Here is a 72,089-nt window from a genome sequence, read left to right as displayed (position 1 = left end):
AAATGCGGAGATTATGAAATCATGCAAGTGCGCGGAAATATGTAAATAATGCGGCGAAAGTGCGTCGTATTTGGAAAAAATGCAGCCCCACATAAATATGCGGACTTTGGCTGATTATGCAATATGTCGCGCGATCGCACAATCGCGTTTTTCTGAAGGGACTGATAAATGAGAGCCAACATGCTTTTAAAATCAATACATTTCAGCCGATTTCTTCACAAGAAGTTGTGTATATACTGTAGTTAAAGTCAGGTTAGGGCTGTTCATATTGACCGGTTAACCAAATGTAAGAATTAATGCCCGATTAATATATCAGTTAAATGAAACAAAAAAAATGTAATGCGCTGTGCGTTTCAACACGTGCCAACAGACATTTCGAAAATGAAAGTTGCAGAAAGCAACAAAATGTGAATTCACAATATTCTGTTCATGCTTTATACTATATCTGTCCTGTAATTGCATTTCCAAGGCTGCAGAAAAGTGTCACGGCATTTACCACAGTATACTGTAGTTATATCCATTACTGAAGATTTTCAGCAAAAGTTGACAAAAAGTTTGATAAAATTGCATACATGCTTATTAATTCTCTCTTTCTCTTTCTTTCGCTCAGTGTCCATTAAGTTGGCAGAATAAATGGGAAGGCCCTGAAGAGCCGATGCAGTATTTGCGATCTGTCGTGTCCAGAGCACTTGCCATTCAGGTAAACACATACACACATGCAGACACTCGTGCTTCAATGATGTGCTGGAATGTGTTTGAATTCATCACAGTTTATTACGTCGTGTGTGTGTGTATGGGATGAGTTTGATGTGGATTACAGGAGTTGTGTTTGTTCAGGAAGCACCTGGTCTTGTAAATCAGTCGGATATTTCTGTGCTGTAATAAAGTCGTGTAGTGCCGTCCTGTGATCACAGACGCAGCAGGTCATTCATGTTGAGAATCTGATGTTTTTTTTACCATTAATCCATTGGAATGTTGGCTGTAGAGGACGACATCAATGTGATTATATGAGGTTTTCCCCCGTGTGTACAGCACGTTATTTGTCTTTTTAGTGAAATGCATTTGCACCATAGTGAAGTTCAGAGAGGTATTTGATAATTCAGGATTTTGTGTGTGGTATACTAGGGGCGTAGCCAGAATTTTATTTTTGGGGGGTCCTATCCTAAAATGAGGGGGCAACTCACATATATGAGTCGCAGATGTGTTATGAAAAGATAATCATTCAATTTTGGCCGTATTTGGGTGCACACATTATCTGATTTCACATATAACAGCTTTCTCCCAATATATTAATACACAGCACATTATGATAATGCTATGCAACGTATATGTGAAGAAGTAGCTTTAAATAAATATTTTTAAAATGCGTTAATTTATCCAACAACCCCTGTGACGGGACTACACGTCCATAGAGGTTTCTATGTTAAGGAACCATTGCCTCTTTTATTTCTACATTTAAAAGACAAAGATGGCAATTCTAGTTATACTTTTGTTCTTTTAATAATTTCTTTATTTTATTTATAAATCACTCTGGGTTATCTGATTTATCTATTTGGCTTGTGTTTTGTTTCCGTGCACTTCAGGCATTTTGCACATAATTTGTTCTGCACCTTGTTACTTCTGACCTTATTTTATTTTAAAAAATGATTTCTTATAAACGTAAATTCTGATTTAATTTAAGTCTGTACATTTTGGATTGCTTCTCGTTGTATCGATGTTGCGCTATTGCGTGCTGGCCATGCTGGCGCATGCAATTTAGACGAATGCGCTAGGTGCTCTGCGTCTCATATTTAAGAGTTCATCAAACTAAACGTGTATAAGTTTTTAAAATGTATTTAAAACAGGGTGGTTTTCTTGTCAAAAGGTAAACTACAAAACAGGTAAGCCGTTTCTTTACATTTCGGTTATGACACAGAAAATATCTGCACAGAACCTAATTTATGCTGGCTGACACGATTGTCTTTCTTGTGATTTTAATATTATGGTCGGTGTTCACTTTCAAATGATAGGAAAGAGATTTCTGAAATAAATAATATAAGAATCATCAGTTGTTTCTTTACCTAAAGTGAATAGAGATGATCAAAGTCAATGCAAGCAAGCAGGTATTTCTGTGCTAAATAATAACGCAATAATTTCAGCGTTTTTCTTGTTATAAATTAACATTTAATGAATTGTATATAAAGCTTAGCTTTTATCACTTACAGTAACAATCACAAAATGTCATTTGTCGTTTTTTTTTGGTCATGACTGCTTTGACGCGCTAAATCGTAAAATTAAATAAAAACATCTTTGTGTGATGTTCTGAAGATCGTGGCTTTAAAATGTTATGAGGAATGATTAAACGAACGAAGACAAAACTGACAATGCATTTATATCATTTTTTTAAGGTAAAATGTAAGGCAACATAAAAAAATGTGAAAGAAATAAAAGTTACCCATTTGTACCTGGCCCCCTCCCAACCCATGCACATACACATAGATGATTCAACTATCGGTCGACTATAGAAAGATTCGAAAATTCTGATTCGAATTTGTAAATCCTTAGTCGAGGACACCCCTAAAGATGGCACATTGTCACCGAATATTAATGAACTCTCATGCGAAGATGACACAACAACGGGTGACATGAGCTAATCCAATACAGTTTGATAATAGCCGCATTTTACCGCGCAGCATTTTGATTGGTCAATCTATCAATCAGACTAAGAAATAAACATTTTCTTATTTTATTTTAAGCAATTGGAAATCTGAGGTCTACACCCCTGTGGTATACACTGCAAAAAATGCCTTTTTTGCTTAGTATTTTGGTCTTGTTTTCAGTAAATTTAAAAAAATTCTTAAATTAAAATGCATTTACTTGATGAGCAAAATGAGAAAATAAGTCTAGGTTTTGCAAAAATACACTGCAAAAACAATTTTCAAGAAAAAAAATTCTTAGTATTTTTTCTTGTTTTCAGTAAAAATAGCTAAAAATTCTTAAATTATTATGCTTTTCTTTATGTGACCCAAAACGACCAAAGAAAATAAGTCTCGTTTTTAGTTAAACAATATTAAATTTGAGTGATTTTGTGCATAAAACAAGCAAAAAAAATCTGCCAATGTGGTAAAAAAAAGTTTAAGATTTTTTTGCTTACCCCATTGGCAAGATTTTTTGCTTGTTTTGTGCACAAAATCACTTAAATTTGATACATTTTGTCTAAAATCTAGACTTTTTTTCTTGGGTCGTGTTGCTCATCAAGAAAAAGCATCTTAATTTAAGAATTTTTAGATATTTTTACTGAAAACTAAACAAAAATACTAAGAAATTGTTTTTTCTTGAAAATCATTTTTTGCAGTGTAAGAAAAAAATCTTTAACTTTTTTCTTACACTGCAAAAAATGACTTTTTTATTTAGAATTGTGTCTTGTTTTCAGGACAAGATGTTTTTTCTTGATAAGCAAAATGACCTAAGAAAATATATCAAATTTAAGTGAATTTGTGGGTAAAACAAGCAAGAATATCTGCCAGTGGGGTAAGCAATTTTTTCTTGAATTAGGTGAAAAAAGCTCAAGATTTTTTGCTTACCCCATTGGCAGATTTTTTTGCTTGTTTAATCCACAAATTCACTTAAATTTGATATTTTTTATCTTAAAACTAGACTTATTTTCTTAGGTTATTTTGCTCATCAAGAAAATGCAACTTGACTTGAGAATTTTTAGATATTTGTGCTTAATACAAGTCAAAAATACTAAGTAAGAAAGTCATGTATATACACTACAGCTGTGATCTCCAACATGATGCCCGCGGGTGTCTGTTAGGTGCCGGCCAAAGCACATTCTATTAATAATTTGTAATATTTATTTATTACATATCTTTTATATTAGCTTGGCTTCTTTTATCTATGTTAACATTTTAAACAATGATAAAAGAAGTAAAATAAAATAAAATCAACAAGTAGACTAGGTAGACTATATCAAAAAGTAGCCCTCCAGATTGTTTAATCCATTGTGGTAGCCCTTGCTCACAAAAAGGTTGGAGACCCCTGCACTACAGTAAACATAATATAATTCAAGAAATAAAGTTTTAATGAACAGGCCTGGGTTATGGTTATAGATAATATCATGTTTCATGTACGATGATACATTACTAGTAAGATTAAATAGCAATCTTAAAGCCCATTTATGTGATGTTTCTGTAAACACACCAATACATGTGTGTGATATCTGCTGATACAGGCAAAATGTGAACACACACACACGCACGCTGACCTTGAATGTCAAGAGGAAGAGGTACACAGCGTGAATATTAAAGACATCAGATAAGAGTCTCATGAATAATTTATGACCGACATCACCTAAGGGACAACTGATCACAGCTAAACACAAACACACACAGTGTTGTCCACTTTAATGTTTACATGATTTTCTGCATGTAACATTAAGACCGTATGTGTTTGTGTGTAGATTATGAAGGGCTGCACGGTATTTGATGGAAACTAATGTTGCGGTATATTGCTTTCCCTGCTGTGCGCATTGCAGTATGGTACCGTGTATGACTTCATCAGATAAGCTCTGTTTGAGAGGAACTAACTTTTGCCTTAAATTTCTCCTAGAGCTCTGGGATGGCAACTTTAGGAAAATAGTTAAGTTGTGTGATGGTATTACTTTTGTCATGCAACCAGATCATGTTATTAAAACCTTAAATTGAAGAGCTCAGATACAAAACCCTCTAAGGGGCGGTTCAGATTTTCAATGCAAAAAATGACTTTCTTTCTTAACATTTTTATTTAGTTTTTTAGTACAAATATCTAAAAATTCTTAAATTCAGATGCATTTTCTTGATTAGCCAAATGACCTAAGAAAAAAAGTCTAGTTTGAGAAAAAAATCTAAAAATAAGTTTAAATTTTTCTTAAAAGCTTAACTCAAGAAAAAATTTCTGACCCCATTGGCGGATATTTTTGTTTGTTTTAAGCACAAATTCACTTAAATTTTATATATTTTGTTTAAAAACTAGACTTATTTTCTTGATTTAAGATTTTTATATATTTGTTATGAAAAAAGACAAAAATACTAAGTAAGAAAGTAATTTTTTGCAGTGTTTACTGCAAATTTTTGTCTTCTTTTCAGTGAAAATATAGCCTGGGTGCCTGCCGATCTTAGCCCCGCCCACAACATTTTGAGAACGGGAAGATCAAATTCTGACTAGAATTGAGGATGACAACGTCAGGCTAGTAAAAATATCTAAAAATTCTTAAATTTAAGATGTTTTTTCATGATTAGCCAAATGACCTAAGAAAAAAAGTCTAGTTTGAGAAAAAAATCTAAAAATAAGTTTACATTTTTCTTAAAAGCTTGCAGTGTTTACTGCAAAAAAAAAAAAATCTTTTTAGGATTTTTGTCTTGTTTTCAGTAAAAAAATATAAAAATTCTTACATTTAAGATGTTTTTTCTTGATGAGCAAATGACCCAAGAAAATAAGTCTAGTTTTTAGACCAAAAATATCAAAATTAAGTGATTTTGTGCATAAAACAATCAAAAAAATCTCCTAATGGGTTAGGCAAAAAAATCTTGAACATTTTTCTTAAACACTAAATTCAAGAAAAATTTGCTTGCCCCATTGGCAGATTTTTTTGCTTGTTTTATGCACAAAATCACTTAAATTAGATAATTGTTTTTGTCTAAAAGCTAGACTTATTTTCTTGGGTCATTTTGCTCATCATTTTTTACTGAAAACAAGACAAAAACACTACGATTTTTTTTCTTGAAAATAATTTTTTGCAGTGTTGTGTCTGAAACCATGCGGAAAACGCAACCCGCCTTTTTCTAAGGCACTTTCCGACATGACGCTCTGAAAAGTTGAAGTATTTTTAACTTACTACGGCGCAGATGTGCCTGGAAAATATAGCTTGTCGCATCGCTTGACGCACGTCTACAAGTAACGTATTTGCACTGCAAAAAAAAATTCATTTCAAGAAAAAAAATACTTAGTATGTTTTTCTTGTTTTTAGTAAAAATATCTAAAAATTCTTAAATTAAGATGCTTTTTCTTGATGAACAAAACAATCCAAGAAAAAAAGTGTAGTTTTTAGACCAAAAATATCACATTTAAGTGATTTTGTGCATAAAACAAGCAAAAAATTAGTTGAATTTAGTGTTTAAGAAAAATGTTCAAGATTGTTTTGCTTAACTACTAGACTTATTTTCTTGGGTCGTTTTGGTCATCAAGAAAAAGTATCTTCTTAACTTCTTCCACCCTGAAGCTATTTTGGGGATTTTCGCCTGGATTTGGCCTACCCAATTTCAAAAGCTTCCCATACCCACATGCAGAGGTTTACATACAAATGTTTGGTATCATTTTACAGGAAACCCTTTGAAATTACATAAAACACTGTTGAAAGTGCTAAACATGGTTGTATGTGATGTCAGTCCTCTAATAAACACAAAAATAAATAGGCGCTTTTTGATGTTTTTTTTCTAAAGTTTTTATTTAAAAGTGTATAACTTTGTTTGATTCCAGCAATTGCCAGCTTACAGAGGAAAAAAGATTTTTTTCTCTATCATAATCTATGCAAAAGTTATTTTACTCCAACTGATGGGAGGAATAATACGCTTATGGAGTTAAATTTCTGCCAAAAAACATTTGAAGTGCTCCCATAACCACATACAGTGGAATAAATGCAATTGCTTTATATCATTTTAAAGAAAACCCTTTGAAGTTACATAAAAAGCTGCTGTTTGTGACAAGTAGTGTTATTTATGATGTTTTTCATATGATGAAACACCAAATTTTCTTTTTTTATGTTGTAAATACTGCCTCTGATAGTGTATAACTCTGGTTCTGTGTGCTCTAGCAGACTGCAGACAGTTCTGGTTGTTACCAGCAGCAGACAGTAAACACCCAAAAAAAGAATGATCTCTTTAGCATGTCGCATTCAAAAGTTATTTTCATTTTACTGAAGTGTCCGAAAATACATTTTTCATATAAATATTAATTTTTTGTTTTGGACATATAATAAATAACAAGAGATTATTCATGCACACAACCTAAGAAAATGCTGTGAATGGACTCATTTTTTAGAGTAGGACCTAAGAGAAAAGATGGTGATATCATTTGTGGCTATATGTGCTATCTGAGGCAGTCCACACTCAATTTTCCCATATGTTTACAAAAGACGATTTGTTACCTTATTATTCATTCAACTATTGTTGGATATGTGTTGATAATAGAACAAAAATAACGCTGTAGCCTTATTCCTGAGAATGAGAGCTTTCATTTGATATAAGACTTGCCCATGTTTGTCATACTTGAAAAATATGAAATATGTGAATATTAAATCATATAAAAAATTATGGGGGGGGTGATAGTGTAAATTAAGTGTAAATAACTTTCTTACAGTAAAAGATTTCTCAAAGTGATGCATATCTGGAGAAAGTAGAGAGTCTAAGCTTTCAAACAGTATCTCATATGTGTTACCGGGGTCCATGACGGACCACCAAAGACCAAAAGAACATCTTATCTGAGTCAAAATACGAAATTTTGTACCCGGGACTGGGTCCTCAGGGTTTAAGAGGTTAATTTAAGAATTTTTAGATATTTTTACTGAAAACAAGACAAAAATACTAAGAATTTTTTTCTTGAAAATCATTTTTTGCAGTGTGCACGTGCAAAAGACACAAAATGTGAACCATCCCATCCATCAGACATGTTTTCTTGTAAATGAGCATTTTTTATTAGACCCTTGATGGATTCTGCCAAAAAAGCAGTATTTTTGTATGACCCGAGATCGGTGTTAAGTGGATTTGAAGTGAAAGTATTTGATGAATATTTGCCAAGAGCATTCGATGGCGTTTAGATGCTTTTGCACAGAGGTCCTCGATTGTTACCACCATGTCTTTCACAAAGTAAATTATTATTGAATCTGGCATTCCTCTTTGCTGTTTAAAATCATTTTTATAGTGTAAAACTGTCAGAGACATCTAAAATAGTTTTCCTTTTAAAGAAAATCCTCTTATGTTCTGTGATGTGTGCATTGCAAAGTTTGTTTAGATGTTGAGGATTGAGCGGACACTAAATTCTCACGTATTGTAAACACTGAACGTCTAAATGTTTGTTGTTTATTACGCAGCTGTGTTTGTGTCTCAGTAATGTCTGTGTTGTGTATTTGAAGTTAATACAACGCAAAGCCGCTTTGAAACATTATGCATTTTAGAAAGCGGGGTACAAATACATTTGAGTTGAAAATCTTTCTACAGGAGTAAATCTCCCAAACATGTTTGTCATATAAAAAAGAAATTATTTTTAGCCTAAAAAGTATAATAAAAAATTGAGTCTTATCAGAATCACCATTGAGAATAATTAGAAGCTGAAACTCAAAAGTAAAACATCCAGACACATTACAGTAATGAGAAAATGTGTTCAGCTGTCATTAAAAAATCATTTAGCAAAACTTGTAATAGTCCTAATAATAGGCATAATTTTTCTTACATTTAGTGGAATATAAATGATTTCATTGTTTTGGTTTTTGGGATGAAATATTAGAGCTGGACGTGTTTTCACGAGATTGACCCATGGGGTTAACTACTTTCATTTGACCAATCAGAGCCTGGGACAGAAGCCAAATCTAAAGATTGCGAAACACCTGTCGTGTATGTGTGCGTGTGTGTGTGTGTGTGTGTGTGTGTGCATGTTTTTGTATAATCTGACTGTGTTACTGATGTGAGTTAGTTTGGCTGTATTTAGTCATGCATAGAGACACACCGCTCATAAAGAATGTCATTCTGCAGCTGAAGATGATGATGAAGAGTAAGATGATTTGTGGCCTTTCTTTGGGCTTAGAGGAGATATCCATAGATTGCAGATGGAGTATATAAATACTACAGTAAATGACTTTCTTACTTAGGATTTTTGTCTTCAATCTTAAATCATGATGCATTTTGCATGAGCAAAATCATGTAAGAAAATAAGTCTAGTTTAAGACCAAAAATATACAATTTAAGTGAATTTGAGCCTAAAACAAGGAAAAAAATCGGCTAAGTTCAAGATTTTTTCTTACCCCATTGGCAGATTTTTTTGGCGTGTTTTAAGCACAAATTCACTTAGATTTTCTTTTTTTTCTTTCTTTTTTGTCTAAAAACTAGACTTATTTTCTTGGGTCATTATGCTCATCGAGAAAATGCATCTTGATTTAAGAATGTTTACATATTTGTACTGAAAACAAGACAAAAATACTAAGTAGGAAAGTAATTTTTTGCAGTGTGTTTGAGCTCCTAGCTGTGTAGCTATATTTCCATTGCAGATTTGCGCAAAACTTTAGTGTTATTTTCCAAATGTCACCAAGAGACTTGCGAAATGACGGCGTTTCCATTAATTAATGATATGCGACTGAAACGTAATTTCAAGGTTTCTGGGAGGTTTTAGTACGTACTTCATTATATTTAATTATGCACTGCAAAAAATGATTTTCAGGATAAAAATTTTCTTAGTATTTTTGGTCTTGTTTTCAGAAAAAATATCTAAAAATTCTTAAATTAAGATGTTTTTTTTTTGATGAGCAAAACGACCCAAGAAAATAAGTCTAGTTTTTATACCAAAAAATAAAATTTAAGTGATTTTGTGCATAAAACAAGCTAAAAAATCTGCCAATGGGGTAAGAAAAAAAATCTTGAACATTTAAACACTTAAACACTAAATTCAAGAAAAATGTGCTAACCCCATTGGCAATTTTTTTTTGCTTGTTTTATGCACAAAATCACTTAAATTTGATATTTTTGGTCTAAAAACTAGATTTATTTTCTTGGGTCATTTTGCTTATCCAGAAAAAGCATCTTAATTTAAGAATTTTTTGATATTTTTACTGAAAACAAGACAAAAATACTAAGAACATTTTATCTTAAATCATTTTTTGCAGTGTACCACGGGCCTGTTAAATTGTTTATTTTTTGTAAACCGCACCCAGTTTATCAAATATCTTAAAAATAGGCACCAGAGCTTCGAGCAATGCGGCAGCATTACCACTTTGGGTGTGCATTATTTTCGAACAATTCAACGGCTCATCGTCAATTTTTCCTTACATAATAATTATGTGACTTGCATCTAAAAAATGCGAATAAACTGTTTCATTGCATACACCTCTTCCGAATGGCCTGAAAAACCACCTCATAAAAGCATAAAAAAAAATTTTTTTTGCGATATATTGAAGTTTTTGCGAAATTGGGCACTTTTTTAATTCGCATTGTCAATTTGCGCAATTTGAAGGGTAATGGAAACGCAGCTAATGTGAAAGTTAGAGAGAATTTTAAACCAGAGCGCTGAAGGTCAGTTTTAAAAAAGTTACGTTACGTACAAAAATGCAGAGTAATAAATAGCATTATAAAATGGTAAGTTCCAATCCTTGATTCTGATTGGTCAATAGCTGTGCTTTATTCACGTTAAAACACTGCTATGACCGCTTCACCTATGTTCAATTTATCACTGCACCCTTAGCACGTATCAGTTTGATACCAGTTTGTTGTTTTTATTTGAGCTTTATTTGAGCTTTCATGCATATTACACATTTGAATGTTGTTGTTCACGGTCAGGGACAATTTTTTCTAGTGGAAGGAATGCTTTTATTGATTTAACTTATACTAATACTTTTTTTTACTTTAGTATTGTGTGGTAAGCGTTTTATAAAAGCAATAAGGTAAGGGGTAAGTCTAAAGACGCTTCGCATCGTGCCTAACAACGCCCTTCAGCCGTTACTTATTCACAATACAGCACAGCCTCTCGTTCCTTATTGCTTACATATAAGACGAGGTTCAAAACCTACAAACGGATACAGAAGGTAAACAGCCTGACGTGTCATTGTGCCAAAACTCACTGACCTCAGATCGGCTGAATTTCAGCTCCTGTAACGGATAATTAAATCATATCAGTCAGTTCTATTATGAAAGCACCTGCTCCAATGAGTCCAATTTCAATAACAGCAGCTGTCTACATTGATCTGTACAATGTGTGAAATATAACCTCATGTATCCCTGCGGATTACTCCGAGGATTCCTAAAGTCTCATCGGCTTGAGATAAACACTCAACAAACTCAAACTCTCCTTCACAACAGGAAAGAGCGCTGTGGATTTTTGTGGGTCATTTCCTGAACCGAATACCTTTGACTTCTTCACATCTGATTGTTTTGTTCCAGTTTACCTTCATAAAGCAACACTTCAGATTATATATAAAACCGTCCGTCACCCTGTTGGTCAGAACGTTTATGTTGATGGGTCCGATAGACGTGTTACTGATAGACGTGTAAAGATTTCCACCAAAGCGACGGCTCTTAATCCTGATCTCGAGGACTCACAACACCGCACATTTCACGTCTCTCTCTTATCTAACGCACTCATTCCAGTTCATGAATCTCTCTGCTAACAGCTGTGTTAATAATTAATAAGGTGAAGATGGTGCTGCAGGATTAAGATCTGTGCTCTGGAGATTGATGGCAAGAATCTCACGCTGTGAAGAATGAAGGGCAGAAGCAGATGTGCACAGGGATCCATTGTTACTTTAAAATCACTTCTGTCATCAGATCTCATCATCTCTCTCTCTTTCTCTCTCTCTCTGTGTGTGTGTAGAGTTGGGTGGAGAGGGCCGAGAGAGGAGCTCTGCTGTCAGAAATGCTGGATCTGTCTGAACTCTTTCACCCTGACACTTTCCTAAACGCCCTGAGACAGGAAACGGCAAGGTAACTTCCTGCACACACGTCTGATCTCAGGTGACGTTTCACATGCATGCTCAACAAAGGCAACAGGGTTGTATATCTGTTATGCCAGGGGTTTCAAACTTTTTCGTCAGCCGAACCCCCTTGACCTAAAATTTATTTAAAGTAGCCCCTGACATTTTAAGTTAGTATTTCAATCAAGTCGCAATGAAATTGTAATGAAAATTTGTAATTTGTTTTGGAATATTGTGGTATTTTATACTATTGACTTATCTGCGAGCTTCATTGTTTAAAAAAAAAATTAATGTGCCCTCAAAATCTTTAATAAAAAAAAAAAACGCAAATCTCCTCGAAGCGATCACTCTTTACTTCCGGTCATATGGTATGGCAGTTGGGAGGGGTTCGGGAAATTGGCACAGCGATTAGGTGTGTTCGAGATCATCCGGCGCCGTGCAGACTGATCGGCGAGGTTTGCCGCTTGCAGTCGAGGGAGGAACTAGAGGCCCTGTCCCAAATGGCGCACTTCATGTGGACTTTCGGTCTTGTGGCCTTAAATTGCGCGTTCTCGCTTAGTCTACGAGTCCGTAGGGGGTCCCATCTGTCATTTTTACTCTTTGAAGTGTGCTCATCAGCGCCTCCTTTGCCCCCTTGATGCGGTCTTCAGCGAATTTGGGACCATTTGGGACAGGGCCGAAGACGGAGCCGTCAAGCCGGACACCTGCTGCTTGCCGTAGTTGTGCGCTGTGTTTCCTTGTTTTTAATCGCAAATGAAGTGAATTAGATGCTGAATTTGATAAAAACAAACCTTTTAATAAAAAGTTGCAACCAGAAACATTTTATATCGAATATTTTAATTGCTGCTTATACTGTATACCCGGAAATAACGGAAAACAAGCCTATATTATTAAAATACCAATAGAGTTATTTTCATTTTTATTTTATTACACTACACAATATAACATATTTAAGCATATTAAAGTGTTTTTTTCTGTTTCAAAACATGAATTTATAATGTTTATTAGTGGAACTAAAGGTTGGATTAAACTTGAAACGCACGTGATCGTTGTCATCAGTGAGGCGACCAATCACGTAAACCTGTTACGTCACCACAATTCCGTGCAGCCGCTCTGGAGAAGCTGCACCGGCTGAGCTAGCCGGCTACTCTCGAAACGCTCTCGCGGTACTTAAAAACCATATGACACAGTCACGTGTATGGAATAAATTTCCCGCCTAATGTATTGAGGTCATGGATCAAAAAATAATATGCGTGAATGAAAAAATAATAAGCGCAAATTTGATCTTTAAACAGAATTAAAATTAAATTGCACAAAACTGAAAAACGAATGCAAAGTTATCCAAATTGCATACAAAATGACATTTTCTTTGTTTATATTACTCCTTTATTTCTTCTCTCTAATATTTTCTGCTCATATTTATTTGTTTTGTATGCTTGTGCTGTTTTTTCTCTCGCTCTTATTTCCACACTCTGCGCTTGCTTTTCCAAAAGTTGCAGTTAGAGTTTCATGCAAATCAGGGCGGATTTAAGCGTCACCATTGGTCCGCTAGTTTTAGATTGACAGCTCCTCCTCTAGCCAATCAGTCGAAGAGAGGGTGATGACGTCACTTCGGTGCGACTCAAAGCAGGCGATCGTGCAGGTGAAGCTGGATAACCGTCAGATGGGCTTTGATAATTTCAGATAACTTTTTGTATATTCACAGGTAGTGAAGTATGCATGTACAGTTTCTTTAAATATAATTATTGGCATTTATAGAGTCCGTTTTGAGAGAAAATTTAATTTTTCTACTGTTATTGAGCTTATTTAAACTTAGCGGTTAGCGCTTAGCGTATTTACCTCAAAGTTTACTTCAGTAATATTACCTTTATTTAAGTAATAATAATACAGTTTGCATATCAATCCTGCTTCTTTATATGTTTATTCATGAATTTATGCTGTTATGTGAAGTCATGGGAGCTATATTTATTGTAATACGAGATATTAAATGCCATTATATGAATACTTTTGCTTTTAATGTGCTCATTATAAACTCACAGTGGCATTTTTGTGCTGGATTTAAATGCATGTTTATATATTTGTTTTTACGTTTATATTGCAAACTTTTTGGCACAATATAACGTGGTCTTATTGCAACAGGTCCTATAAAACTGTACACTGTACACGTGCCTTCCCGTGTACAGTTTGAAACACATGTAGCCTTTCTACAACCCTGCCTGTTACCTTAATAATCTTAATATATGTGGTGATAAATAAACCTTTGCACTAAATCTGGCTACTTTGATCCATTTCTGTGTTCTGGCTCTGACACATCAAGAGACATGCTGGAGATTTTAAACATCTTTAAACCAATCTCCTTATGTCCAATATTTATATATGTCCAATATTTAAAGTATATTATGTGTATCTATTTATTCACACACGTCATATGCAAGAAAGTAATGTGGTGTTTTTAAACTGATTTTCTTTGTATGCTGTCAGAATATGAATACTGGCTCAATAAAGGACTATTAATGGAGATTAACAATTCAGAGATTGTATATATTTAGTTTCATTTTGTGCAGCTTGCTGGATACTTTGGAGCTTAAAGCATCAGTTTATAATTTATGTAAATTTAGCATACAGTTATTTTAATTTGTGTCATTTAACTCGGTTATGCAGTTCATCTATACCTAGCACAGATAATAAACAAAGCTTTTTCTGTATTGTTGATTTGTATTATTTATTTGTATTAATACAAATAATGTAATGCCAGAGTAAACACAATGGGTCTGAAAATAAAACAAAAGCAATTGGTTTGAAAATGCGTTATTTCTTATCAATATTGGGAAATCCCCTACAGGAAACAAAAAGCTTCCTTTAATAACATGTTATAACTACTGTACATTTATTCAAAATAAAAACCTGAAGCACCACACTGATATTCAGGCCGTTTGCTATTGTTTTTTTTTTTTTTTTTTTGGTCAAGATCGTTCAGATGTACAACTTGGCTGAAGTCTACCAATGGTAATTTCATAAATGTATTTGTCCTAAAAAGCAGACAGCCATCTATGAAAGGTCTGAATGCTTATGATATCGTAATATTTTTAGTTTTATACTGTATACGTTTGCACATAACTTAACTATTATCACTTTATCATTATAGTGTACTGAGCATAGAATGTGTAAAGCCAATGTATGTAATTCATTTTAGCCTTAAACTGCAAAGACTCACTCCACTGCCTAAACCTAAACGGACTTTAACGGACTTTCATTTACTTGGATGACACATTATCTTAAAGAACTGACAAAGAGTACTCACAACAGACATAAGTGTATTTCTGTCAAACACTAACAATATTTTGTTTAATGATATTTAATTGTCTAATATTTGCCAGCTGACGGTTATCCATCCTCTCCTGCACGACTATGCAGCCGGGAGTCGCACTGGAGTGACGTCAACTTACCCTTCAACTGATTGGCTAAAGGAGCTGTCAATCTAAAACTAGCGGACCAATGGTGACGCTTAAGTCCGCCCTGATTTGCATGAAACTCTAACTGCAACTTTAGAGTGCAGAGTGTGGAAATAAGAGCAAGAGAAAAAACAGCACAAGCATACAAAACAAATAAAGAGAAGAAATAAAGGAGTAATATAAACAAAGAAAATGTCATTTTGTATGCAATTTGGATAACTTTGCATTCGTTTTTCAGTTTTGTGCAATTTAATTTTAATTCTGTTTAAAGATCAAATTTGCGCTTATTATTTTTTCATTCACGCATATTATTTTTTGATCCATGACCTCAATACATTAGGCGGGAAATTTATTCCATACACGTGCCTGCAGCGCCAGCTGAAGTCGGAGAAAATTACTAACCGGAATGCACTGCTTCAAGTCAGCCACCGATCGGTCTGCGCAGCGCCGCATGAAGTCGAACACACCTATTAGCAAATAGCAACATGACCCAACGTCCAACGATCCAATCAATTTTCAATGGATGAATTTAAGTCCTGCCCTACCTCTTTTATTTCAGAAGCCGTTTTACTTGGTTAAATGTTACGACAGAGAAAATAAGACATTCGCTTTAATAGCACATTTGCATGTTAACCTTCAAAAACTTTATATTTTTCATTTGTTTTAAATTTTATTTAATAATATTTTACATATTTATTGTTATTATTTACTGTTATTGGACCTTAGCGTTGCTATTTTGAGGCAACTAAAATAAACTACACCATTGACCAACAAAAACCTAGTCTAAAGTCAATGGCACAATATTGTTTTTTGTTATTTAATGAGCGAGTTAGTAATATGCGCCTAAAAACGGGACGACTACATGGGTTTGCTTATCACACACCTTTTTAAATATGAAAAATTAAAGGATTAAAATGTAAAAGATTATTATTGAGTTTCTTGGACATAAATGAGGATCGATTATGAGACGTTAGAAGGCGTAAAGAGCTGCTTCACCTGTAGCCTGATAAGTAATTAAATGTTTTGCTTTAAACAAATGCAAATATTGCATTTATTTTTGAAATGTTTTTTTTAATGCTACCCCACAGATTAATTGTATGGATATGAGAACCTTTTTTAAGTAATGCTTTTCAAAACCCTCACGGCGTTTTCCCAGTAGTGAAACGTTTCGGCTCTTCACACGATTGTAAATTCTCTCCTGTTTGTTAGAAATAAAGTATTTTTACATATTTGGCATATTTGTAAAAAAGTTTTTTAGATAAACACTGATCTATACATTTACAGCAATTAAAAGCCTGCTAATTTTACTTCCATGACTAAAAGAAAACGACTTTTAATACAAAAAATAACAGTTTAAATACAATTAAAGACATTTTTTTTACATCAATCTTAAACTGGTGTTCTTCTTCCTCAGCTTAGTTTTCCAGTTTACAAAGTCCGTCATCTAAATAGGGATTAGACATAGCACCAGCGCAACTGCCTTTTAAAGGGGATGAGAGCTGAGACTCTCATTAGTTTATTGCATGTTACACCCAAAACACACATTACTCATTAAGAGAATAGGATCAACTCTTTTAGGCCATGCACTTGGCACACAAACCATTTTCCCGTTGTTTAATAGTCCCGTAAAAGCGTATTCGGAAACGCTGTTTAGGCCGTGCGCCATGTACTTTAGACCAGTGTTTCCCAACCCTGGTCCTCGGGCACCCCCTTCCAGAAAGTTTTAGATGTCTCCTTATTTAACACACCTGATTTAACTTATCAGCTTGTTAGGGACACATGTTTACCATTTTGGAAGGAGGCTGATGAGTCGAATCAGGTGTTTTAAATAAGGAGACATCTAAAACTTTCTAGGAGGGAGTGACGTAGGACCAGGATTGCGAAACACTACTTTAGACAATGCGCTTAGATCGTTAAAATAGGGCCCCTATAGATTACATACAAAGTCAACGCAAAAACGCTGTCAGACGCGTCCTCGCGAATGGTGATGCGAATGACACGAATTGGACGGTTTCGCGATTGCTGCGAAAACACGCGCTATTCACCTCAAACGCACCTTTCCGCAAGTTGAAAATATTCAACTTAAGCGGAAAATGCACATGACACAAAGTTAAAAAAAATAAGGCTACTAACCAACAGCAATACATTGTTTTAGTTAATGTTTTCTTTAATTAAAATTGTATTTTTGCTTTATGTAATACATTTTCTTTTGGGGGGCCGCTAAGGGATGCACCGTACACAAGGGGGTCCGCATGCCAAAAACATTTGAAAAGCCCTGTGTTATGGACCTGTTATTTATTTCTCTGTTGCAGGTTGATGAGTTGCTCTATGGACAGTCTGAAATTTGTGACATCATGGAGGGGTCAAATCACTGAAGCTAAACTTCAAGTCAAGGTACAAACTCAACTCTATAGTGCCATTTTAGTTAACCAAGCTCTTAGTTTCAATTTAACCATGTAGATATTTTACAATCAAAATGTTTTTTTGTCGCAGGACAAATATTACTAAACTACATTAGTGGATGCAGAGATGAATCTTCTCTCTCTCTCTCTCTCTCTCTCTCTCTCTCTCTCTCTTTCTCTCTCTCTCTCTCTCTCTCTGTAGGTCGGTGGGCTTCAGTTGGAAGGTTGTAGTTTTGATGGACATCGTCTCGCTGAGAGTCAGCATGACTCTCCCAGTGTGTCTGCTGTCCCTGCGTGTTATATGGCTTGGATCCCACAGGTATCTCTCTCTTTCTTTCGCTCTCTATTTCTCTTTCTCTCATGATCTTATACTAAAGCTGTGTGTTTTTGCAGACCGCTGTGGGCAGTTATTCTCCAGACGAGTGTATTTCTCTGCCCGTCTACAGCAGTTCAGAGCGACAGCGTGTGGTGACAAGCGTACAGCTACCGTGTGCTGGAGCTCATGACACGTGGATCCAGAGTGGAGCAGCGCTCTTCCTTAAACTACAGTAGGACCCCAAACATCAGACGACTATGGGCCGGATCCGCGCCAGTGTCAATAGCTCCGGTGCGGATCCGGCCTGGAGTCGTCTGCTGTCTGGGAGACATCACAATGTGATATTAATGAGCTTACCAAGCATCGGCTATTAGCTTTATATCAACGCTACACAATATTGTTTTTGTAATTTTGTGTGGTTGTTGCGTTTGTCATAATTAAACTTCTGTCAGGCTGTAGTTTTATTGCACATATTTATACAATCAAATAAAATAACAATTGCTTATTCTGTTATTATCTGCCTTTCTGTCTGCTTTATTAACTTGAAACTGTCGTGCAAAATATTAAACGAAGAGATTTAACAGTTAATATTGATCATAAAAGCAGTATTGAAGAATAGTAAAGATGATGATAGTGACACAGAAATGACACTTCAGCTTTGAACTATGTGTCCATTAGTGATGAAAACACAAAACTCATCAATGACATCATCTCATATCAGATTCTCTTTATTGAATCATTTCATGTCTTTGGACTTTATGAGTTGACAGATCTGAAGTTTGATCAAGGTATCATCACACTTCTGATCTCATACACACAAACACACACACTGGTGTTGTGCGTCACTCTGCATATTGATTTTTAAAAGACATTTAAAAATAGCACAAAGACACAGCGTGTGTGCGCTTGTGTGTACAGGTTTTCGTATAATTGCCAGGGCAAAATGTCCTCACTGGTTTAATGAAATATAGCACCCAAAAACAACTTGTGAGGACATTGTGTAGCTCTACGATAAGCGTTTACGAGTTGTGTTCTGCAATAATGAAACAACTTGTGTGTGAGAGGAAACTGTTATCATTAAATCTAATGCAGCCAATACATAAACACACAAACAATGTGTGACATCACTTACTGACTGTGTGTTTTTGTGTGTGTCAGAGGTGAAATGTTGGCTTCACTCCTGAAAAAGGCAAATCTACAAGGACATATTCACTAACAGACCCATCTGCACACACACACACACACACACACACACACACACTCACACATTTAGCACATTAGCTGCAGAATGTTAAGTGTATTGTGTTTGTGTGATCTCTGATAGGATCATGTGTAATGAGTCACTGCGGCATTAATGTATACAGAATATACAGTGCACATTATATAGACTGCATACTGTAGACAGATTATAGCTGAAGTTTAGCCGTTTATTTTGAAGAAGAGACTGCAGAGACTCGTGGAGTCTGTAGAGGAGAATAAACAGAAGTGTTTGTGTGCGTTTGTGCTCTTCTGCTTTAATTGATGCCTGAATTATTTATAATTGTGATTAATTTTTTGTTTGGTTTCACGCTGCTCTGCAGGCCGGTTCCTGTCTTAACATTTTATCTCATTCCCTGCTGTCTCACTCTAAATACTGCTGTCTCACTATTATAACTGCTGTCTCACCATCATCTCTGCTGTCTCACTATGATAACTGCTGTCTCACCATCATCTCTGCAGTCTCACCATCATCTCTGCCGTCTCACCATCATAACTGCTGTTTCACCATCATCTCTGCTCTCTCACCATTATAACTGCTGTCTCACCATCATAAATGCTGTCTCACCATCATCTCTGCTGTCTCACCATCATCTCTGCTGTCTCACCATCATCTCTGCCATCTCACCATCATCTCTGCTGTCTCACCATCATAACTGTTGTCTCACACTCATCTCTGCTGTCTCACCATCATCTCTGCTGTCTCGCCATCATCTCTGCTGTCTCACCATTATAACTGCTGTCTCACCATCATCTCTGCTGTCTCATCATCATAACTGCTGTCTCACCATCATCTCTGCTGTCTCACCATTATCTCTGCTGTCTCACCATCATCTCTGTTGTCTCACTATTATAACTGCTGTCTCACCATCATCTCTGTTGTCTCACCATCATCTCTGCTGTCTCACTATTATAACTGCTGTCTCACCATCATCTCTGCTGTCTCACTATTATAACTGCTGTCTCACCATCATCTCTGCTGACTCACTCTACATACTGCTGTCTCACCATCATCTCTGCTGTCTCACCATCATCTCTGCTGTCTCACTATTATAACTGCTGTCTCACCATCATCTCTGTTGTCTCACCATGATCTCTGCTGTCTCACTTTTATAACTGCTGTCTCACCATCATCTCTGCTGTCTTACCATCATAACTGCTGTCTCACCATCATAAATGCTGTCTCACCATCATAAATGCTGTCTCACCATCATATCTGCTGTCTCACCATCATCTCTGCCGTCTCACCATCATCTCTGCTGTCTCACCATCATAACTGCTGTCTCACCATCATCTCTGCTGTCTCACCATCATCTCTGCTGTCTCACTATTATAACTGCTGTCTCACCATCATAACTGCTGTCTCACCATCATCTCTGCTGTCTCACCATCATCTCTGCTGTCTCACCATTATAACTGCTGTCTCACCATCATCTCTGCTGTCTCATCATCATAACTGCTGTCTCACCATCATCTCTGCCGTCTCACCATCATAACTGCTGTTTCACCATCATCTCTGCTCTCTCACCATTATAACTGCTGTCTCACCATCATAAATGCTGTCTCACCATCATCTCTGCTGTCTCACCATCATCTCTGCTGTCTCACCATCATCTCTGCCATCTCACCATCATCTCTGCTGTCTCACCATCATAACTGTTGTCTCACACTCATCTCTGCTGTCTCACCATCATCTCTGCTGTCTCACCATCATCTCTGCTGTCTCACTATTATAACTGCTGTCTCACCATCATAAATGCTGTCTCACCATCATCTCTGCTGTCTCACCATTATAACTGCTGTCTCACCATCATCTCTGCTGTCTCATCATTATAACTGCTGTCTCACCATCATCTCTGCTGTCTCACCATTATCTCTGCTGTCTCACCATCATCTCTGTTGTCTCACTATTATAACTGCTGTCTCACCGTCATCTCTGTTGTCTCACCATCATCTCTGCTGTGTCACTATTATAACTGCTGTCTCACCATCATCTCTGCTGTCTCACTATTATAACTGCTGTCTCACCATCATCTCTGCTGACTCACTCTACATACTGCTGTCTCACCATCATCTCTGCTGTCTCACCATCATCTCTGCTGTCTCACTATTATAACTGCTGTCTCACCATCATCTCTGTTGTCTCACCATGATCTCTGCTGTCTCACTTTTATAACTGCTGTCTCACCATCATCTTTGCTGTCTTACCATCATAACTGCTGTCTCACCATCATCTCTGCTGTCTCACCATCATCTCTGCTGTCTCACCATCATCTCTGCTGTCTCACCATCATCTCTGCCGTCTCACCATCATCTCTGCTGTCTCACCATCATAACTGCTGTCTCACCATCATCTCTGCTGTCTCACCATCATCTCTGCTGTCTCACTATTATAACTGCTGTCTCACCATCATAACTGCTGTCTCACCATCATAAATGCTGTCTCACCATCATCTCTGCTGTCTCACCATTATAACTGCTGTCTCACCATCATCTCTGCTGTCTCATCATCATAACTGCTGTCTCACCATCATCTCTGCTGTCTCACCATTATCTCTGCTGTCTCACCATCATCTCTGTTGTCTCACTATTATAACTGCTGTCTCACCATCATCTCTGTTGTCTCACCATCATCTCTGCTGTCTCACTATTATAACTGCTGTCTCACCATCATCTCTGCTGTCTCACTATTATAACTGCTGTCTCACCATCATCTCTGCTGACTCACTCTACATACTGCTGTCTCACCATCATCTCTGCTGTCTCACCATCATCTCTGCTGTCTCACTATTATAACTGCTGTCTCACCATCATCTCTGTTGTCTCACCGTGATCTCTGCTGTCTCACTATTATAACTGCTGTCTCACCATCATCTCTGCTGTCTTACCATCATAACTGCTGTCTCACCATCATAACTGCTGTCTCACCATCATCTCTGCTGTCTTACCATCATCTCTGCTGTCTCACCATCATCTCTGCTGTCTCACCATCATCTCTGCTGTCTCACCATCATCTCTGCTGTCTCACCATCATAAATGCTGTCTCACCATCATCTCTGCTGTCTCACCATTATAACTGCTGTCTCACCATCATCTCTGCTGTCTCACCATCATAACTGCTGTTTCACCATCATCTCTGCTGTCTCACCATTATAACTGCTGTCTCACCATCATCTCTGCTGTCTCACCATTATAACTGCTGTCTCACCATCATCTCTGCTGTCTCACCATTATAACTGCTGTCTCACCATCATCTCTGCTGTCTCACCATCATAAATGCTGTCTCACCATCATAAATGCTGTCTCACCATCATCTCTGTTGTCTCACTATTATAACTGCTGTCTCACCATCATCTTTGCTGTCTCACCATCATCTCTGCTGTCTCACCATTATAACTGCTGTCTCACCATCATCTCTGTTGTCTCACCATGATCTCTGCTGTCTCACTATTATAACTGCTGTCTCACCATCATCTCTGCTGTCTCACCATCATCTCTGCTGTCTCACCATTATAACTGCTGTCTCACCATCATAACTGCTGTCTCACCATCATAACTGCTGTCTCACCATCATCTCTGCTGTCTCACTCTACATACTGCTGACTCACCATCATCTCTGCTGTCTCACCATCATCTCTGCTGTGTCACTATTATAACTGCTGTCTCACCATCATCTCTGTTGTCTCACCATGATCTCCGCTGTCTCACTATTATAACTGCTGTCTCACCATCATCTCTGCTGTCTCACCATCATCTCTGCTGTCTCACCATCATAACTGCTGTCTCACCATCATCTCTGCTGTCTCACCATCATAATTGCTGTCTACAACAGTGTGTAGACTGAGACAGTAGAGAAGGATGAGACTGGAGTGTGTAGAGTGAGACGACACCCTTCTCTACTGTCTAACTCTACACACTCCAGTCTCACTCTTCTCTATTATCTCACTCTTCTCTACTGTCTCAGTCTATACACTCCAGTCTCACTATTTTCTACTTTCTCACTTTTCTCTACTGCCTCAGTCTATACACTCCAGTCTCACTCGTATCTGCTGTCTCACTCTTCTCTACTCTCTCAGTCTACACACCCCAGTCTCACTCTTCTCTACTGTCTTATTATTCTCTACTGTATCAGTGTACACAATCCAGTCTCAATCTTCTCTACTGTCTCAGTCTACACACTGCTGTCTCACTCTACACACTCCAGTCTCACCGTTCTGTACTGTCTCAGTCTACACACTACAGTCTCACCTTACACACTGTGTCTCACTCTACACTTCAGTCATACCCTTCTCTACTGTCTCACTCTACACACTCCAGTCTCACCCTTCTCTACTGTATAAGTCTACACACTACAGTCTCAACCTTCTGTACTGTCTCAGTCTACACACTGCAGCCGCACTCCACACACTGTTGTCTCACTCTACACTTCTGTCTCTCGCTTCTCTAATGTCTCACTCTACACACTCCAGTCTCACCCTTCTCTACTGTCTCACTATACACACTCCAGTCTCAATCTTCTCTACTGTCTCACTCTTCTCTACTGTCTCATTCTACAAACTCCAGTCTCACCCTTCTCTAATGTCTCACTCTACACACTCCAGTCTCATTCTTCTCTACTGTCTCATTCTACACACTCCAGTCTCACCCTTCCGTACTGTCTCACTCTACACACTCCAGTCTCACCCTTCTCTAATGTCTCATTCTACACACTCCAGTCTCACCCTTCTCTCCTGTCTCATTCTACACACTCCAGTCTCACCCTTCTCTACTGTCTCATTCTACACACTCCAGTCTCACCCTTCTCTAATGTATCATTCTACACACTCTAGTCTCACCCTTCCGTACTGTCTCACTCTACACACTCCAGTCTCACCCTTCTCTACTGTCTCATTCTACACACTCTAGTCTCACACTTCCCTACTGTCTCACTATACACACTCCAGTCTCACCCTTCCCTACTATCTCACTCTACACACTCCAGTCTCACTCTTCTCTACTGTCTCACTCTTCTCTACTGTCTCATTCTTCGCTCTCCAGTCTCACCCTTCTCTAATGTCTCACTCTACACAATCCAGTCCCACCCTTCTCTACTGTCTCTTCACACTCCAGTCTCACTCTTCTCTACTGTCTCATTCTACACATTCCAGTCTCACCCTTCTCTACTCTCTCACTCGACACACTCCAATCTCACCCTTCTCTACTGTATAAGTCTACACACTCCAGTCTCACCGTTCTGTACTGTCTCAGTCTACACACTCCAGCCGCACTCCACACACTGTTGTCTCACTCTACACTTCTGTCTCTCGCTTCTCTAATGTCTCACTCTACACACTCCAGTCTCACCCTTCTCTACTGTCTCACTATACACACTCCAGTCTCAATCTTCTCTACTGTCTCACTCTTCTCTACTGTCTCATTCTACAAACTCCAGTCTCACCCTTCTCTAATGTCTCACTCTACACACTCCAGTCTCATTCTTCTCTACTGTCTCATTCTACACACTCCAGTCTCACCCTTCCGTACTGTCTCATTCTACACACTCCAGTCTCACCCTTCTCTCCTGTCTCATTCTACACACTCCAGTCTCACTCTTCTCTACTGTCTCATTCTACACACTCCAGTCTCACCCTTCTCTAATGTATCATTCTACACACTCTAGTCTCACCCTTCCGTACTGTCTCACTCTACACACTCCAGTCTCACCCTTCTCTACTGTCTCATTCTACACACTCTAGTCTCACACTTCCCTACTGTCTCACTATACACACTCCAGTCTCACCCTTCCCTACTATCTCACTCTACACACTCCAGTCTCACTCTTCTCTACTGTCTCACTCTTCTCTACTGTCTCATTCTTCGCTCTCCAGTCTCACCCTTCTCTAATGTCTCACTCTACACAATCCAGTCCCACCCTTCTCTACTGTCTCTTCACACTCCAGTCTCACTCTTCTCTACTGTCTCATTCTACACATTCCAGTCTCACCCTTCTCTACTGTGTCATTCTACACACTCCAGTCTCACCCTTCTCTACTGTGTCATTCTACACACTCCAGTCTCACCTTTCTCTAATGTCTCACTCTACACAATCCAGTCTCACCCTTCTCTACTGTCTCAGTCTACACACTCCAGTCTCACTCTACACCAGGGCTATTCAAATCTTACCCTGAATGGCCGAGCACTACAGAGTTTAGCTCCAACCCTAATTAAACTTAACCACCTGTGATTGTCTAGTGATCATGAAGATCTTGATTAGCTTGCTGTTTGATTAGCTTGTGTTTGATCAGGGTTGGAGCTAAACTATGCAGTGCTCTGGCCCCCCAGGGTAAGATTTAAAATAGCCCTGCTCTACACACTCCAGTTTCACTCTTCTCTCCTGTCTCAGTCTACACAATGTTGTCTCTTCACCACTGTCACTCTACACACTGCTGTCTTACTCTACACACTTTTGTCTCCCCATCCTTACCATTGTCTCACTTTAAATACTGCTCTCCCATCCTTCTTGCCACTCTCTCTACACACTGCTGTGAAAACAACACACAGAATGTGCGAAAGCAAGCGTTGGTTTGTAAATCATTGATCTAAGAAAAGTTTTCTGAGATGTTGTTCTGTATGTCAGCAGAATGTCTTTTTAGTCCATTCCAAACACCTGCAGTACGAATGCCATCTTATGTCAGTGTAAGCAGAGAGATCATAAGTCTCTTGTGCTCTCGCTGTATGATGTGTATTAATGTTTGTTGTAAGTATTCTGTGTGTGATGTAATAGGGGTTTCTATTAGCATTTCTGCATCACCTCGCTGTCTCTCCTCATTCGCTGCAGACTCATGCTGTTACCATGGGAACCGCAGGGTGAAAAAAATTGGCTGATACCATTAAAGGTTATATCTTTCCTAGAACTTTTATCACATTTTCCAGGCAAAGCTCACAAAGTAAATTATTATGTGTGTGTGTTTTCCTCTGTTTATTTTGAGTTCTCAGATTCAAGAGGTGCAGAAAAGACACACAAGGCATGTTTAAAATAATACACTATAATACTAATTCTGCAGTATGTATACACGTAATACCTCCTATTATCTACTACATTTCCCAACAAGTGCACTATACAGTCTACTATTTCACATATTCTTGCTTTAAAAGTATGCAGTATGCAAATAATCCAGAGTAAAAATCATCATCCCCTGTCAGAGTTTCAGGAAAGTGCATCAGAGTTTTCATTGGTCTGGTTAATGACCTTTTATTTGTACAGAAGCAAGTACTGAAGCGTGACCCTTGACCTCTGTACTGACACACGTCTCTACTGAGCACTATGTGCGTAAGAGCTCTGTAAATGTTGGGCGTTGTGTCTGTAAACCAGCCCTTCTCTAATCCACCTTTTCCTCACAGAGGAAGTGAAAGAAATGTCCTGGGATTCACTTGTGTGTTCTCATGATTGTTTCTTTCACCTTTACTGTACCATTCTAATGTCATTATTGTAGTCATAAATGTTGTCACTAGTTAACAATGCCATAGTGTTGTCATCTGATACCACCATAGTACTTGTGTAAGAGTTTTACATGGATTTCAGTTTAGTTGCTGTGATGTGAGAGCACACAAACATCTTATTTTAGTCTTATCTGTTTTTAATGTTTAAGCTGTGTCATCTGATCTCTTGCTCTTTTGATAGAAGCTTTTAACAAACACGCTTCCTGACTTTTAAAATGAAGAGGATTTTTATCTGTCTGTGCATCAAAGGTCAGTGTCTCTGTCTGTCTTAGGGTTGCCAACTGTCCCATGTTAGCCAGGACATCCCGTATTTTGAGCTTAATTGATTTGTCCCGTGTCCCGTTTTTGACTGCTATGCTGATCTAACCAGTGACTGATACTGCAGGCTTATTTGACTTCATGTGGTGCCACAAGAAACGAGAGGCAGATGACATCAAAATCCTCCGAGAACGATTCGAGAAATCATACAGAGGAGACTCCTATCGAAATTATTTGAAAAGCTCTGTGTCCCTGATTGGTTAATCTATACATTGTGATTGGCCTGAATACCTCTGACGTCAGCAGGAAATGTGACGTTCCTTACCATGTTTGAAAGATTCGCTCACAATGCAATGCTAACAGGAGTTAACTTACAGGCTGTGAGGAATTATAATAATGTCGGGCTTGTCTACATCACCAATCTCAGGAAGTAAACTGTTGTCTACAATCTGTTTGTTGTAGTCCAAGAAAAAAGATTTACGTTGGAGACGATAACTCGCGTCATTGTTTACTTTGGGGTCTTTTGCATATCGTTAACATGAACTAATACACACTTATACACCAAAGGAAATGTTAAAACGTGAATCAGACATTAGGTGTTTTTAAAGAGGTTCATATTGCGATTACATGTTTTCTTTTTATATAGTGGGTGGGTTATTTAGCTGTGTGTGCATGTACGCCTCAATCTGAAATGTGTCAATGCATTTTCGATTCGCTCTGACAGTCACTCACTTCTGATTCACAGCCTGCAAATGTATTTTAATTATTTGTTAAAGTATTTAATGTTGTGTGGAAAAGTACAGCTTACAGGATCTATGTTAACATGAAGGGGATAATGTTTTAACCCCTTGCTGATGAGACATGAAATGTAGAAATCCTTAGTGCAGGAGGAGTCACAAAAGAGAACAAACATTTTTTTACAAAAGGGAACAAAAATTTGAAAGAACAAAAAAATTTTGAAAGAGAATTTTTTTTTTTTGAAAGAAAACTGCATTTTGTTTGAAAGAATACATTAAAAAAATATATTTTGAAAGATAACTTTTTTTTTGAAAGAGAACTTTTTTTTTTTGAAAGAGCACACATTTTTTTAAGAAATGTTCTCCTAGATTTTTTTCCCTTTCAAAAAATGTTTTCTTTGAAAAGAAATTTGTTCTCTTTAATTTTTTTTTCAAAAATCGAAAGTTTTTTATGAAAGAACTACATTTTTTGAAAGAAAACTATTTTTTTTAAAGAGAATAAAACTTTTTTTGAAAGGGAACAAAAATGTTCAAAGGTAACATTTTTTTTAAAGACAACAAAATTTAGTTCTGTTTAAAAAATTGTTTGCTTTCCAATTTTTTTTAAATATATTTTTATTAAAGAGAACAATGTTTTTAAGAAAAAAAATTTTGAAGTGCAATTTAAAAAAAGTTCTTTTTTTAAAAAAATTTTTGCTTTCCAATTTTCTATTTAACCCCTTGCTGATGAGACATGAAATGTAGAAATCCTTAGTGCAGGAGGAGTCACAAAAGAGAACAAACATTTTTTACAAAAGGGAACAAAAATTTGAAAGAACAAAAAAATTTTGAAAGAGAATTTTTTTTTTTTTGAAAGAAAACTGCATTTTGTTTGAAAGAATACATTAAAAAAAAACTATTTTGAAAAAGAACTTTTTTTTGAAAGAGAACAATTTTTTTTGAAAGAGCACACATTTCTTTAAGAAATGTTCTCCTAGATTTTTTTCCCTTTCAAAAAATTTTTTCTTTGAAAAGAAATTTGTTCTCTTTGAAAAGAAATTTGTTCTCTTTAATTTTTTTTTCAAAAATCTTTCGATTTTTTTGAAAGAACTACACTTTTTGAAAGAAAACTATTTTTTTTTTAAAGAGAATAAAACTTTTTTTGAAAGGGAACAAAAATGTTCAAAGGTAACATTTTTTTAAAGACAACAAAATTTAGTTGTGTTTAAAAAATTTTTGCTTTCCAATTTTTTTTAAATATATTTTTTATTAAAGAGAACAATGTTTTTAAGAAAAAAAAATTTGAAGTGCAATTTAAAAAAAGTTCTTTTTTTAAAAAAATTGTTTGCTTTCCAATTTTCTATTTAACCCCTTGCTGATGAGACATGAAATGTAGAAATCCTTAGTGCAGGAGGAGTCACAAAAGAGAACAAACATTTTTTTCGAAAGGGAACAAAAATTTGAAAGAACAAAAAAATGTTGAAAGATAATTTTTTTTTGAAAGAAAACTGCATTTTGTTTGAAAGAATACATAAAAAAAACAATTATTTTGAAAAATAACTTTTTTTTGAAAGAGAACAATTTTTTTGAAAGAGCACACATTTCTTTAAGAAATGTTCTCTTAGATTTTTTTCCCTTTCAAAAAATTTTTTCTTTGAAAAGAAATTTGTTCTCTTTAATTTTTTTTCAAAAATCGAAAGATTTTTTTGAAAGAACTACATTTTTTGAAAGAAAACTATTTTTTTAAAGAGAATAAACCTTTTTTTGAAAGGGAACAAAAATGTTCAAAGGTAACATTTTTTAAAGACAACAAAATTTAGTTCTGTTTAAAAAATTGTTTGCTTTCCAATTTTTTTTAAATATATTTTTTATTAAAGAGAACAATGTTTCTTTAAGAACATTTTTTTTGAAGCGCAATTTAAAAAAAAGTTCTTTTTTTTAAAAAATAGTTTGCTTTCCAATTTTTTTTATATATATATTTTGAAAAAATACAAAAACATGTTTTGAAAGAGAACAACATTTTTTGAAAGCCAACCATTTTTGAAAGAGAAAACTTTTTTTCAAAGAGAACAATATTTTTGAAAGCAAACTTTTTTTTGAAAGAGCATAAATGTATTTTAATTATTTAATGTTGTGTGGAAAAGTACAGCTTACAGGATCTATGTTAACATGAAGGGGATAATGTTTTGACCCTTAGTGCAGGAGTCACAAGTGTTTTGACAGATAGGCTAGTAAAGGGAATGGATCGACTGGACCACTTGATGGCACTTTAGAGAAGCAGAGTGTTAAAAGTACCTGCTATAAAATAAAATAAAAACTATGAATAAACCTACCATATGTTGCAAGGCAGAAGAGTTATAAATTAATATTTAATTAGGAGATTAGCTATCGTTTTGACAAATTGTCTTAAAGCAATACACTGTATATATTTACACAAAACCATACCCACACTGCTGCAGAGGACCACCTTTTGTCCCATATTTCATAGTGACAAAGTTGGCAACCCTAGTCAGTCTCTCTGTCAGTCTGTCTGACGTCAAAACAGGAAACTGTGTCCAGAGAAATGAATTGTTTTAGGAAATTTGTGTGTTTAATAATCTAAATGAGATTTTGTGTGTCTGCCAGCGTAACATTATTTATTATAATATTTCCGAGCAGCTTTCTTGAAGGGTTTGTATTCATGTCATCTGTTTCTTTAAGGTGAAGTTTCTCTCTGGTATTTTTATGTAACTCTCACAGATGGAGAGAAGCTGATAAATGAGACATGAAATGTAGAAATCCACAGCGAGACAGAGACAGATTGAAAGTTTTGTTAAATTAACTTTGTGTGTGTGCACTGCCTGTGAAATGACTGCTTAAGGCTTTTTGTATTTTAACCCTTGCACCTCCAAACACCTGTCCTGTCTTATTATAAAACACTTCCAACGCAATCTCGTGACAAATCGTACATATTTTACGAAGTGGCTTATTCATAATAATTCTTACGAACACATTTGTACACTTTTGTACGATTTGCTTTGGACACGGGGTTGTGACGTCAGGGTTAGTGGTGGGGTTCGTTATTGTTTTTTTTATGAAAATCATGTTTTTGTATGATTCACTTCATGCAAATTCATACTGTACACATAAGCAAACTCGTTTTTGTACAAATTCTGGTGAGATCAGGCTGACACTTCACCAGCAGTCGCAGACAGATAAACTCAAGCCTGGCTGAATATTAGTTTCATTTGTCACATAACTAAACTCAAGTTTAAATGCTGTTCAAGATTTAAATGGGTTTTTATTAGATAATCAGATTGTCAGGCTGAGATTGTGTGTGTGTGCGTTTGCTCGGTCTCTGCTGATTTTGCTCACTATATTTTATTTTATCTCTGCTTATTTTCCCTGTTGATGCAACACTGATGAAATCTCACACGCTTTCTCACAATGATGTAAACCTGTGAAAAACTCACGGCACACAAACTCTCACAGATATGAGCTTACACACACGCAGGATTGTGTTTCTGAAGTGTAAAGGCTGCAGTCTTTTCTAAGATTAATGTTTAATGTGTCACTCATGATGATGTGCAGTCAAGATGTGACATCTCCACCCACTCTGGTTTCCCTTAAGAGGTCAAAGGTCACTTTACTTTCACATGACCTCATTTCTCTATCTCATCTGTCTACTGCTCTTTAAAAACACTCATCTGGCATTTTTTGAGAGGATAGATTACAATTTTTTACAAATTGCATTTTTTTTACAAATGCACCGTTTATAGTTAAACTCTATTTTTTTAGTTGCAAACTTTGACATTTGATATTGTTTATTGCTACATGGATCTCAAATGACTCATTGTCTGATGTGTATCATTTTTAACTGGTTCATCTACATACTCTACACACTAACTACAACTAATTTTATATGCAGGAGAATATGAGAGTCACCGCAATGTCATAATTTGCAGGGTCCAAAATCTTTTACTTCCTTACTAGTTAATAAATGAAAATCAAATCAGTATGTGTAGTGAGTAGTATGTCTGAATTAATAGTATGGAAAAAATGATGGGCAAAAAGTACCCAAATTATTTACTACTTCAGACTTTTGTGCGCATTTTTTGTCATATCATACGGTGCCCCCCCAGAGGACATAGTGTTGGATTATATTTAGGATGAGAGGAATTTTTTTTAATAGCTTTTGCGTTCTCTCGCAAAACTTTTGCGCTTCCTCAAGAAACTTTTGTGTTCTCTTGTAAAGATTATGCTTTTGGCCGCAAAAAGAGCTCGCTGTTTTTTTGCAAACCTTGTGTTCTCGCAAGAAAACGCAGCGCTTCACCTGAGGCAGTTTATAAATATAATTTTTTGAAAGAACATTTTTTTAAAAGAGAACAAAATTTTGTTCCGTTTTTTTCTGAAAGATAATTTTTTTTTAAAGAGAACTATTTAAAAAAAATTTAAAAGCAAACTTTTTTGAAAGAACAATTTTTGAACGATAATTTTTTGAAAGAACAAAAAAAATTTGCTTTCCAATTTAAAAAAAAAGAATTCTTTTAAAGAACAAAAATAGCTTGCTTTCTATTTTTTTAATAGATAACTTTTATATATTTTTTGAAAAAAAACAAAAACATGTTTTGAAAGAGAATTTTTTTTTAAATACTAGATTTTTTTTAAAAGAACAAAAAATATTTTTGAAAGAGAACAAATTTGAAAAAAAAATTGGAAAGAGAACACATTTTTTAGAGAAAGATTTTTAGAATTGGTTTTGGAAGAATAAAAAATGTAGGGCTTTGTCTCAAGAAAGAACTTAAGCAATTTTTTCTTCCTTTTTTTCTTTCAAAACAATTGTTCTTTAAAAAAACCATCTTTAAAATAAGTCACTTTTTTAAGATTTCTTTAAAAGAGAACAATTTTTTTTGAAAGAGAACAAATTTAGAAAAAGAAAACATTTTTTGAAAAATAATTTTTTTAAAGAGAGCAGAGAACAAGTTTTTTTTTAAGCAAACCATTTTTTAAAAGATAATTCATTTAAAGATATTTTTTGAATAAACAAACAATATTTTTGAAAGAGAACACATTTTTTAAAAAATAGCTGAAAGAACACATTTTTTGGAAGAGTAAAAAAACACATTTTTTTGAAAGCGAACTTTTTTTGAAAAATACAAATTATTATTAAAGATATCTTTTTTGAAAGAACAAAAATATTTTTGAAAGAGAACAAATTTGAAAAAAAAATTGGAGAATTTTTTTTTAGAGAACTTTTTTTTCAAAAAAAAAAAGTTTTTTGGAAGAGTAAAAAACTTTAGGACTGTCTCAAGAAGGAACTTAACATTTTTTTTCCTTCCATTGTTTTCTTTAAAAAAAGATCTTTCAAAAAATAATTTCTCTTTAAAAAAAGTCCACATTTTTTTCTGAAAGAGAACTATTTTAAAAAAATAATTTAAAAGCAAACTTTTTTTAAAGATTTTTTTTTAAAGAAAACACAGAACAAATTAGTTTTTTGAAAGAGAACAAACAAATTAGAATTTTTTGAAAGAACACATTGTTTAGAAAAAAATGTAAGATTTTTTTTGCAAGAGTAAAACACTAGGACTTTGTCTCGAGAAGGAACTTAAAATAGTTTTTCTTCCATTGTTTTCTTAAAAAAAATTTTTTAAAAATAATTTCTCTTTTAAAAAAGTCAGATTTTTTTTTAAAGAACACATTTTTTTGAAAGATTTTTTTTAAAGAAAACGGAACAAATTCGTTTTTTTTGAAAGAACAAACAATATTTGAATTAAAAAAAAAAAAACACATTGTTTAGAAAAAAATATATAAGTATTCTTTTTTTTTGGAAGAGTAAAAAACTTTAGGACTTTGTCTCAAGAAGGAACTTGAGCAATTTTTTTCTTCCTCAGGTATATTTTTAATACATTGCGCTTCAATAGAATCAGAGGACATCACAATGGGAGACACGTCTATAGACATGCCATAGAAGAACCATATTTGGCTGAATGGTGAAAAAAGATATTTAGATAAAACAAAAATAAAAATGCTGAAAAGATTGCCATAGAAGAACCATTTCTTTTCTACTTCTTTTTTGATTTTTTGCTGCGATATACGTGGAGTTTATTACTACAGATATCATAGATTTACTGCATATATCCAGTGAGACTCACACTGTGAATTCTTCTGTGAGATCAAGAAGAATCATTGCTTTAATTTCACTTGTCCGAAGGTTTAATAAAAGCGTCTTAAAGACCTCACAATTAAAGGCTAAATTCATACTGTCACCATCGCTCTCAGTGACTCTGTTCACAGGCGACTTACAGCAGAATGAATGGACCCTCAAGGGCCACGGGGCCGCTAAATTACACCCAGAACAGGGAACAGAAGAACCCTCGCAGATTTACAGGGATATAAAGACGAGTCAGAGGCCACACGGCTACTGAAGCGTATCATCCATTCACTACAACACACACACACACACACAGAGAGAGAAGAGAGAACGAGATCCTGTTACCTGTTCACACATCTCAATAAATATGCAAGACCAAATCCTTTTGTTATGCTAGTGGTCATATCAGGATTCAAGATCATATAAACATATTATGCATACATTACAAAAGATTTTGTGCATTTTCATCGTTTTTCATCACTTAAAAAGTCAAAAAGATTTAAGGGGAAATTGCTTCTCATGAAAATACAGTCACAATACAAAACATTTTAAAAGACTCTTTATTCAAATCAATTTAAAATGATTCATTTTCTTTTGATGCTGCAGGCTAAAATGTAACCTGGCGATGTTTCAATAAACTCAATATCATATCTGATCACAAGAATATGAAAAATATGAAATGACATACAACAGACGATCACAGATATAAAAGACAAAGACATTTTGTTTTAAATAAATAACACTTGGAATAGACTGGCTAAAGGTTCAAACTGGTTTTAAACAGCGAACAGCTCATTAATATTCAAAATACAATTGATGACTTCATCTGACACAATAACATCTGATCAATACAAATAACAGAAACAGAGAAAGTTACACATCTGGAAAGCGTGTGTGATGGTTTGAACGTGTGTGTGTGAATGTGACGGCAGGTGTGTGTTGATGTTCATCGTGGTGGTCTTGACTGACACACACAGTCACATCTCTCATGATGATCCAGGTAGATCTCCTCCAGAACCCAGCGGGCACGAGTTCGCTTTTTGTAGAAATTTGGACCTGGGGAGAACTTCAGCACCTGACAAACACACAAAGAATAAAATTAATTTTAAATAAAATCATCTGATAAATGCATATATGTAATGTAAACGTTGTGTTCCTTAAGAACTAAAACAAACATGCATAAAATGGAAATTTACCAAGAAAAAAGTCTAACACAATAATCATCTTCTTGTTGAATTTGCACTGTAATGAACTTTGAAATGTTTCAGGTTCAGTGCAAGTTAACTATTGAGTGACATCATTTACCAGAGTAAATCATTTAGACTCATGTTTACACCAAAACACTTAACATGACAATACAAAGTTCAAATACACACGTTTTAAAAATATCATCACAATAGTTATGTCTCAGTAATGAAGTCAGTTTCTCATCATATCATAGTAAAGTTCAATGTTATTTTAACTTTATACTTAAAGTTGTGCAAATTGAAATTGCGAATTTAAAATACATAATTGGTTTTGCAAAAAAATATTTATATATCGGAAAAAGCTTTTACGCTTGCATAAGGTGCTTTTTCTGGTAATTCGAAAAAGCAACATTTATAGGTCACCAGTGCCCGGTTGCATTTAAGTCCTTAATCTAAGAAATCCCTTAGATATGCGGTTAAGGGTACCCTTAATAAAAATGAGTTGCAAGAAAAAACCTTAAGTGTTCACTTAGGGAACCACAAGGCTGTCAATAAGTATTTACCCTTAATGTTAAAGTATTACCTTAAGTTCTGCTATGTGTTGCTACAAAGTCCTTAAGTCCCATTTTCCCTTAAAAATTTTAAGGGACTATAACAGGTCACTTAACGTCACAAGCAATGGCTGATTTAATGGTTATTTAAGAAAATCAAGTACCAACGCACATTTCTAACGATCTAAATAATCCATTAGAGCAAAGTGATGTGCATTTATTAGGAGAATAGCGGTTTGATCGCCAGTCCAATGTGCTTTAAGTTTGAGGTTTTATAAATGCGGTACTTTACAGTGTTTTTGCGAAGTTTCATTGTACATAAATCCGCCGTCTCGTGAGCTGCGTCCGTTTATTTTTTTACGCTGTGAGATTTTGTAACTATAGCAACCGCTTCTCCATTGCCGTGTTTTTACAGAGACTACCGTAAGCTATACGTATGCTGCGTTTACACCAGCTGTGGTAGAGGTGGCAAGCACGGGTGATTTACATGGTAAGTCAATGCAAAGACGCGATTAGTCATCCTGTGCAAGTTGAAAAATATGAACCTCACCGGATTTCCGCGCCGCGTTAACCAATCAGGAACTTGCTGTAGTAGTGACGTGATTACAGGAAGCGAGTGGAGTCTCAGCAGAGTCGCAGAAGCCCCTCCCATGACGCGGATTTCCGCTTGAATGTCTTGAATGACTAGAATTTTAAGTGCGAATGAAGCAAGTAAACTCAAATGTTTAAGCGTGCAACTATGCGCGAATAGCGCGTTTGTGCCACCTCTACCGCTGCTGGTGTAAACGCACATTTTTGCCACCTCTACCGCTGCTGGTGTAAACGCAGCATTAGTAAGGGTGACAGTTAAGACCTTTGATGCAACACTCTTAAAGAAATCCCTTACCTCAGGGAAACCCTCACTTAAAGCAACACCAAAGAGTTTTTGCTCTTTGCTCCCCCTACAGGTTAGAAGCGTAATTGTCCATTACCCACTGTCATAAATACTGAGGCATAGCTGGCTCTGATTGGATTGTAGGTCTGCCGTAAAGCAAGTTTTTGTAGTATTCACTCGGACTACAGGACCGCTACCCGACGGTTGGAAACTTCTTTAGTGCGGTTTTGGCCGATAGAGGGCTGCAAAGTGAATGTGAAAGTGCCGTTCACCCTGTTAAGAGTGGATGCGTTGGAAGCGTTATTTTAAGGTTAAAAAAAATCTTTGGTGTTGCTTTAAGGAGTTTCATGCAACCAGGCACTGGCCTGCATTAATGTCACATGATCACTGCAAAAAATTAAATCAAGATGTATTTTCTTGACAAGCAAAATAATGCCTCGTTTTTAGACGAAATTTTTTTAAATGAACTTGTGCCCAAACTAAGCAAAAAAAAAAAAAAATGCCAATGGGGTTAAGCACATTTTTCTCCAATTTTTATTAAAAAAATCTTTTAACTTTTTTCTTAAAGACTTAATTTCTTACCCTATTGGCAGATTTCTTTGCTCATTTTAAGCACATATTCACCAAAAAATATTTATGCCCATCAAGAAAATGTATCTTGATTTAAGAACTTTTAGATATTTATACTGAAAACAAGACAGAAATAATAAGTAAGGAAGTAATTTTTTCAGAGAGCTTCATTACACTGCAAAAAATGATTTTCAAGAAAAAGTTTTCTTAGTATTTTTGTCTTGTTTTCAGTAAAAATATCTAAAAATTCTTAAATGAAGATGCTTTTTCTTGATGAGCAAAACGACCCAAGAAAATAAGTCTAGTTTTTAGACAAAAAATATACAATTTAAGTGATTTTGTGCATAAAACAAGCAAAAACATTTTGAACATTTTTCTTAAACACTAAATTCAAGAAAAAAATCAAGAAAAATTAGCTTACCTCATTGGCAGATTTTTTTGTGCTTGTTTTATGCACAAAATCACTTCAATTTGATATTTTTGGTGTAAAAAACAGACTTATTTTCTTGGGTCATTTTGCTCATCAAGAAAAAGAATCTTAATTTAAGAATTTTTAGATTTTTTTTTGAGAACAAGACAAAAATACTAAGATTTTTTTTCTTGAAAATAATTTTTTGCAGTGTAAACTAAAAATATAAACTTTAAATAAATTAGTGCTTAAAACAAGCAAAAATATCTGCCAATGGGGTGAGAAAAAAAATCTAAAATAAGTTTTCTTTTTTCTTAAACACTTAATTCAAGCAAACTTTTCTCACCCCATTGGCAGATATTTTTGCTTGTTTTAAGCTCTAATTCACTTAAATTGTATATTTTTTGTCTAAAAACTAGATTTATTTTCTTAGGTCATTGTGCTCATCAGAAAATTCTTCTTAATTTAAGAATTTTTAGATTTTTCTGCTGAAAACATGACACAAATAGTAAGTAAGAATAGTACACTCATAATCTTTAATCAAAAACCCAAATCTCCTCGGTCGTGGTGGGCGTGGCCTGGGAAAAGATTGCAGTGATTAGCAAATAGCAACATGACCCAACTTTCAACGATCCAATAAAATCTCTACTGCTACTGCTAAGACAAATGCTACGTCCATTTTATTGTGAATTTAATGCTTGGATAACACGCCTCCATCTCCTTCGATTAAAAATAATGGTTAGTGCGGTGACTGTGAAATACATAAACATACCAACATCCGTTGTGAGAATAAAGTCACATAACACTGGTTAATAGAAACGCAATCATTTCAAAATAAGTTTTTATCGACATTTAGAAAATATCACAAAAATCTTCCCAAAATCTGTATTGGAAACCTACCGATGCTATTTTGTAACTTCTGCATTATGTCTCTTACATTTGTAATCCCTGTAAAACACAAAGCCTGTTGTTTTCCCATAACTGCATTACTACAACTGAGACTGATGGCGTTTCTGTGCTAATCCACATTACATAAGAGTTTAACCTGTGTGTCAAAGCCCGAATGTTTCTTTAAGAGCGATGTTAACACCCTGAAGCTGAACTAAAATAAAAAGCCGTTTTATTGCTCACAGTTTTTATTGTTCTTTATTGATTTGTTTCTTGATCAATATCCGCCCCTGATCCTCACCTCTAGATTGCTTTTATCTTTAATATAACAGCTCGTATATCACTGCTCTGGTCATGTGATTCACACGCTTGCTTTCTTTGTTTGTATCACATTACTCAAACTCGGTCAGCTGGAGCCCATCACATTTGCCAGATGTTGTCGTGAGTTACAGTCTGTTATTCTTCATGATCGATGACAGCGGGACAATGAACATTTCCTGACAGCTATATGACAGCTGTCAATCACTTTGATTGAGTCACAAACCACAACACACAGTATTATGCTTGTTAGTGACTGTACAAATCCCAGACATGAATGACATGTGCTGTGTGTGCTTTTACAATGTGCATGATTGATTTATTAAAGATTACCTACAGGTTGAAACTTTACTACGTTCTGTTGGTAGAGTTAATATGCAAGTAATAACAAACTGTTCTACACTTGAGATCATGTGCAGACATCTGTCAGGATTCAACACTAAAATGCTTTTAAACTTTTATTTATTAACACTGCAGAAGAACTACCATTAGCTCCAGGAAACATTTAAGCGTATGTGTATATAAAAAGCATATTTATATCGCTGTTCTGCAAACCTTTTCATGTATTTTCATAATAATAAAGAATATTTATAATGATTATGTTTGACTTTTTTTAAATGCATGTTATTAAAGGAATAGTCTACTCATTTTCAATATTAAAATATGTTATTACCTTAACTAAGAATTGTTGATACATCCCTCTATCATCTGTGTGCGTGCACGTAAGCGCGCTGCGACGCTTCGATAGCATTTAGCTTAGCCCCATTCATTCAATGGTACCATTTAGAGATAAAGTTAGAAGTAACCAAACACATCAACGTTTTTCCTGTTTGGGACGAGTGGTTGTACGAGCAGGTTTGGTGGTGCGGAATGGGGCGTGGCGCTTTTCTGGGCGGATTTGGGGGAGGAACTATGTTTTGTGGCGTGGTGGCACTTTTGTGAGTACTTCGACTCGGCGCAGTAACACCCTCCCTCTCCCATTATGAGAGTGAGAAGGGGAGCGGACTTTTCAGGCGAGTCGAAGTACTCCCAAAAGTGCTATTACGCCATAAAATATAGTTCCTCTTTTAAATCCGCTTAGAAAAGCGTTACGTTTTATTTTGTACCACCAAACTTGCTCGTATAACTACTCATCTTAAATAGGAAAAACGTTGATGTGTTTGGTCACTTCTAACTTTATCTCTAAATGGTACCATTGAATGAATGGGGCTAAGCTAAATGCTATCGAAGCGTCGTAGCGCGCTCCAGCGCTTACGTGCACGCACACAGATGATAGAGGGATGTATCAACAATTCTTAGTTAAGGTAATAACATATTTTAATATTGAAAATGAGTAGACTATTCCTTTAACAACTCAAACTAACAGTGATTAAAGATTTCCTACTGATCTAATTATTATTACACAATTAACAGCTAACTGCACTGTAAACAGTAAATGCTGGATTCACCTAAAATACACTTAAAGGTGCAGTGTGTAATTTTTAGAATGATCTCTTGACAGAAATGCCAAATAATATACAAAACTAAATTATCAGGGGTGTATAAAGACCTTTCATAATGAACCGTTATGTGTTTAATGCCTTAGAATGAGACACAGATGGTCCCCTTACATGGAAGCCGCCATTTTGTGCAGCCATGTTTCTACAGAAGCCCTTAACGGATTCTCATGAGAGGATGATTCAAGGGCATCAATTCTGCGCCCAGGAAGCCCATAAGCGTGTACAGGATGATTTAGGCGCATCAATTCTGCACCCGAAATGTGCATAAAAACTCCAGTCAAGCGCATAATTGCCAAAATAACCATCTGCACACTAAAGCTTTTTTACTATGACAGTTTTACGCAATTAAGAAAAAAATATTTAGCATACTTAATTGATCAATTGTACCTATTATATGTTCTCCTAAACACTGCCATGATTAATAATTACTAATGTTTCCTGTAACTTGTAAATCATTTTAAATTATTGATTTTAACATTTAAAATTATACTAGATGTAGCAGAAAGCACTATACACATTTAATTACAATAGAATCGAGCAGATATCGGTATCGGCAGATTTTCGGAATTCTGGTATCGGAATTTGATCGGAAATGAAAAAGTGGCATCGGGACAACCCTATCTTGCACTGTAGAGGCTGTTGATTTCAGATCGTCTTTTTTAAACTTTATCGCTCCAACCAGACTTTGGTGGGAAGAGCTAGTCTAAATAGTAGGGGTGTGACGAGATCTCGCGAGATTAAAATTGTATCGCGAAATGAATTATGTCACGAGATTTCTCGTGGAGGTGAAATGCTGGTCGTTTTTCAAACAAAAGGCTGCATCCTTTGGAGGTCGCATTTATAGACTACATACTTCATAAAGAGTGTCTTAATACAAAATATTAACAATTATAAAGTTTACTATTATATAAAGTTAATCGTAAATTGTTGTAATATGCTTATGACTTGCGAAGTTAATGCTCAGTTAACTGAAATAAACCATGATGACGTATGCGGCCTGCATATGCGACCTCCAGAGGATGCAGCTTTCTGTTTGAGAAACGGTCACTGTCAGCATGAAGTTAAGTTTCTGGCTAAACTTTTTCCAGAGCAGTGTGCATGCATTATATTCAGTCTTTTACTGCATGTGCTTTTTTGTTTGGGCTTCCAATAATGTTCGTCTATGCGTTGCGATTGTCTGAAGTGTCTTAGCAGATTAAACCCTCACTAAGAGTTAACATGATTTTATCTTTGCATGTTCTTGCTCAAGAATAACAGTATCATTTCTATTGTAAAGACAAATATTAAAGATTTAAATGGATTTAAACGTTGTTTGGTTAAAAGTAAGCGGCTCAAGTTTCGATTCTACAGTCAAAGTAACAAAAGCGGGTCCGTTAGCGCCCCCTGCAGGCATTTGTAATAATACATAATGCTGTTTTTATTACAAAGGCTCCTTATTACTGTGTTTACTTGTTTTGATACTTTATTTGAAGAAATTATTATTGCATCGTCATTATTATGTAATTTTAAAGGTTATTGCTAAATTGGGTCTATTTTTATTAACAAAAATACCAAAATACTTCATTATCGATTAGCAAAGTAATTGTTAGGGCCAGTCCTTGATTAGTTAAATCATTTAAAAATAATATGTCAGTTTCCCATTCATTTATTTTATCACTGAGGATTTCTTAAAAAATGTAAAAATCTCGTCTCGTTCTCGTGAACCCAATCTCGTGTCTCGTCTCGTCGATTAAGTGTCTCGTCACACCCCTACTAAATAGCGTTTGTCAACAATGGACGCTATTTGCACTGGGCGTAAATAGACACTCCAAAATGTTTTAGGTGTTACCAATTGAAGTAATTTTTAAAAACGTTTTTACCTTAAAGGAATAGTCTACTCATTTTCAATATTAAAATGTTATTACCTTAACTAAGAAGAGTTGATACATCCCTCTATCATCTGTGTGCGTGCACGTAAGCGCTGGAGCGCGCTGCGACGCTTCGATAGCATTTAGCTTAGCCCCATTCATTCAATGGTACCATTTAGAGATAAAGTTAGAAGTGACCAAACACATCAACGTTTTTCCTATTTAAGACGAGTAGTTATACAAGCAAGTTTGGTGGTACAAAATAAAACGTAGCGCTTTTCTAAGCAGATTTAAAAGAGGAACTATATTTTATGGCGTAATAGCACTTTTGGGAGTACTTCGACTCGGCGCAGTAACACCCTCCCTCTCCCATTATGAGAGTGAGAAGGGGAGCGGACTTTTCAGGCGAGTTATGTAAGGACGCACGTGCGTTGACGCGATACGTGTTTAGTCCGAACTTTATTTCTGGTTTCTGTTTGTTTAATGGTCTGCTAGTTGCTAAACTAAACTCTTGAACAAATGCCTCGTCGAAAATAAATGTTTTGGTTTCCTATGTAATCTATGTGTTGTTTATTTAGCTTGTTATATAATAAACTATGTTTAAAGTACTTTGTTGTTATTTATTCTTAAAGGAGTTTATCGGAAGTTACGTGTGGACCACGAAAGCCGCTTGTTTATGTTGTTACTGCTGAAACCGTCTATACACCACTGATAATATAATTATGTATATTATATTGCATTTCTGTCAAGAGATCCTCCGAAATGTTACACAATCCACCTTTAAATTTTGCATAACACCTGCCCTTTAAATCTGACAAAACCTCCGAGGCTTTAAAGAGTCACTTAATGTCATCTTCATTTGTCCAAAGAACTATCAACCTTTCTTATCTTTTTACTCTACAGAACATTTTCCACCTCAAAATCCTTTCTATAACAAAAAGGATCTGTGGAGGCATTTATTGGAACCACCGAAACAAACAATCGGGAAGCTTTATTTTTAAAAGTGTAGTTTCAAACCGTTTGGGTGTCTTCAAGTGGGGAAATGATTCATTCGTAAATTATGCATTTTAGATATTTTTTCCTTTAAAATGTTTGTGTATGTATGTGTTTGGAGCTGATAAGGAGAAAAGGAAAACACACAGTCATGCTGTTATACACCACAGGAAAAACAAAACCACACACACAAATACACACACGCACGCACACTTCATCAATCCTAATGAAGTCTTACTTGTGTCTCTATTCAAGCCTATTTGACAGACTGTATTTCAGCAAACATTATAGTTAGATGGTAAATGGTGTACTGCAGTGCATTGTGGGATACCTCGTGTAATTTCCTGACAGTTTTTCCAGCGCTGCAGGTGCATGAGTTCCAGCCGTCCGTGCCGCATGCGCAGTTTCCCCCGCAGCGCTGCACCAGGAGGCATCGTGGGAAAAACACAGCGTTGGTCGTTTTCAGCTCCTCGCGGAGACTGACGGAGAAATTTCGGGGAGTGCAGCTGTACTGTTTTACATCATCGTAGAGACGATCCAGATCGACTGAGACGGAGATGAAGAGGAGTTAAACCCAAATGCAGCTTACAGAGAGACGGTCTCAATTATAAACTGAACGTACGTTTGTGTTTGCGGTCCATGTGAAAGGATCGGGGTCTGTAGTGGTGTGTTTGTGTGTAAAGTTGTTCCAGGTCTTCCTGCCAAGTAAACGGGTTCAGATGTCTCATCAGCTCTTCCACCGTATTGACACTGGAGATGTCATTATCGAGAGCGGCTGCAGACAGCGGGGCTTCCGTCCCGGAGGTCTCACTCAGGTCCTGGGGGAGCACGGGTCTTATTATGAAAGTGTCCAACAGTCACAACCTCCATCAGATGGCCGTTTCTATCTTTAAACCCTCTGGTGCACTTGCTATTGATTTCTAAGTGCACTATGTACACTGCATTTTTGTTTTTACAAACTTGGGAACGAGTCTGAATTATTTTTTGTAGTAACTGCATCACACAGATATTCACTTTAAACCAGAACACTATATTAATCTGAACAAGAAAAACAAATTAAAAGAATATCAAAAGAATCTCTATTTTTCTCATCTTTGTACCTCTATATTTTGACATTAATTTATTGAGAGACAAGTTTGTGAGGGAGAGAGAGAGAGAGACTCACCGAAGTCACTGTAACTGCTTCCCAGTTAGTCATGGATGCAAGAGGTGAGCTGCCCTAAAAAAAAGGACAAATGATATTTCAAATCTTTAATTTCATGTTTAATGTGTTTAATTACTCTGCATTAAGTTCCTTAAAGAATTTCGGGAAAGCCATTAGCTAAAAACAGCAAATAAAAATAAGACAAATGATGCGCGTTTGAGTCGGATTTTTATGAAGAATATGTGACTGTTTATGTAACTGGCAAAGAAAACTTCGCCAACGAAATGTTTGCCAAAAAAGCGTGCATTTGTATGACATCAGAGTCTATCGCCTAAACACAGAAAATCCGTGTCATGTTACTTCAATATCATAGAGTATACGCTCAGCATGAAGTCAAGCACACAAATTGTCGTCAGTATGGCCTACATGAAACACGACTGTCATCTACAGGTTTTTGTATTTCCTGCGTCCCCCACCGAACCCCCCCGTTGCGGGATCTCGCAGAATTTCGGAAGTGCTCGAGGCATTCTGCTCTCAGAGACGCGCATTTTTAAACGCCACATCTGTAAATTACAGCCATCACTCATTCGCTGTTTCTTAATTTCAAAAACGCAAGGAATGGACTTGCGTTCCCGTGTCAGGCGACCTTGAAAGACCGAACTTAGAAGGTCGCGAGAACACAGAATGCACTTTTGAGAATTTAGATGTTTGCGAACTTTCTGTTGGTCACCTAACATCCCCAGATTCAACATTGCAACATTCATAAAGTGCCAAACATACCATTATCTGCATTATTATATACATTATTTTTTTATTATGACATTTTGTAATGGCAAATACGTAAATATTTCAGACACCTTGTCAAGAAATAATAATATAATTTAAAATAAGAAACCCAATTAAGATTAGTTGTTATATGCCAATAAAATATACATTTAAATATCAAATTTGCATTTTTTATGTATTTAATATTTAAAATGTATGCATACAAACGCACTTGAGGAATAAATGTGACTTGTCAACAACCAATATATTTCCTTATCTAAATTTATATACATATGTACAAGGGTGATTCTCACGAAATCCAGATTTAGAAGGTGTCCAGCATCAGAATTTTAAAAAAGCCATTGAAGCCAATATTTTGTACATATAAGATTAAGGTCTGAACTTACTATAATCATTATTTTTAGAGGATTTAAAAAATATTTCCTGTAGAATTATTTAAATTTTTTAGATTATTATCATCAAAAATTATCATTACCGCAACATGATATTACATTAAATATATGCATTTACAAACTCATGTTTCGGTAATGAGAACTAAAAAGTTGTCTAGGTACTATGACAAACAAAATTTTTGAAACTTATCTGGAGAGAAAAAATAAGAACTGCTTACCTGGTAGCCATCTTGAGTGTCACAGTCAATTATGTCCCTTCCAACAATTTTTTAAAATGTTAGTTCTTTGAGGGCTTAAACAATGATTGAAAATTGTTGCGGAGGATGAGAAAATTGGTCTTGGACACATTTATATTCCTTATTATTGTCTCTACATTTACCAATGATCACCAAATAGCACATGTTTCTTTACTGTAAATGTTTATAGTATAACATGTACTGAAGCTTTTTATTTTTTAGATTTTTTAATTATAAATATTTCCATGTCAAAGAACCCAAATCCAGTCATGGACACTTTGCGGTAATGAAAAATTTCCCTTTAAATGTGAAAAACAAAAACAAAATGGGTTTGTATGATGTCATTTGAAATCATGTGCAAAATAGTACATGAAGAGATGTTTGTAACTGTATGCTTCTTATTACTTTATCAAAATGACACCTCAAGTCTAATATCGCGAGAATCACCCACAAGCATATTTGTGTTATTGTCGTTAAGACAGCGTTAAAAAAGTTGTGCGTAGCACTTCCTTCCTCTGCCATTGTTTTGCCGCAATGACTTCTGGGGTGTAAAGCGTTTTCAGCGCACAAGTCTGCACTCGTATATCAAGAACACATCCGGGTGTTTTCGTGCGTCCTCTGTGCTTGCGTTCTTGGGAGTTGGAGTTGAACTTCGACAGTTAATGATGGCAAAGCGAGAACAAAAGGACGCAAGTTCACATACTGAGAAACAGCTATAATGTTACTGGCTGAGGGGTGGAGCTAAAGCAATCACTCATGATGTCACAGAATGAGAGGCGGGGCTACAGCCACCACAGCCATGACATTTAATCCCAGCAGTATACCTGAAAACACAGAGTTCATCATTCATCTTTTTCTCTAAAAAAAAAGTAAAAGACACGCCGACCAATAAATGAAATCTGATGCATGCAAAAATAATGTATAATGTATAAAAAAGTGGTCAACCGATATGCTTATTTTATGGCCGATACGATATGGGGTTTTTGTGTCATTTTTTGTGTAAACAATAACGATCAGCTACATTGGCTAAGGATCCCCCACAATCTTTGACCTGTAATTGGTTAAGAAAGCTGTATGGCCAATTGACACAAATGTTATTAAAGTAGATGAGAGACAAAGAGAATATTGGTGAAACTAAATAAAACATTTATTGTGCACTCTTAGAACGAATGTGTTAAAAACAACACATTAGTGTTGTTTGTGGGACGACACACTAAATGCGTTGTCCCAGAATTCACCCATCCCTGTGTTATTATTGAAACAACACATTTTGTGTTACTTTAACACAACTTGTGTTATATTGTAACACAAAATCAACACAAAATGACACATAATGTGTTAAAATTACACATAATGTGTTTAAAGCTTAACGCACAAAGATGTGTAAAAAATTAACATCCTTTCTAAGAGTGTGCATAACATATATATATATATATATATATATATATATATATATATATATATATATATATATATATATATATATATATATATATATATATATATATATATATATATATATGTATAACGTTATGTGTTTTTTTATTACAAACATCAAATTTAAGTAATAGAGAAATTTACTGGCCCATTGAAAATATTTATCGGTAATAAAAAAAGCTAAATATCGGCCGATATATCGGCATTTGCAATATATTGGCCTATCACTAGTATAAGATTTTATATATAGACAGTTTCATCGGACACACGTGTGGTGACGCGATTACGCGTCTGGTCGGAACTTTACTACCGGTTTTATTTTTTTTTAATGGTCTAACTAGTTGCTAAACTGAACTCTTGAACAAATACCTCGTTGTTAATTTTGCTTGTTGTATAAATAACTACCTTAAAAGGACTTTGTTGTTATTTATTCGGAGTTTACCGGAAGTTACGTGTTTTCCGTGAAAGCCGCTTGTTTATGTTGTTACTGCTGAAACCGTCTATAGTGTGTTTATTAATAATAAAGTGCTCACAGTGTAACTGCTTTCAGGTTGGACTGAAACTTCCCTGTGCGGTCTCTGCTAAATGACTCTCATTCCATAAATCTGCTCTCGTGGAAATGCAAACAATAGGAAGGGGTCAAAGGTGGCGGGCGGTTTGTTATGATGATGTTTTCCCATCAGAGGTTATGAACAGGGAAACCTCACGTCTGGAGAGGAACAGAATTATGGAAATGACAGGAATACCACAGATTCAGGGAAGCACACATGACGGATACCAGTCGGACAAACAACCTCAAACCTCCAGCAGCCGCAGGCTTTAATGTTTGTTTAAGACACTGTGGCTAAATTGACTTATTATTGATCAAGATCTTACTGTGCACAATTCATCTGCCTGTGATATTATTTAAGAAAAATAACTGCTTAATAATTTGTTGGTAAAATGGTGATACTAATGTTGCCTTCATATGCTAACAGAATTATCATAAATACGGGTTTCCTAGGTAAAAACTACACATGAACGCCATCTGATGTCATGCTAACTAGGGGCTTTAAACAAATAAAACAAATGTTGGGAATATTGTGTTGTTTCTTAAATAAACAAACAAACAAACAAACACGATAGACATTTTTGCAATGTTTTTTTATATATATAAAAAGATTTATGGCATTTGTTTTGTTTTGAGTTTACGTTCTGACCACTTTTCTTCTTATCTCTAAACTTAAACAGTGAAAGGAAGTACTAGGACGGGGGCACACCACAAATTTTCTGCTTAGGTTTGCACATGGGGGTGTATTCGCAAATACAGCTTTCCAAAAATTATAACCTTATTTAAAATTATATTCCCACAATAGGAAATACTAGGGGTGTAATATTACATCGATTTTATTTCTACTGATCCAATGCATCAGTTACACACACAAACATTTTTATTTGAGGTACCTTTATTTTAACGTTTAACGTTCATCTACGTATTTCCGCCAAAGTGCGCATTTCTGTTTATTATTATCTGCAAGTGAATGTGATGCAGCAACAAAACGGTTGTAGCAGTGAAAACAATGTTGATTTTTTAAAAGAAAAATCTCTCAAAATAGACGACTGCAGGATTTGTTTGACTGTTAGATCTGAAGTTGTGTGACAGATCAAATGCTTAAGTTTAACAGCTTTATTTTTATATTAATTTATTTTTCAATTTAAATAATTTTTTTCTAAAACTACCTCAGTGATTGTCATTATTGCACATTTTGGCACGAAATACTGAAAGACTTTCGGCTGTTGCAATCATAAGCTTAATTTTATATGACATTTATTTTTCTTTATTTAAAAAAGTGTAGTTTTGTTAGTTTGTTGTTGTAAATGTTACAATTGGGGCAGAGATTGTGCCATTTTTAAAAATTAAATGTTTATGTTATATATTTTGGTTGCATTTGGAAGTAAAAATTTACCTACTTAACTAGGCACGTAATATAAGAATATCGATAAATTCATCGAACTGAATCATGGTATAATGGCTTTAAAGAAGTGTTTGATGTATCAGCAAAAAATAAATAAATAAACAAATAAAATCCCATCACCAGCGAGAAAATATATTATATTATTTGGGACCGAACCGTAACGAACAAGCCGATTCACAGCGCAGGAATTACAGCAATATACCGATCGGCTCACAGTACGGCAATGTATTGCAACACATGGTTCGTGATATGTATCGCATCGTATCGTGATATTCTTACTGATACACAGCCCTAATCATTATGATATTCAAATTCCGGTCTCAAACTTAAAAACCTTAAAAACAAAATGGTGGATGAGAGAAGGATATTTATTGTGGCAGGTATGTGCTTTATTAGTTTTTATCCACAACAGCTCCACTGACTTTTCTTGTCATTTAACTCTTTCCCAGCCAGCGTTAAAAAAGTTGCCAGCCAGCGGCAGCATTTTTTATCATTTTAACAAAAGTTAAATGCCCTTCAGAAAATGTTCTTATTAAAATATATAAACATACAATTTAACAAATGAAAAAACAGACCCTTTTCTTTAAAAAAAAAAAAGTTTCATCCCGTGTTCATTTGTTCTCTTTTTATCACCTCTCAAACATGGGTAGGTTTCTTTAAAAATACTACATTTTAAGCAAAAGCTGAGATAATTGCTTTTTTGTAAAGGACTTTTGATAGAGATCAGATACAGAGCGATGATCAAAACATACATGGCGTTTTTACTGTTTTTGGATCAGTGGATACCTCAGTCTTATACGAGTTGGGTAAGAGGGCAACCTAGTGGAAAATAGTGGAAATATGGATTGCTGTAAAAACTTGTGTTTTCTCTTAATTGAAGAGATAACTCAATGGCGGGGAAAGAGTTAATTTCTACAAATTTACTTATATGAACAATCATTTGAAGAATAGTGTACGTTTTTGTGTTTAAATTTACCAAAACACGCGCAAGTATAAACCTGGCGTCCTCCTTTCTTTCTGACAACAAAGCACCTCAACAAGCTCGTAATCACGACTTCAGAAGTGGGAATTATCAAACATCCAATAACTTACAAATCCTGCTGATGTAATCAAGTCTGCCTAATGGGGGACAAAACTTTTATGCAATACAATCTTATCCGAAATCCAGCCAAAACTCTCAGGCATGCATCACATTATGCAAGTTAAAGTTTAAAGTAAGAATTAAAATACCCCTGAACGCAAGCGTTATCATCACAAAACATGAAGATAACTCTCTTAATTATAAATAATAACTCTGAACAAAACACAACCATAGTTTGTAGGTCCCTAAAGAAAAACAAAATAAGAAATATTGCAAGAAGATGTGATGAATCTTTGAAAATCTGTGTTTCTGTCATTAATAAATCAACACGAGAAGACATACGGAGCGTCGCTTGAGTTTTACATCTTTTGTTTGAACAGAAATAATAGTGAAACACGCCGCTTATTCTCATTTCCCATTACGACCTGCATTTTATTATCCATCGTGTATCCTATATCTCCTCTCTCTGACAGTGATGTTGTGAACCGTGTACAGAATAAATCCAAAATAAATCTCTCTTTCCATCATCTCTCTCTCATGTAAAGTAGTTCATCCAGAGTAAAAGGGCATTTCAGGTAAGAAAACTGACATCTGTACATCCACAGCACCAATCAGAGAGACCCACATAACAGCCAATCAGAACACACCATCTTTAATGTACACTATAATCCAACATCACTTATATATCATCACGGTTAGTGATTTAAACCCCTGACCACTAAAATTCAGTACAAAGTTCATCCTCCTGCAGTTGTGTCGTGAACATGAATAACAAAAACTGATGAGACTCACCAGCAGTGAATAGCAGATTTTAAATCCAGGTTTTGCTACAAAGTAATCGTCTGATTTGAAGGTGATTTTGATGAGGTTTGTTTTAGATGTTATCCGTGACGGAGCTCTCTGACCACACCAGCGACCCCAAATGATGGTGCTGGTCTCAGATATATCCTCCACTTCCACAAAATCATACCTGTTAAACACACACACATTTCATTTTATATCATGGACAGTATTAATCAACAAAAAAAAATCAAACAATCCCATTACATCATACCTGCACAAAAGAGACAGCTATCACTAAATCAAATGACCCTTCTCATTTCTTTCTAAGCATTTGCTGTTCTTACGTTTTTTCTCTTCTTACTTTAATTTCACCAATCATCTCATTTGAGATTTCTGCTGCTGGTAACTTTTCTCTGTTCCCGTTTTATTTTCAGTTGTAATGTCTCATGAGTCTGTATAAAGTATCCGATTCACAATAAAAACCCATTGAACTCAAGGACATAACTGAAACCTGAGAGATGCACACACAGTCAGACACTTGAATTGGCTTTCTGCTCATTAAATATTTATGAAATACTGTAAGACTGCAGCTTTTTATTTTTGATCTAGAGATGCAGAACTTCTGAACGCTGACTGGCATCATGACACCTGCTAGAAAATCATTCATCCAAGCAGGACAATTAAACAATCACAACATTCAATCAAGCTCACATGAAACTTATCAGATCTTATTCTTTATTGAATCATCCATCCATCCATTCATCCATGCATCTTTCCATATATGCATTCATCCATCCATGTAATAACCTGTCCCCCCATCTATTAATCCATGCATTCATCCACACATCCATCCATGCATCAATCTAGCTATGCATCCATTTATCCATGCATTCATCCATGTATCCATGTATTCATCTATCCACCAATCTATTAATCCATGCATTCATCCACCCATCCTTCTATTCATGCATTCATCCAAGTATCTATCTATCTATGCATCCTTCTATCTATGCATTAATCCATGTATCCATCGATCCACGCATTCTTCTATTTACGCATTCATATATCAATCTATCTATGCATTCATCCATCCATGTATTCATCTATCCACCCATCTATTAATCCATGCATTCATCCATGAATCCTTCTATCCATGCATCCATTTATCCATGTATTGATCCATGTTTCCATCTAATCATGCATTCATCCATGCAGTCATTTATCCATCTATCCAAGCATTCACCCATTCATCTATCTATACATTCATCCATGTATTCATCTATGCATGCATCTATCAATCCATGCATTTATCCACACATCCATCCATCTATTCATGCATTCATCCATGTATCCATCCATGTATCCATCTATCCACCCATCTATTAATCCATGCATTCATCCATGTATCCTTCTATCCATGCATCCATTTATCCATGTATTGATCCATGTTTCCATCTAATCATGCATTTATCCATGCATTCATTTATCCATCTATCAAAGCATTCATCCATTCATTTATCCATACATTCATCCATGTATTCATCTATCCATACATTCATCCATGTATCCATCTATCCATGCATGCATCCATCCACCCATGCATTCATTTACGTATCCATCTATCCATGCTTCCATCAATCCATGCATCCATCTATCCATGCATCTATCAATCCATGCATTCATTCATAGATCCATGTTTCCATCTATTCATGCATTCAACCATGTATCCATGTATCCATGCGTTTACCTAGGCATCCATCTATTCATGCATTCATTCACGTATCCATCTGTCCATGCATTCATCCATGTATCCAATCTATTCATGCATCCATCCATCCACCCATGCATGCATGCATGGATCCATGTTTCCATCCATCCATGCATGCATGCATAGATCCATGTTTCCATCCATCCATTCATGCATTCATCCATGTATCCATCTATCCATGCATTCATTCACACATCCATCTGTCCATGCATTCATCCATGTATCCATGCATCTATGAATCCATGCATTCATCCACGCATCCATCATCTATCTATGTATTGATCCCTGCATCCATATATCCATGCATTCATCCACGCATCCATCATCTATCTATGTATTGATCCCTGCATCCATTTATCCATGCATTCATCCACGCATCCATCATCTTTCCATCTGTCCATGCATTCATCCATGTATCCAATCTATCCATGCATGCATGCATGCATCCATCCATCCATGCATGCATGCATAGATCCATGTTTCCATCCATTCATGCCTTCATCCATGTATCCATCATCTATCTATGTATTGATCCCTGCATCCATTTATCCATGCATTCATCCACGCATCCATCATCTATCTATGTATTGATCCCTGCATCCATTTATCCATGCATTCATCCACGCATCCATCTATCCATGCATCTATTAATCCATGCATGCATTGATACACGCATCCATCCATCTATCCATGCAGAGATCCATGTTTCCATCTATTCATGCATTCATCCATATATCCACTATCCATCTATCCATGCATTTATTCACGTATCCATCTATCCATGCATTCATCCATGTATCCATCTATCCATGCATTCATCCATGTATCCATCTATCCATGCATTCATCCATGTTTCCATTATCCATTTATGCATCGATCCCTGCATCCATTTATCCATGCATTCATCCATGTATCAATCTATCCATGTATTCATCCACAAATCCATCTATCCATGTGTCTACCCAGGCATCCGTCTATCCATGCATTCATTCACGTATCCATCAATCTATCCATTTATCCATCCACAAATCCATCTATCGTGAATTTACCCAGGCATCCCTCTATCAATGCATTCATCCATGTATCTGTCCATCAATGTATCCATCCACAAATCCATCTATCCATGCATTCACTCACACATCCATCTATCAATGCATCCATCCATCCGTACATTTATTTAAAGCCTTGCCCTCACCTGCAGACTCCATTCTCCGCCTCTTCTAATCCAAACTGAGCATCAAACTCCAGTAGAATGCGGGTGTTGGGGGGTGAGAGCAGTTTCCATGACAGCAGTAGGTTGCGGGGGTAAGAGTTAGGGAACCGTGGGCTCTGGACATAACCTCCGCCCTTGACCATGATGACCTCTTCCTTCCGGTATAAGTCTGTGAGGTGATTGCTGTCTGTTACTGGTCACAACTTGGATAGGTTAGTGCGTTTATTCTCGGAGACAAGCAAGCAAACAGATATAAACATACACAGCACACATATCAGATCCGTTTCAGTTCACTTCACATCAGAAAATAGCATTGATTCAGTTCAGGTAAATTCACATCTAATTCAATTCCAGAACTTCTCTCTAAACAGTTCACTGGCTGCTATTACATTTAAGAGCAAACTTTCACTTTGGGAAAGAAATTAATCAAACCAAATTTGATGTTAATATCTGAAGTTTACTGAAACGGATCACAGAAACACAGACACACAAAACTAAAACAAGAGCGACACGAGACAGGTAAGGTAGAAAAGCCACAGGTCTACACAAACAAACACACATGCTTTTATTCAACAAAACGTTATGCAACATGAGAACAAAAACAGATGCAATGCGACAGCTTTAGAGTCTTTAAATGAAATGTTTTAAAGAAAATAGTAAAGAATTGACAGTATACTAAAGGAAAGTGACATCATTGGCAGTGGTCTGATCTGATTGGCACTGCTAAAGATGATGTCAAAATTTGCATCTATAATCATGTGTTAATTTGTAAAAGCTCATAGTGACCACTACAGTGTGTTTTTGTATATCAAACTAAAACACACCGGTTACTGATCTGTGCACGCAGCAAACACTTGTAATTCCGGCTGTACGGCAGGAGCAGCGCCATCATCCATCACCATGACAACCTGCTGACCAATGAGCTTTGAAATGAACTTAACACACACACACCTCTTGTTTCAGTTCTATACGCGTGATACTCACAAGACAGTCTAGCAGTTTTGTGCTATATTTGCTTCATTTACACAACCTCACACACACCTTAATGTTTTTATCACCAATTTGCTTATACTCGCATTTCTTACGCCGTCTCTCAGTTCTGAAAGTTTATGCGTCATTTAAAGTTGTGATAAAGCTGTCAGCTGTTATTGTAAAGCACAAAACAGCCCTGACAGCACTTATTAGAGCTAAGAAAACACCCTATTGAAGTACAAGCTTATAAGTGATTTATATTTACACTTATGCATTTGGCCTTACAAAAGGTATACATTTCTATACAGTAGCACCAGATATACCCCGCATTTCAGTACTATGCAAGAAAGTGGATGGGTACACTGCAAAAAAATTATTAAATTTTATATTTAAAAAAACTAGACTTATTTTCTTAGGTCATTTTGCTCATCAAAAATATGCTTCTTTATTTAAGAATTTTTAGAAATTTGTACTGAAAACAAGACAAAAATACTAAGAAAGTAATTTTTGCAGTGAGTGTATACCTTGTATCATTGTTCAGCGCTCTACACTAACTTTTTGCACTGTTTGCTAAGGTGCACCAGCACAAAGGTTAGGTGCACCCAAATTTTTGACCGCATTGCATTTAACACCGCAGTTTTACAAGCGCCATGGTTGTTAAATGTACAGAATATCCATAATTCAGTCCATCCATCCCCGGGAAGCTTTTCCACTTCTTGTTTTATTGGCAGGTGTCGTTTAAGTGATACGTTACAGATAAACTGCTGGTTGCTTTACCGGAGGTGAATTTTGCAAATATCAAATACGGAGAGTGGGATTTTTTTATAAGACTACTAAAAATACGTGAGAAATATGGGAAATTATTTAAATGAGATAATGGAGGGATAGAATGGTAAAATAACGTTGTTCAATGTTCAGGAAGCACACCTTAGTGCGTGATACATTTTGAATTAAGTTGGCACAATGTCAGATCAATGCATTACATAGGATTAAACTTTTAGGTAGCCACGCAACAATAATTTAAGCATGCATTCACTGTATACACCGGGACATGATGTCGTGACGCGATTTTTAAAATGGATGCTTCACCTAAAATGCACCGCAATGCAAGTGATGCAAGCCAAATGCAATGTTCTATTGAAAATGAATGTATGTATTTCTGCAGTACCAAACTGCAATGAAGCAACTGGTCTGACTGGGACTTCACTCTTCCTCATGCACAGCACGCATGCACACGCACACACGGGTTGCTAGGTTACCATAGCCCATAACAAATAGGCTCACCCCAAAAATGATATATTATTTGTTAATAGCCTAATGGTAAATGCTGCAGATGTAGAAATGCATATTAATAAATTAAATTGCTTTATTGTTGGCACTGGCACTTATAAACACTAAATAGGTAAAAATTGAAATAAATAGGCTTCGTTTTGGAGCCAAATGTTGGAGTTGGAATCAATACACATGTTTTTTTAGAAATAAAAGCCAAATGCTTGATCATTTTATAGCCACATCATTTTCGTTATGCATTATTTGATTTGGTTGTTTATCCAATTAATCGATTAATCGATCAAGTGCTAGATTAATCAATTACAAAAAGAATGGTTAGCTGCAGCCCTAGTTGACGGGTATAATTGGTTCACTTGTTTAAACAATGTTTTAAAGTGTGATGAAGCTCGCATTTATTGTGCTTTGCTTCTACGGATAAACAAGCAATGCGAATTAAGCTCACATTGACGCATTTATTTACCTTAAAACAAAGGAAAAATAAAAAGAGGCAAATAAAGTAAATCAAACTACTTGTATTTGCAGTACTTATTATGTCTTAAAGTAGGCAACTCACTTAGTTTTCCCAATGTGAGAGAAAGACTGTGTTTGAACTGCAAGTTCATTATACAGTATAAGATAAGGAGACTTTTATGAGGGTCATAATAAATGATACGGTAATCCCGGGATAAAACATTTACTGTGTGTGTGTGTTAGTGGGCAAATACACACACAATAATAATTGTTACAGCATAACTCTACCCCAGAACTTAATCCTCTTACAATTTCTCCTGTTCTTACTTTCCAGTGTTTTTTAAAACATCATTTAATATGCAAGTTTTCCATATGAGATCTATTGGCTGCTGTCCACACTGCAGAACCTGAATCTCATCTGAATGACCATCAGAACATTCAAGAACCATCATAAATTTAAAGGGACACTCTACTTCTTTGAAAATATGCTTATTTTCCAGCTCCCCTAGAGTTAAACATTTGATTTTTACTGTTTTGGAATCCATTCAGCTGATATCCGGGTCGGGCGGTAACACTTTTAGCATAGCTTAGCATAATGCATTGAATCTGATTAGACCATTAGCATCGTGCTAAAAAATAACCAAAGAGTTTCGATATTTTTCATATTTTAAACTTGACTCTTCTGTAGTTACATTGTGTACTAAGACCGACGGAAAATTACAAGTTGTGATTTTCTAGGCAGATATGGTGATTTTGCAAAAAAGCCAAAAGTTTTTTTAGGGGGTTACGTTTAGGGGACAGGATATACAGCGTGTACAGTATAAAAACCATTGTGTCTATGAAGAGTCCCTGTTCACCGCAAACACAAGTGTATGTATTGACAGAGGTCACATTTATGACACATCAGGGTGTGTGTGAGATGCACCCTATGAAGAAATGTGACCCTGCTGTCAGATGGTTTGAATTCGACATGAAGAAACCATGAAACGCTCAGATTTTCTCCTAGAGGGGATGATGCGTGTCTGTGTGGTTTTCACACCCAGCGTGTTGCTCTATGCGTGAGTGAGAGATCGTACAGAAACCGTTACTCGGTCGGATCCTGAAGCAGAATCTATTCTTGGACATCTAGAATAGCACACAGTCTGACACGCACTTGATTATTCACACTAATAAACAACATTTTCTATCAGTCAGCAGACTTTAATGTGCTGATATTATACTCCCTGTTCCCTGTGCTTTTATACTCATAGCAACTAGGTGATTCATCAAAGTTTATTTTTGATATGAACAATTTCATTATATATATATATATTTTTTTAAAGTACTGTTTTAAGACTTCACAGCATTGTAAGTATGTTAAATTTGATTTTACACTATTAGAAAAATAGGGCTGGGACGATTAATCACGATTCATACTAATAATACCCGTCTGATATCAATTCAGAATCGCAAAGTTGATATTATGCACAGCTCTTATACAAAAAGGTTTAAAGAATAGCGATATAAATATGCTTATAGGCAATTGGTGGAGCTGCAAGTATGTAAATGATACTTCTTTGTGGTCCTAAGGCTGTCACAATGATTAAATAATCGTCTCATCGTGATTGTTTAATCATCGTGATGATTTCAGATCACCGCAATGATTGCACATCTCTCTAAAAAACACAAGGGGGAGCTGCAGCGCCTATATAAACGAAACCGTAACAGTGTAATGCAATACATTGCAAAGCCATTCAATACAGTGGTAAAGAAATGCTGCCAAACTTTGATAAGTAGTATGAACTACCAGGGAAAACATACATTTCCAAAACAGCAATTCCAAATTTAGGGAAGGATTCGTAAGGATCTGTAAGGAATTGATTTACTGCAGCCACTACATACATGTGGTCCAGTAGTAATATGACCATAGTAGAATTGGTCACTAACTATTTAGTTTTGGTATAGTCAGTTTATTTTTATTGCATTTTTATTTTCAGTTATTTTTCAGACACTTTATTGTGTTTATTTCTCAAAAAGAATTTTCAGGTTTTTAAAGATATTTATTAAATAATGACTTCTATGAATATCTGTTATGTGTATTAATATTTACTGCCAGGTAAACCTTGCAAAAGATTGCAATAATCACAACAATGTGTGAAAATTATTCAATGAACAAACAAAAAAAGTGTATGAGAATTAAATGTCAAAGTCCTAAAACAGGAAATTAATTGTCATAATCGTCACAATTTATCAGGCAATTAACCGTAAGCCAATTTCATAATCGCGACAGCCTTATTTGCGGCGCATGTTGAGTTTCAACACAAGAGCGTATGATTAGTCATGATTAATCGTTTGTAAAATAAAAGTTTTTGTTTACATCATATATGTGTGTGTACTGTGTATAATAATAATTATGTATAAATAAATACAAAAGCATGTCGATATTTAAGAAGTACTTATGTTATGTGTATATATATAACATTTTAATATTTGTATATAATTTATATTATATATACAAACATTTAATCTATAAATATATTTTTCTTACAATTATACATACATTACGGCTGGGTATCGATTCAGATGTTCAAGATCGATTCGATTTCGATTCACAAGCCATCAAATCGATTCGATTCCGATTCTCGATAAAATTTTCGATTCTGGTTCTCGGGTAGGTTTTTATACTTGATTCTCGATTAAACTCAATGCATATAGATTTAATACAAATACTATATTAATAAAAAAGAACAGTGAACAGCAGTTTACAAGTGGGTAATTAGATTAAAGTTAATCTTACGTTCAATGTTTATGGAAATAAATATGAAAGATAAAAATCGATTCTCAAAGAGCAGAATCGATTTTTTTAGACCACATTTTAAAAAACGATTAATCTGAAAAAACATTTTGCCCACCCCTAACATACATGCATGCGTGCATTTATATATACATAATAATAATAATAATAATAATAATAATAATAATAATAATAATAATAATAATAATAATAATAATAATTATTATTATTATTATTATTATTATTATAATACACAGCACACCCACATATATGATGTAAACAAAAACTTTTATTCTGCAAATGATTAGTCGCGATTAATCGTTATGCAGCCCTTGCAAGCAGAATCGCACAATTTTTGGGCACAGCCCTACAAATAAAAAAGGTCCCTAGTTGGTCCCCTAGTCACTAGGGCGGTACCCTTTCAAAAAGATTAGTACAGTACTGCTCTCTCTCTCTCTCTCTCTCTCTCTCTCTCTGTAGGAGATCTTGATTGACTCAAAAGCTTATGTGATGACACACTACAGATGATATTTTGACAAGTAATTCTGTCCAGCTCTTCTTCAGTCTGCCATGTGTGTATTTCTAGCTCCAGTTCAATACGGCAATGTCAGAGGAAGATTCATGAAATGTGCCGCTGCAATCATACCCAAATCACCAGTAATCTTGTTAAAAATAGCCTGACACAAAGACAGAGAGATACACCCACCTGGAGACATATTCATTCTGAGAAATGACCACCCTGACTTCTTCATAACCCTAAAAACAAATACAGACAGGCCAAGCCCAAATGCTTTTCAAGTAAAACATGACGTCAATGATCCAGAGTTTCCTTCGTAACCCAAACATCAGTGTGACCAACAGATTTACTTGCATATGGGCCTGAAATTTAAGCCTACCCTAAAAGCGAATAAGCCTACACCCCTAAGCACAAGCTGTTCGTGAAAAACACCCTGCACCTCTTCACTGGCAAGAAATAAAATGTTGTACCATACACTTTTACAACTAAAGTCCCTTAATATGGCTTTTCACAGCCATGACATAGCAGAGCCATTTTTGGTTCTTCAAAGAACCTTTTCATATCAGAGGTTCTTAAATGAACCATTTCTTTACTTGACCTATGCACTTAAAAATAAAGGTGCTTCATGATGCCATAGAACAGAGTTCCTCAAATCTTACCCTGGAGGTCCGGAGCACTGCAGAGTTCAGCTCCAACCCTAATAAGCTGTGATTGTCTAGCGATCATGAAGACCTTGATTAGCTTGTGCAGGTGTGTTTGATCAAGGTTGGAACTAAATTCTGCAGGGTTCCGGACCTCCAGGGGTAAGATTTAAAAAGGGGGGCCATAGAAGAACCCTTTCTGGCTGAAAGGTTCCGTAAGAACCATATGACGCTTTTCTGTTTCACAAAAGGTTCTTTGATTAAATGGTTCTTCTATGGCATCGCTTTGAAAAGCCTTTAAAGCACCTTCATTTTTAAGAGTGAAGTATGGCCTTGTCCCAAATGGCACACTCCGGACTTGTGGACTTCCTCAGAGTCTTTGATGACATCATGTAGTGCAGACCTTAGGGACTTGAGCGTCACGCCCAAGTGTGAACTCCTCCCATCCATCATATGATTGCTCTTTCACAAAGACTTGTGGGTTGGTAAAGTGCATGGAGCCTTCAGCAGTGCGGGCTTCGCCGAAGATCACATCAAGGGTGCAAAGGGGGTGCTGATGAGCACGCTTCAGAGTGTAAAAATTAGAAATTGGACACCCTAAGGACTCATAGACTTGCCGAGTATGTGCAATTGAAGGCCATGAGATTGAAAGTCCACATGAAGTGCGCTATTTGGGACAGGGCCTATATAGAGCCTTTTCCATTACAATAAACATTTAGGTTCTAAATAAGAAAGTTTTGTAGATGTTTAAAGTTCTTTAAAGCGATAGTTCGGCAGTACGTAGTACCAGATACTTTTTTAGTACCACCTCGGTTGGGGTTTCAAGCGGCCCGAGCTAATACCAAACATGACGGGAAAACACCGTAGATCACTGATTGGTCTTAGAGAATCGTCACTACTAGCACCATCGCTATAATGTAAAGATTAGCTTTACCTTCATGCTAGCTTGCGCTGTCTCGAGCAAACCTGTTGTCATCTGTGCTCTGCTATAAGTTTCCAAACTCCCTTTTAGCGATAAAAAACATCTACAGGTTGAGAACCAGTAACAACAAACCAGAAAATAGTCTGTTTGATGACAGATTTTTATCTCTTTTTGCTTTCCTGTGTCATCTTGCGAGTTCCCCTCGATTCTGACGACGGTAGTTTCTGCTGTCTCAGTCTCTTTTTTCTTGCCTTTATTTGATAGACAGTAATTAAGAGACAATAGGAGATAGGGGTATGGAATTGGCAAAGGACCTCGAGCCAGGATTCGAATTCGGGTTGCCGGAAGTGCGTCTGCACCATATGTAGGAGGCTCGGGGGCACTGTCCGCTACAGCAGTGGTTTTCAAACTGGGGGCCGGGGCCCCCAGGGGGGCCGCGAGCTGGGGCCAGGGGGGCCCCAGTTTTATGACATTTTATGAAATACATTAATTTATCATGAATTCTTGTGTAATTAAACCTAAAAAAAAGTAGGCTACTAACAAAAAGCACTACTTTTTTGCATAATTAAATTTTTTTAATTAAAATGTTGAGTTTTAGAACAGTTTTTGTCAGAGTTTTTTATTTTTTGGGGGGGGGGCCGCGAAGGAATGGACCGAACACAAGGGGGGCCGCACGTTGAAAAAGTTTGGGAACCACTGCGCTACACCATCGGCTCCAACCTGCTGTCTCATTCTCAATAGTAATATTTCTTGGATTTGTTTTGTGATGCTCCTAAAATACGATGACATGCTTCTTGGAATCTATTTATTATTTGTCTGTTTTCACACTAAATTTATTTTTTGGCAGTTTAAATGGCCGTTTGATGACCAAAATAATAAAAAATAATTCATCAGGGCAGGAATATAAAAACCAGAGAGAGGATAATCCCCCCCATCCCTCCCAACTAATCGCATCCTGCTTGGATGGCTTCAGGGTGAGTAAATCATGTGGTAATTTTCATTTTTGGCTGAACTATACGGTAATTTTAAAACCTGAACAAAGAACCTTTCTGAACCTTTATTGTTAGGATTGCACGGTAAAGTTAATTTATTTGAGGTATTATTGTGTTTTAGTGCTTTGAAACAAAGATGTATCTTTACTCAGCATTTTCCCCTTATCATACATACACAAAACTGGAACCTGATCTGTAAGAAACAATGAAGGAATGTGTGTCAGCAGACAGATGCGCGTGTGTGCGTGTGTGTGATAAGGGGAAAATGCTGAGTAAAGACAAATTTCCTGTCTGCATGTAAAATTCATAGAATTGGTCACATCGGTTACAAACACAGACAAAAAATATAAATAATACAACCTTCACATACTGTCAGCTTTATTCAACCTGTGCACACACGCACAAACACACGCACATACGCACACGCACACTTCCAATGCAACAGTAACAATCATTAATGTCTCTATGTGCAATAAATTGTGTGAGTGATGTCTGTCATGTGTATGTATGTGATATATGTGCGTGCATGTATTATGTGTGTGTGTGTACATGTGTGTGTCTGTGTGATGTGTGTGGTGGGGATTCCCACTTCAAATTCCTCAGCACTGATGGAGGGGTGTGGGGTTGGGACAACCCTATGATTCAATCGACTGAAATAACTACTCAAACACTTTCACAGCGCACACGCACACACACGCACGCAGCTGTCAACATTACAATGATTAATGCTGTCAACAGAAGCAGCTTCACCGATCAAACACACATCTGTAAACAACAGGTAGTTGACATCATACGGAGTAAAGCTAAACTTAATGAAGAGCTGACATTGGATCTGCTTTATATAAATGACTGTCACAGACTCTAAGAGAGCCACAAAAAAAACATAAAACTACAAAGACCATCTTTTCAACAGGTCTATCGCTGGTTAAAATATCAGACTCGTACATATTGATGAACGAGAGTTTTGGTATCATGCAAGTAATTTTTTTTTTTTTCGGTTTAGTTAGATGTGTAAGATACCAAAACCAATGTTGTGTCATATTAATCAGTGTCTTGTTGACTAAAACTTAGCATTGTTTTGAAATATGTCTGCAACTCTTAGCAACTTTTTTGGTGGGGTTGAAAATATTTTGACCCAGCGGGGTTAATTGTAACGCTGTGTTACAACTAACCCCTCAGCACTTGTGATATGAAAACCTAGCCTGGGTGCCAGCCGATCTTAGCCCCGCCCACCACGATTTGAAATACGGGGAAGATCGGTCTGGGGATTCACCGTTGAGGAGCTACTATGAGAATATCAAAACAGGCCGACGAATCAAATTGTGAGGGCGGGCTTTATACGATGATTGACAGATAAACGACAGTAACGTTATGAACCACGTCACCAAAGAGCGCGTGTGTTGAATGGCTGCCGCTGTAGAATTCAGATGTGTGGATTCTGACATTGAGTCTGTTCTAAAAGATATCGACAGAGCATTGATTTTAAAAGAGGAACAGAGAAACGCGAGCAGGGCATTTGTTGATGTTTTTGCCGTCCTTCCTATGGGATTCGGCAAAGGTTGGTCGCAACGGAAATGGGCAACCTTATCATGGCGATGCAACTCTGCGTGCACGACGAGATGGATATAATTAGCGGTCGTTGCCAGCTTCTTTTCGGAAGCCCGGAGTCGTGGTTGCTGAATAAGTGGAGGGACATGCTAGGCTCCAATATTTTCAAGCCAACGTAGGGTATCGTCGTGGATGAAGTTCACCTAACGCACAAATGGTAAGAGATAGTCATACTCCATGACTTAGTAAATACTTCATGTTGTGATATAAACGAAATGTTGTAAACATAGTAGGTGTTGATGTACATTCGCTAACTCAGACTTAGTATAATCACAATGTTAGTGTCATTGTAGCGAAATAACTAGCAGTTCGGTCAGGCTGCAAAGACGTAATTTCAACATACACTCCGTTGCTCTGATTGGTCGTAGGTCTATCCAATTGAGTGCAGAGGCATTTTTCGGTTGAGACACGCCTCATAATTATAGCTCAATGGAGCGGTATCAGACTCAAATTCTGACTAGAATTGAGTATGACAACGTCAGGCTAATGAAAACCGCTAACGTTAGCTTAATTCTTGCCGTTGTTTTAAATAGGCTACACACGAATGATTGCCGGCTGCCAACAAAATAAATTTCTTGAGCCGATATTTGGAGCCGATACTGGTTTTGCTCACTCAATTTACATCATAAAAATTATGAAAAAATGGCATGTTGTTAAAAAGAGATGTTATTAGTTTGCACAGTTCTTACATTTATTGTAGTCTAGGACTAGTCTAATCCCTGTCCAGGAAACCGCCCCATAGAGATGAAAAAAACCCCACTTTGTTCAGCTATGATCAGCTGTTAAGCCGAGCTTTCAATGTTGTCGTGAAAAGGTTGGCTGTTTTTAGTCACATGACCTGCAATCGCTTGCGGGTTCCAGCACTCTGTCTGTAAATTATGCCGAAAAAAATCGGCAAACACGGCAGCCATGTATCGGCCGATGCCGATACGCATAAAACTCGCAAATATCGGCCCGATATATCGGCCGGCCGATATATCGGTCTATCACTAATATAAACAATATCCACTTTATGTATAGAGACAAAATAATATTGAAATATTTTCCTGCAAACTTAATTTGCACTTCTGTCACGTTTGATGTAATTGTCCAAGAATGGTAAGTAATGGAAACAAACTTCAAATGTTCATTTGTAGCAGAGATGTGTGTGTTGCTTGTGCACAAATAATGAATCAAACTCAATTTTTTTTAAATGATTAAGCCGAAACCAAAAAGGGTTAGGTTGCGCCCGCTATCCCCTACCAATATGCCCATTTGAAGTACTATTATGCAACCTATTCATTCAAAGGTGTATTTTTTTAAAGGGTACCGCCCCAGAGGCATCTTTTTTTCTAGTGTACCATTCAACAACCAACCTGACAGCGTCTCATAAGGCTTCCCTCGCTATCATCAGTAGATGTTATGTTACATTAAAGGTGCTCTAAGCAAATTCACACGTTTTAGACCATAAAACATTTTTTTCTTACATACAGCAAACATCTCACTATCTGCTAGCTGCTTGTCTGCTGATTAAACTGTAAAAAAGCATGATCTCTGTAGACAGCCTAGGCTCCACAAACTGCAATAAAAACCAAGTGGCCAAACCTACCACCAGAAACGATAACAAAGTGTTCCAGCCAATAAACGACAAGAAGGATTTGGGGCTGGGGGTCAGGCGCGTTCATAAAAGCAGGGAAGGGAGGGGGAGGAGTTAGCTACGCTCGTTTGTTTGAAAAAACAGTTCAAACATCAACAAAATGTGAAGTCGCACAGATTCGCTTAGAGCGCCTTTAACTGCTATTATGCTTGTTTTAAGCACACATTCACTTTTTAGATATTTTTGTCTAACCGTGGGTTCACACCAGCCGCGTTTGAGGCGTCAAAATCGCATCTACCGCGTCTACTTTGAACATTTTTAGTTTACTCACTTCATTCACGCGTGAAATTTGAGTCATAGGAGGGGCTTCTGCAACTCCGCTCGCTTTTTGTAATCAAGTCACTACTAGGGCAAGCTCCTGATTGGTTACGTTGGCGCGTTTTTCCGCAAAATGTCAACTTTTTCAACTCTAAATTTGCGCAAACTAGATGCGCGAATGAGGCGGAATTGCGTCTACCGCGGCACACTTAACGCCTCATTCGTGTCGCGAGACCTCCAGATGCGCTTCAACTAGGGCTGGGCGATTTTTCGATTTATCTTTTTTTACGTGGTTGATTCAAAATCGATTCTGAAAGAGCAGAATCGATTTTTTCTTTCATATTTATTTCCGCAAACATTGAACATAAGATTAACGTTAATCTAATTACTAGTCTTCTTCACTAGATGTCACCTTCTTTTTTGCCTTGCACGATGTTACCAAGAAGTGAGAGGCAAGCCTGTCATTCATTCATTCAGTGCTTAAAATGGCGGTTTCAGGTGCTTCATCGACGTTGATGTCACCTTCACATAAAAAAGTCAGAGGTATGGAAGCCTTTTATAAATTTCGCAAGCAAGACGACAACAATAGTATTGTGGCTTTAATTTCTTTTTATTAATTACCCACTTACTGCTGTTTACTTTTCTTTTTTATCAATATAGTATTTGTATTAAATCTATATTCATTGAGTTGAATCGAGAATCGAATATAAAAACCGTCATGAGAACCGGAATCGCAAATTTAACAGAGAATCGAAAGCGTGTGAATCGAAATCGAATCGATACTCAGCCCTAGCGTCAACACGTCTTCACATGGACTTAACATTGAAATCATTCGCGCTTGACGCCTCTACCGCAGCTGGTCTGAAAAAAAAACATAACTAGACTTTTTTTCTAATGTAATTTTGCTCATCAAGCAAATACATCTTGATTTAAGATTTTTTTAGATACTTTTACTGAAAACAAGACAAAAATACTAAGTAAGAAAGTGATTTTTTGCAGTGTGTCTGGGCACTTTAACACTTCATAGCGATGTAGTTAAAACAGCTGTGTAAGATCAACGAGGAGAAGATCAGACATCATTAGTGTAGACCTGTCTAAACACGACTGAAGAGTTTAAAGCATGAACACAAATCACCTTTAAAAAACTACCTTCCAGTAACAACCGTGTTACAGTGACCCCAAAAAGCCTGAAAGACATCCTAGTTTTAATGCATTAAAGAGAAAGTTCACCCCAAAATTTTAAAAGTCATAATTTTCTACTCCTAATGTTGTTCTTAATCTGTATGAATTTCGTTATTCTTGAACAGAAAATAAGATATTATGATAAATAATGGTAAGCAAACAGCTAATGGTAACCATTGACTTCCATAGTAAGAAAAACAAATATGATGGAAGTAAATGGGTACCATCAACTGTGTGCTTATACCATTATTTATCAAAATATCTTCTTCATCATTTATCACAATACTTTCATAATATTTGTTTTCCTACTATTAAAGTGTGCTATAATTGCTTCTATTGTGTACCTCATTTGTAAGTCGCATTGCACAAAAGCGCCTGCTAAATGACTAAATGTAAATGAAGTCAATAGTTACGGCAACTGTGTGCTTACCATCATTTATCAAAATAACTTATTTTGTGTTCATCAGAAAAAATAAATTCATACTGGTCTAAAACAACATGAGGATGAGAAAACAATGACAGAAATATCATTTTTGGGTGAACTATCCCTTTAAATGACAATATCAAAGCAAATTGTGTTTTAGTTTAAAGATAATCACAAGCACACTTCTTAAGCATAACATTACACAAAAAGCAATTCTTTTAGAAGGAACTTTTTGTCTTTCCAGTGTTGTGCTGCTAACTACACCTGTTGTCATTTTTGCAGGACACCTGTGAACTTGACTACATACATCCACTAACAATCACCAGTTGATTTAAAGTTCATGCAAAAAGACCAGGAAAGCTCAAAGCTCCAGAAGACACGAGCAGATCAGATATTGTTATGACATATGACACAACGCAGACAGTTTTAAAGTAGTTAGCCTTGCCGAAGTGTCCATTACTTTTCGAGTCCACTCACCATTACTCCTCGTGTTTGAAGCTCTCAGCGCTTTGGAGGACATCATCATCACCTGGGCCTGCGAGACGTAATGTTCCGCGCACGCCGCCGCGATCATCGAACAAACGAGCAGCCACATGATCTGAACCCGAACAGACGCGCTCCAGACGCCGCACATGGACACCGAGTTTCCACAGCAGTGCAAACTCCGTAACCCAAAGAAGAGCTTCATATAAACCCAACCGAGGAATCCAAACAGCGCGACTTTATCTGCTTCTGTCCCGTTTATCCTTGAGCTTAAAATTCCCACAGAATAGTTTCCATTTCTTTAACACCGAAGGAAGCCCGAGGACGCGTTAAAGGAATCCTGGTGGGAAACTGTTGGGAGGACGCGTCCCTGACGCGCTCACGCATCAGACTCCTACTGAAAGATCAGATTGTGAGAAATGACAGCAGAATTGAAGTCCTTCAGAGAGCCGCTCGGGGCGAGGAAACAGCCGTGGGGAGAGTTTGTGCGCGCGCTTGGTGCGTAACTGTGCCACTCTTTCCTGTTTGTTGTTGCGCCTCAAGGAAAGTTTGGAGGATCAGGAAGGGCACGATGAAAATACTTTGTAGGCCATGAAATTACTTGTTGAAATCTTTACGTAGTCGCGATAAATGTCGTTTAATAAAACGCACCAACGAGGTCACGGACGAATAATCGCACCTGAGCGGAAATTCATTACCAGATAAGGTCACTTCCGCTCCGGGACTTCTTTAATTGAAAATTAGTGAATCTAATTAAATGTTTTTTTAAATTTAACATTAAAAGTAATTTACAAAATTATGACTAATGTAAGGAATAACATTTACAATTAATTTACATTTTACAAAAAATAAAATTCCCAAAAGATTCAGAAAGTGTCAATGTTCTCTCCCTGATCGATGATATCTAAACTGTAAAAAATTATATCATATCAACACATATTTTATGCTAATTTAACTTAAATTAATTACTTAACAATTTTAACTTTTTTTCTAAGTTATGTCAATTTATCAGAAGTCAGAATTTATCAAAAATTTATCAAAACTTGGTTCAATCGATTTTATTAAGTCATAATTAAATTGCAGCATAAAGTTTAAACATTTTTTTACAATGTTTAAACTTATTGAATCATAAAATTATAATTATTTTTATTAAAATAATTTATTTACAAAATTAAACACTCCACTACCATTACACGTACGAGTAGTAAAAGTGAATGGAAGTAAAATTATTAAGAGGTTTGAGACAACATTGACATTTACTTCTTGCTGATGTTTTTATTCAAATTGACTTGAAGTAAATTCAAGCTGTACTTAGTTATGTGTGTTCATAAGAATCAAACCCATGACCTCTTGGACATAAACTACAGGACATGAGTTCAAAAGTAGATCTGCTTGAAAAATAAAAGCCCACCCTTCACTACATACTGTGCAATATACATGAGCTACTGTTTTTTTACTATGTGAAACATAATGCATTATTTAACATTTTACTATACAGTAATTTGTCATTACATACCCATATATTAAAGGGGACATTTTAATGACTTTTAAGATGTAAAATAAGTCTTTGATGTCCCAAAGAGTGTCCATGTGAAAAATAAATACCTCATACATAATTTTTTTATAAAGCATGTTAAAATTGCCACTTTATATACAGTTTCATCGGACGCACATGGGTTGTCGCGTTTACACGCCTTACACTTCTGGTCAGTATTTATTTACGGTCTGGTTAGTGGCTAAACTGATCTCTGAAACAAATACCTTGTCATGAAATAAAATGTTTTGGTTTGTTAAAGACAAGGGGAGACGACAAGCATGAATCACAACTGTGCGGAGAGGTTTGGCAGCCAAGCAAGAATTCAAGGACCTGTAGCTAACACTAACATTGTAGACATTCATTTTACACAGTAACATTAGCTCAGTGTAATAGTTGATAGACGTTAGATATGATATATGAACGAATGTAATTTACTTGTCATTTTTTTATTTTTTTATTTCCAGTGTTGGGGTAACGCATTACAAGCAACGTGCATTACTTAATAATATTACTTTTCTGAAGTAACGAGTAAAGTAACGCATTACTTTATAAATGTACACATTAATATCTGAGTTACTTTTTTTTTTAAAGTAATGTGAGTTACTTTTCAGTTTAATTAATTAGATGTAAAAAACAATGTACTGCATTAAAAAGAAAGTATTAACATAAATTAAACACAGTCAGAAATTGAGTTGGCAGACCAGAGCTTGACATTTATGCAGAACTTCTCAGTCATAAAAAACACATGCAAAGTAAGAAAAAGTAATGCAAAAGTAACTTAAAAGTAATGTAAGCATTACTTTCCATGAAAAGTAACTAAGTAACGCAATTAGTCACTTTTTTGGGAGTAACTTAATATTGTAATGCATTACTTTTAAAAGTAACTTTCCCCAACACTGTTATTCCCTTGTTATCAGAAATAAACTACTGTAAAATGACTTGTTGTTATTGATTTTATGTGGAAGTTTACTGGAAGTTTCGTTTAGTCCACCAAAGCCATTTGTTTATGACGTTTCTGCTAAAACCATTTGAGCAAAAATGTGCCGTTTTGGGGTGTGTCCCAGCACTCAACTGTGCTGTCAATCAAAGCCAAAGATTGACTGTAGGCTATACATAAGTTCTCACATGCACATAAACCTTACACTTGACATTTGGGGAAAACCCAGAATTGAGTTCACAGACCCCAGGTCTAAATTTGAGGGAGTTCACAAAATCTGACCTGATCCAAAATGTGCCTGCTCTTCAATCTCCTGAAGAACGGTATATGCGTGTATGTATCTTGTATGTATGTGTAATGAGAGCCAGTGTTCAAAGTGTTGGCACAGAAATCCCAAAGCAAATCTTGCTGTTTATCTTCAGAGCAAACACACGCACGCACGCACACACACAGGCACACATAGACATTGTTTACCTTAAAGTGTTTGTACAGAAGACGGCATGTTTATGTTTCCCATTTGCACCAAGAACATGATTGCATGCGTACGCTACCGGATAAGGCATCAAGTGTTTTATCTGAGAGTTGTGTGTGTTAACTCTGTATGTGGTTATTAATGGTGTTTGCTAAAGCAATCGACACATTTGGCTAAAGATTTGATCCAAAGCACGTATCAGTGCATGTGACCCGTGGGATCGAACTCATGAGCCAAGTGAGCTACTGTACAAACCATATCATTGTACTACAAAACTTGTAATCTCTATGTAATACAATTTAGCACAGATTTTATCTTAAAATATTCGTACATGAAACCACAAACCTCGAGTGTAAGATGGGACATTTTCTGTCCATTTATAAAAGAGTAATTATTTTGTCAGTGGTTAGGGGGCTTTAGCAAATACACAACCACAGGAATTATTTATTTAGGTTTTGCTAAGTCTTAGATTTAAGAGTTTTTCTCCACCATTCCTGGTTTGGCGTGAAAGGGTTAACGCTCAGATATTCCACATTGATTCCTGAAGAATTCCATCACATTCAACCGGATTCTTTGAGGGCAGCGTCATAATCGGAGATGAGTGATGACAAAGACATTCAGTGTGGCATTGAACAACTGTGAAGTGTAATTGTTCACAGAAAGACACAGAGAGAGAGACACAGTGAGAGACAAAGAGAGAGAGTAGCAGTGGTGCCCACAGAAATGTGTCCAACTCCTACATCACCTCTATATAAAGAAATAAGAAATGTTATTTCATTAAATAAGAACTATTAAGAATAGACATGTAAAAATGTTGTGTAAGGCTGTACAGGATCAATTCATGCACCTGTCGTTCTCAACCTCAAGGCTGTTAACCCCAATGTTTCTGTCTCAGTCCCTATGAGGATCGAGTCATGAGCCCACACTGATCCAACACCGAGCCGACACTGTCATGCCCTCCAGCAAGACATTTAAAGGTAAAGTGTGTCTCTTTGCTATCAACTGAAACTATAAAAGTGATGAACACTCACCAGATCTGCCATTGTTCAGACAAACAGGCTCCATCATCACAGAGAGCGATGTTTCAAAGACACCGGGTTTACACTGCTACACCTATTTATTGATTTTATACAGTAAGTGATCCAAAAAATATAACAAATATTTTTATATATTTTTGCATGTTGTTTCAAAATCTTATAAGAGTCATGAGTAGAGACTGTGTGGCCTCTTAATGGTGCAGTTACAACATCCACCAGCAGGGGCAAACTGGACCACACTAACCATCATATCATGGGTTTGACTCACGGGCTGACCAAATTCAATTTGATTCCTTTAAAGATTTCTCGTTGTTGCAGAAAATTAAATGAA

General features: G+C 36.1%; 2 protein-coding genes across 4 annotated transcripts in view; one reads left to right on the top strand and one right to left on the bottom strand.

Moving 5' to 3' along the window:
* The window catches only part of dync2h1 (dynein cytoplasmic 2 heavy chain 1), a 179,016-nt gene extending 160,647 nt beyond the window's left edge, over window positions 1-18,369 (top strand). Inside the window, exons 86-90 of the mRNA XM_073863457.1 lie at window positions 611-700; window positions 11,587-11,696; window positions 17,451-17,532; window positions 17,743-17,859; window positions 17,934-18,369. Coding sequence (XP_073719558.1) covers window positions 611-700; window positions 11,587-11,696; window positions 17,451-17,532; window positions 17,743-17,859; window positions 17,934-18,092 — 558 coding nt within the window. The 3' untranslated portion in view covers window positions 18,093-18,369. The remainder of the gene's footprint in view (window positions 1-610; window positions 701-11,586; window positions 11,697-17,450; window positions 17,533-17,742; window positions 17,860-17,933) is intronic.
* A 15,870-nt stretch (window positions 18,370-34,239) lies between these two features.
* pdgfd (platelet derived growth factor d) lies at window positions 34,240-68,452 on the bottom strand. 3 transcript variants are annotated; one of them, XM_055197511.2, is made up of 7 exons: window positions 67,770-68,452; window positions 53,610-53,814; window positions 50,656-50,833; window positions 43,998-44,051; window positions 43,455-43,650; window positions 43,164-43,378; window positions 34,240-34,771 (listed from the first exon to the last, which is right to left on the bottom strand). In XM_055197511.2, the coding sequence occupies exons 1-7, from the start codon at window positions 67,978-67,980 to the stop codon at window positions 34,643-34,645; spliced, it is 1,188 nt and encodes a 395-aa protein (XP_055053486.2). In that variant the 5' UTR covers window positions 67,981-68,452; the 3' UTR covers window positions 34,240-34,642. The 3 variants fall into 3 exon arrangements, with proteins under 3 accessions (XP_055053486.2, XP_055053487.2, XP_055053484.2); XM_055197512.2 differs by having other exon boundaries at window positions 53,610-53,796; XM_055197509.2 differs by having other exon boundaries at window positions 53,610-53,820; window positions 67,770-68,450.
* Between the last annotated feature and the right edge of the window lie 3,637 nt (window positions 68,453-72,089).

The sequence above is a fragment of the Misgurnus anguillicaudatus genome, chromosome 24 (genome assembly GCF_027580225.2).
Source record: "Misgurnus anguillicaudatus chromosome 24, ASM2758022v2, whole genome shotgun sequence".
NCBI classification, from domain to species: Eukaryota; Metazoa; Chordata; class Actinopteri; order Cypriniformes; family Cobitidae; genus Misgurnus; species Misgurnus anguillicaudatus.
Note: the sequence above shows the minus strand (reverse complement) of the source record. Positions and strands in the feature narration are given on the sequence as shown.

Coding starts and splice junctions, on each gene's coding strand:
- pdgfd (XM_055197509.2), bottom strand. CDS start 67,980: ATGAAGCTCTTCTTTGGGTTACGGAGTTTGCACTGCTGTGGAAACTCG. Junction 43,651..43,997: donor AAGCAGTTACAGTGACTTCG/GTGAGTCTCTCT, acceptor GTGCTCCCCCAG/GACCTGAGTGAGACCTCCGG. Junction 34,772..43,163: donor CTGTCAGGAAATTACACGAG/GTATCCCACAAT, acceptor TGTGTTTGTCAG/GTGCTGAAGTTCTCCCCAGG.